The sequence below is a fragment of the Psammomys obesus genome, unplaced genomic scaffold (assembly GCF_907164565.1).
Source record: "Psammomys obesus unplaced genomic scaffold, mPsaObe1.curated_primary_1811, whole genome shotgun sequence".
Lineage (NCBI taxonomy): Eukaryota > Metazoa > Chordata > Mammalia > Rodentia > Muridae > Psammomys > Psammomys obesus.
In genome coordinates, this window is record NW_026586173.1 from 4,593,807 (window position 1) to 4,664,739 (window position 70,933).

Sequence of the window (70,933 nt, forward strand, 5' to 3'; positions counted from 1 at the left end):
TGTATTTATTTTAACAGAGTTATCCTATGACAGAAAAACAAAACCTCTCCTAGATACCATAGGCTACCAAATAAAGGACATAAGTTCTAGTCATGGTGACATACACCTTACACAGTACTTGGGAGGCAGAGGCAGGTGGATCTTTGTGTTAGAGGCCAGCCCTGGTCTACAGGTTCAGGCCAACCAAAACTACTTGAGACCCTGTTTCAAAAATAAAATAAAGGTCAAATGCCAGGTATAGGTTACATATTTTCCAGTTATTGGCTCATGGGGTTCTTTAGACCCCCAAACATAGGCTATGGGCATCCTTTTGTTTACCTTTCAGAACTTGATGGTGAGCCCCTATTTTCAAAGATACTAAATAACTTGATTAATAGGACATTGAGAAATCAAACTGCTACTGACCTAGAAACTTCATCCCTATTGAAATGATGATGCACAACATATTCTATGAAAGAGGTTTATTGGTTAGAGAGAGAGAAAAAAAAGGAGAGAGGGAGACAAGATAGGGGGAGGAGGCTGCCCGGACAGAGAAAGGGGAGAGAGCAGGGGAGAGGAAGAGAGTGCAAGAGCAAGAGAGCAACTAAGTGTCGAGTTGGTCCTTTCATGGATCATTGAACCACACCTGCCAGGTAGAGGTGACATGATGACATCATAGATTGCTAGGCAACCCAGAAGCAGGCTGCCTAAACATTAACATTCCTCCCTTTTTCTATAATTAAAAATGAGGAGCTTGGGCTGCTTATCATGTAATGCAAGTTAAAATATATAAATGTAGGTTCATTGGAAGATGCTCTTGGTTTCCATGCAAGGGCATAAGTGAGAGAGAGGAAAAAAGTAATAGCAACAAAATGTCCAGAAGAAGAGGGGAAGCCCCTGCCCTGGGAAGTTCAAGGTAGAGTGGTGGAGTTGCCAGCTATGCAGTGCAGCAGGTAGGGACTGAGGAATGCTAGGAGAACCTGGAGCTACTTGACCTGGGCCTGAAGCTTACTATTCCAGCCTTTTGTTAATAATAAGTGAATAACGGGCAGAGATTCTCTTCCGGATACTTCCTGCTGACACTGGGGTCACTGTAGAGAGGTCTGAAATGCTGGCCATGTCCAGGAAGAACAGGCTGTTTTGATGCCGTCCAGGGTCTGTGAGAACATCCATGACTGAGGGAAAGCGCAGCTCCAGCTTGATGGAAGTCTGTGAGGTCAGACTGGAACACCTGTGGTAGCTGTTTTGCCACTGTTGTGGATGTAGGAAACAGCTGGGTCTGGCAGGATACTGGAACATATATATAGGCAGAGCCAGCATTGTTCATTTAAAGGGATCCTGGCTTGACCAGACCAGGTGGTGCCAGGAGAGCCCTTCCTTTCCCATTGTAAGGATGATGCACAACGAATATTTATGAAAAAAGTTTATTGGATAGAGAGAGAGAAGGAAAGTGAGACATGATGGGGAGAAGAGCGCCCCAACAGAGGAAGAGGAGAGAGCAGGAGAGAGGAAGAGAGTGCGAGAGCAAGAGAGTAACCAAGTAGAGGGTTGATCCTTTTATGGATCACACCTGCTGGGTGTCACTACCTGTCCGGGCGACACATCATAAGTTACTAGGCAACCCAGGAGCAGGCTGCCTAAATACTAACACCTATTGGCTAGCTTTCACAGGTATCATGTACACCACTGGAGAGAAGAGAATCAACACTTTTACCCAGATGTGTATCCTGTGAGCTACAAAAATGAACAACCTGGCATATACCCACTGGCGCAATAGTGGCATGGTTATTATGGGACTAACCAACTTCTTTCTGAATCGGATTTCAGACCCACTCCACAAGATGAAATATCTGTCACCATTAACAGGATAGATCACAGAAGAGAAAGAACTACTACTATTGAGTCCTAAATGGACATATTATTAAGCCAACTCCTAATGGCTTATTGCTACACACAGATTATTGAATCTCCCAACCCTCATAAGAGAAACTCTATCATACATACAGAGACCCCCTCCCAAGGCTCTGCGATCATTGTAGAAGAGGGGGTGTAAAGATTGTAGGAGCCAGAGGAAGAGGATGATCATTGCAAAAGTGTTTTCTGGACACAACAGGGCAATTGCATGTATAAATTCACAATAGTTGTGACAAGCGTGCACAAGACCTCCTCAAGATCAAAGCGGTCAAAATTTAATTATAAAGGCTTGTATTCTTTATCTGGGCAGTTTTACACCATTATTGGAGTCCTTCCTCCTGGCCCACATATTTTCTTCTCCACACTAACCCATCATGGCATCCTCCTTTCCTCCTCTTTCTCTCTGTCTCCTGTGATTCTCTTCAACCCAAAAGCCTGGGAACCTTAGCTCTGCCTATCCCATTCTGCCAAAAGCCCAGAAACTTTATCTATGCCTACCCCGTTCTGCCCTGCCCAGGTATAGACCTTTAATCAACTAGTCAGGTATAATGTCTTAGTGAGGTTTACATAACAGGATAGGTGTATCCAGGCAGTAACCAGATCTTGAGGGCCAGTAATTAGCATAAAAACACAAGCATCAGAACAAACCCCAACATATGCATTTAAGAAATTCCCAAAAGGCTTAGAAAGCCTGGATAGCTCAGGGATAGACCTGGATAGACCCTGGGACTGAAGGTCTGGGGTTTGATTGTCTGCTACCTCCTGCCTGGTGTAGTGGCACATTCCTTTAATTCCAGGATTTGGTGAGGCAGAGTTGAGGACAGCCTGATCTACAAAGCAAGTCCAGGACAGCCAAGGCTACACAGAGAAACTTGTCTCAAAAAAACAAACAAACAAACAAAAATCTTAAAAAAAAAAAAAAAAAAAAAAAAAAACCCACTTTTTTTAACTAGGAAAAAAGAATTCCTCCCCCTCCCATCAGAGTGCTCTGTTGTTTGTCAACTGGTTAAAAACTGAAGTGAGGGCAGGAACTGTACTTGCACAGCAGACATGAGATCTCAGGTTTAATCCTCAGTATTGCTAGAGTAACAAAAGCCACGTGAGGGCTCTCTGAGTGGAGAGGAAAATACAGATAGAATAAGTTGTTATTGTGTAGTCCTAAATTATAAGTGGAAATCTCAGTTGGAACATATGGAGCACTTTATTTCTCGTAAAGGTTCCCACTTTCTGAGACCCAGGCTTCAGTTGTGAGTTACAGCACAGAGCTCAACATGTGTGGCCCTGGGTTTGGCTTCCAACAACAACAACCAAAAACCCAAACCCAAACCCAAATCCAAACAACAACAACAAAAGCAAAACAAAACACAACAACAATAACAAAAAACCCGATCTTTCTAACCGAAAGTTTAAGAAACAATGACCAAGGGACAAAGGCACATACCTTGTGCTCAGATTAAGACTTTGACATTTCATTCTCTAGGTGACATCCGGATATATTAAAGAAATGGCTGACGGGTAGTGTGAGCAACTCATACAGTGAACGTGGAACATTGTACCAGAAAGAAAAGATGCCTAGGACTGAGTCAAAGGACTTGACTTGCTGCCGCGGAAAGTGACCCCCAATGGTCAAAGAGGGGGTACTTTCAAGACACATATGCTTAAATCCCCAGAGTCCTAGCATATAAAAGCAACAGGTTGTACTGGAAGTGTAGATCAGTGGTACAACATTTGTCTCTTGAATAGAAATCTCTGGGCTCAAGCTCCAACAACATCAACAACGACTCCCTATGAAATCAATTCCCCCCGAAAAAAAGAAGCAAACCCTTGGGCCTGCAAGATGGCTCATCAGGTAACGGTAGCCAAGCCTGATGGCCTAAATTTGATCCCTCAAACCCACATGGTGGGAAGAGAGAACAAATTTCAGTAGGTTATCCTCTGCCCTTTAACACGTGTGCCACTGAGGCAGAGCATGCCCACACATACACACAAAAGTAAATAAACAGAAGTATAAGGACAGAGAGAAAATAATAAGCCTTTGGTGAGTTTCTGGACACAATGGTTTTCAGGGAAAACCAAAGTCCCCGGGAGCCCAGTGAGTAGACTCCAACCTGAAAGACAGACCATGAGAAAAATGCAAAAAACTGCAGGGGAGTTTGCAGAGAAAACAATGGGCACCTGCCAGTAAACACAGTGTAACTGGAAGGTTAAGAAACGAAGATGGAGGAGGGCGATTGGGGCGCTGCACACCTGTAATCCGACGCCTGTAAACATGGGACACGGGTGGGGGGGGGCAGAAGGATGATGAATTTGAGGACAGCCTGACTAAAAATAATGAAAAATAAGACCCACCGGGCACAGTGGTACATACCCGTAATCCCAGCACTTGGGGAGGCAGAGGCAGGCAGACTGCCATGCGTTTGAGGCCAGCTTGGACTACAAAGTGAGTCCAGGACAGCCAAGGTTACACAGAGAAACCCTGTCTTGAAAAACCACCACCACCAACAACAATAATAATACCCTGAGTAGATGTTAGCATACAGATATTCATGTCCAGATTACTAAAACCAAAGAAATAACCAGAAAGATGGTGCAGCAGTTTTTCATAGCTGTTGTTATAGAGAAAGAAAATGCCAATAAAGACTCAGGAGCCGGATATTGCTCAGAGAGGTGGAGAGAAAGCACCCAGCTGACCTTCTCACTCAGCTCACGTCATAGAAGGAAAAAGCCAAATGCCAAAAAGCTAAAGGTAAAACCCCAAAGCTTGGAGAGCAGTACAACCCGGGAAGAAAATGTGTGCCAGGTCACCAGAGAGCCTGGGAAGAAATAGCTAAAAGCCAGAAAGCCAAAGAGCTGCTTTTATTTCTCCACATTGTCTTAAATACCCCCTCTCAATGTCCATCCTGTCAGCTGGTTACTTGCTCTGCCTTGACCTAGGGTTACCTTTATTAAATCCTTTGTACAGAAAGCTCTTGGATTAAAAGTGTGTGCTAGGGCTGAGACATACCATAATCACCTGTTTACAATCAAATTCTTGGATTAAAGGTATTTGTTAGGGCTGAACCACACTAAACAAGAAACAGGTCTTTACACTTCACAATTTCGGGGCCCACAATGGGAGCAAATCTCCTGCAACACATAGCGGTGAGAGAAGCAATTACTTTGGGGACAGGTGTGTGGCTTGAGGGGCAGCTGATGAAGTTCTACAGGTTCTCAGGCACGTTGACACATCTTTAATCCCGACACGCACGTGGATCTCTGTGCGTTCCAGGCCAGCCTGGGCTACGTAGTGAGACTCGTCACAAGCAAGCAAGCAAGCAAGCAAGCAAGCAAGCAAGCAAGCAAGCAAACTAACTAACTAACTCTACAGGTAGAGCCCAACCCTATTAGAAAAAAGAAAACTAGAAAAGTTTTTAAGCATCGGTATGCCACAGGTGGGAAACTCCATACCTGGAATGGATTGCACGCGAACTACAAATGGTGTATAAGATTATACTCAGCTATACATATTAAGTATAAATGAAAAGAATTCTGTGGTCCTGTCCTACATATCTATGTATATACATACATACATACATACATACATACATACATACATATGTATATATATGCAGGTATTCTCAAGTGCCAGAAAAATCTGGGTCCGAGTATTTCAGACGAGGGAGAGAGACGATTTGTATTTTCTCACTCAGATGTCCATCACAGAAGTGTTGCTTTACAGTTAGCCAGTGGGCTGTAGACAATATCCATCTTATGCTGTCTCCTGCATCTTTACCATATTAATTACTGAAGAGTTAGGTGATAACTGAAGACTGGGCAGTGTTTATTGTCATTTTTTTTTTTTTTTTTTACATACTCACCTTTTAATAACTACGACTCACTGCGTGTGCTGGGAGACAGATGCTAATCTTTGCCTTTGGGAGTTTTGTGTCTGGAGAAGTGAGTGACTGGCTGAACTGCGTTTGACCGTGGTCCCAAAAGACTGGTGTTGGGATGGGGAGCATGGCTCTGTGGGCGGCATGCTTGCCTTCAGTGCAGGAGAGCCTGAGATTCCCAGCATCACAAAGAAAACAATGGATTAGAGGGGAGCATTGGATAAAGAAAAGCCCTCCAGCTGTAGGGGAGTGTTTCTGGAGGAGATGGCGGTAGCTTTGGGTCGGGGTGGCAGAAGCAGAGCAGATAGATTGCGAGCATATATTGGAGGTAGAATTGTCAGGCTAGTGATTGGTGCTTTTGCTGTTTGTCGGTGGGTTGGTAAGTAAAGAAAGAAGTGAGCAGCGCTCCCAGAACAGGCTGACTGAATAGAAACCACTTATGGAGATGGCTGTCCAGAGCCACAGACATGAGATGGTGCTCAGAAGTGCTATTCTGCTGTAAGCAGAGCAGCTCCATAAGCCAGGTTTCTAGAGCTTTCTCTTTTAGCTCCTAGAACTACATGGGTGTCTTAGCCATGGAAGGCACTCATGTGGCGATTTGAACATAATGCGTTCATTACAAATCCTGAGATGTCAGCCAAGATCCTTCCTAGGGTTCACTATGTGGGATCAGGATATTGAGCACACTCTGTGCATGACAGTTCAGTCCTATGCTAATTAAGTTCAAGCCATTTGGTTTAATCCCCATAAAACTACAGTACACTTTGTTTCTAAACCGTATGTGCAATAACGCAGCAACAGCTCGAGTGAGAGCCTAATATGCTGATATTTAGCTTCATGAACTGTCACCGCTCATTCCGTTTCACAACAGCATTTTGAGAATCCTTCTGTATGGGAGGACAATAAAAATATTCTATAAGATGTGCAGCAGTTTCAGGAAAAAGAGATTGGTTATGCTTGGGGAAGATGTCACACAGACAGACAGACAGACAGACAAGACAATACAGAGTGTGCACTGTAGATGGGCAGATCTCGAGAGCTTGTCTGTCTGTCTGTGATGTGCCAGGTGAAGTTGGGTCTCACCAGGAGTAGGCAAAGTGGTTCTGGTGAGCAGGGGGAGGGGTGGGGACAAATGGGGTGGCTGGTGAAAGCAGGGGGTCATGAAGGGAACAAGTGGACTTAGCATGGGGATACTAATACAGTCGGTGCTTGGAAAGTACAGTTTTAACACACAAAGGTAAATGCAATAACAACCTGTCAAACAGATGACCTTTCTTGCTCCAGGAGATGTGAATACATTCATGGGTGAGGGGTTCTTGACCGATTCATTCTGAGTTGTTGTGTTCATTCTAAATCTCTTTACTGCTGCAGGGTTTTTTTTCTTCCTTGAGGGAGTAGCCCTCACACTTCCTGGTCCTACTGTCTTGGTGCGTTTAAACTTGAGCCAGGTCCATATGCCATGGCTTCACCTTCCCATATTATCACCAGCTTAAGCAGGTGAATTAGCCTGAGTCAGGCCCACGTATGTCTACCTTCCAAATGACTTGCTCCAAGGACATGAGTGAGTTGGAGAAACCCTCCAAAGGTCCTAGGAACATGAACTCCACTTTTCCAACGGGCAGAGTGTTCTGAGAAGTGCAGGGAGAGATGTTATAGCAGCTTTGGTCTAAACTGGTCCAGGATAGGGAGGGGCGTGGTACCACACATGCATGTGTGGTAAAGGCTGGCTAACTTGGTTGTGAGTTAGCCCTGTACACTAAGAAATGACAGGGACTGAAGCCTCTCTCTCCATCTGTGTGTAATGCTGGTTATCAAATGCATGAACAGTCATCATGGGTACACTGTCACTGAGATACAGCTCAGGTTTTCGGGGTTTAGACTGGCTGTTGTTGGGGTTCTTCATTAACAATTTAGAGACAACCTAACATCATGAGTATGGTTTATTATTGAGACAGGGTCTCACTATGTAAGCTGGCTGGCTTGGAACTTAGTAGGCAGCATATATACGTACTTTACATGATTAAACAAAGCAGGTTTAAGATGATAGCATAAAGCCTGCGCTGTCCTCTTGTAGGTCATGGGATGTCGTAGGCATGCATAGTGGGTGTACATGCCACAAGAAGGTGACTCTTCCCCTGGATTTGCAACAAGTTTGTGGCATTGCCTTATGTTCAAATGACCACATGAGTGCCTTTCACAGACAAAATATATATATAGCTTTTTAAGAGAAGGGACGAAACTGTAGGAACTCGGGAGAGAGTGAGTCATTCCTTTCGCAATAGAATAGCAGGTTCAGTACCTTGAGTACCTTCCGGTCTCTGCTGCCTCCAATCTGGCTAACTTTCAGTCATTCACTGATTAAAGGGTGTTGTCTCAGTAGTAATCCTAAGCAGGAAATTATTTTTCAATATGTTCCATTTGGCTCCGGAATGCTTTGTATACAGTGTGATGGCAGGTTTATTTTCCTGTGCATTAAACTGACGCAACTTAAGACTCAGAGGACTCAGGTCAGTGAGACACAGTAGCGCAACAATAGGGGTATGGAACAACCGGGTCCTGGTTCAAAGAGTCTCACGGTGGGAGTCGTCTATCCATCAAGGTAGAACAAGTCTATGTCAGTAGACACAACCACCAATGCTCATTGGTGTAATATCACCAGAATTGTCACATCCCTTATATCCATCACACATCAGCAGGGGGCTGCTGAGGGACCTCACTCATCCAGGTTATAGTAAGAAGAAGGGATGACTTCTGGCTGGAAATTTGGGGCTTGTTGATTTCAAAGTACGGGCTTTAATATGGCTCACTCTTGTTTCCCAACACCTAGGACAGTGTTTAGCATAAACTGAGCTCAGTAGTTCCCATGAGCTCAGGAGTTTTGGTTCACTGTGCAAGACTGCAGAATACCAGTGGAGAAATACGCAGGTGATTGCTAAAGCAGAGTGAGCACTTTCCATGCCTGTGCTGGGAAGGCAGGCAGGTTTCCTTATCGGAGGTGAGCTGTCAAAAAGTGTAGGGGCCTGCAGGATGACTCGGCCAGGGAGGGCTCTTACTGCTAGGCCTGATGACCCTCCATTCTCCCACATGGTGGGAGAGACCCGATTCCTTGCAAGTTCTTCTCTAACACACAAATAAACACAACAAAGACAAAACAAAAATTAAAGGGAGCGTAGAAAAAAGGGCGCGAATGTCGGGATCCATGAGTCTAGGAGTCAGAAAGGATGACGAAAGGTACAGAAAAGGCCCCGTTCAAGAAGGGATCTGCGGTCAGCGTCTGATGCTGCAAACAGTTGGAGGATGACTCTGAGGACTGCTGTCACTTCCCTGGGCACAGGCCACAGAGACGAATCTGCTGCTGGCCCCGGGAGGAGGAAGGTCCTTGCGTTTGTGGGTGGCAAGTGGCATACCGGAGAGGCCTGGTCCTACAGCAGGTGTTAGAGGGACAATAATTGAGACACAGGCATCTGGTAGGATGACTGCGTGTAGGGAAAGGTCCAGGGAGAGAGATTAGAGATGGTCGGTATCCAACGGCTGGGCTGACCCGCTGTGCTCAAGGAGAAAGAGACGCCAATGAACAGGAAGAAGAAAAGAGCCAGAAATCTGTGGCGCTCCTTTTCGGGGTTCTGGCGGGAGGGGCGGAGCTTCCTGGGGGCGGGGCATGGCGGAAGGCGGGACCGGCCGCAACAGGTGTGCGGGCACCGGTGCTGGCTGGCTGGCGGGGCGGGGCGACCTGGGAGGCCACACCCTGAAACTACCTGCGCGGGGAGGAAGGATGAGAACTGGAGCCTCCGCCGCCGGCCCGGCGCCCTGGGCCTGCCCCGGAACTTGGCCCGTGCCTCCCCTCGCGCCCCTCGTCCCTCGTGTCCCCAAAGCTCCGCGGGCCATGGTAGTCGGCTGCCCGCAGGGACCACGCGTCTGAGACGAGCGATCGGGGCGTCGAGACCATGGGGAGCAACCGGGGCCGCAAGGCCGGAGGGGGATCGAAAGACTTCAGCGCGGGACTCAAGTACAGCTCCAGGCTAGAGGTGGGCGAGGGCCGGGGACCCGGGGCCGGGCGTCCACTCTCCGGATCCGCGCGCCCCCTCACCTGCTCCCGGGCCTCTGGGTTTCGCCTGAGCTCCGCTCCACGGCCCGTGGGTGTCCCGGGCTCGGGCGCACAGGTGGAATTTCCTGTTCGGTGGGTGCCTGGCCGCTGGTGGCAGGGCGGGGCTCTTCGGACCTCGGCCCCAGAGCTGCCTCGCGCTGGCCACCGACGAGGCGGGAAGCCCCAGGGCCTGGGGGCGTCGGGGTGCAACTCCTGCCTCCTCGCTGACTCGCAGAGAGGGCCTCCGTAGGGAGGGGCCCCCATTGCTCGGGGGTTATCAGTGCTCCGAGGGGGTGGTCTGGGCCATGGCAAGGACGTACCCGTGTCTTGGAGACTTGTTTGTCCTTGGTCTCTGCAGAAACTCGTTTTAGTCTTCCTGGTCGAAAGGCGCTTGGGATCTTTCGTAGCGGGGTGATCTCCGAGCAGAGCTTTGTCCACACAGAGCGTGGGGCTGAGGGCATGCTGGCCGGTGAGAAGGTGGCCGTCTGGCCAGCGGCGAGGAAGCCTGTGCCCTGCGCCTTTTGCAAGACACTGAAGCGGGAAGCAGAAGTGCGAGAAGTCTTTTGAGAGACCTCAGAGGCATTGCACGTTACTGTACGGAGCAGGGGAGGCAGTTAAGCGCTTTACTGGAGGACACACACGGGGGCAAGCGGTGAGGCCAGGGCCCTGGAGGGACTGGCAGCCAGGCTGGCATTTTCCTGAATCGCAGCAAGAGGCCGGTGAGCGAGCCTTGTTGCTCCTGCCGAGGCGGTTTCCTGAAGCCTAGCTTCCCCTTCCGCCACTTTTTCATGCACTCTTTCGGTGGTGACTCCGGAGAAGAGCAGATCTGGGGAGGACGGCGAGCCTCCTGCCTTACTTTGTGGCCGAGTCCCGGTGGCCTGTGCCTCTGCCCCGCTGTGAGCTGTGCTCCGGCGTTCGCCACCTGCTGCCGCCTTCTTTTCCTTTCTGTAATTAGGGTGTTTGTGATTGTGGAGTAATTGCCTGTTTGGGGTTCCGGCCTCCTCGGCAGGTAGCCTGCTGTTTGTCGTGTGGTCTTAAGGACTGTTTTTCTTTCTCCCCTTCCAAGTCTGCCCTTCCTGACTTCCCTTTCAAAGACTTGCTGATACTGAAAGCGGGTCCTCAGGTGGCTGAACTCGGTATCCTCTCTAGGCTACCACCCTCCCACTCCCCCACGGAGCCAGGGTGGGGCTCACCTCTCTGGTCCCTGGGCTCCTGCTGGATTACTCTTCACCAGTAACACCACCTCGTCTTCCGCGTAGGTCCTCATTCATCTGTGCTCCATCCCTTGGGTTACTCTTACTTCTGCGGGTTTCTTTCTCGTGTGTTGGCTCTCTCTGCCTTTTTTCCAGTTTGGCTGAAGGAACCCTGTACCAGTGCTGGGCCAGGCGCTCACTGCCCAGAAGTGCTTTCAGAGACCAATATGATGTGTTCGATTCCTTTAAGGAACTTAGTCTTTCTGGGTATGAGAACACACACACACACACACACACACACACACACACACACACACACAGCAGTGTGTCCTCAAGCGAGTGAGCTGTAGCTCACTTTCCTACGTCCAGGAAGTCTTCAGGTATGCCCTCCACCCCCGGCTTGATTGCTCCTCCCTGGCATCGCCCGGGAGTGCCTGTTCACAGTGGGGTCTGTAGATCGGCCCTGGCACATCTCCTGACCAGTCTGTGTGGCTGCTGCCTCTTGGGCAGCTTCTGTCACAGAGCCTGGCTCAGGTCACGCTGGGCCCCCAGGGGCGCCGCTAACCACAGCTTTCTGGGTTGTTACTTGTCTGCCTCCTTTCCAAGGCTGATTATGCCGGTCCCTCGTGGCCATGGTGGGTGGGAGTAACTCTGGCTGTGTTGTTTTCCCCGTTGCATGTATCCTGGAACTCTGTGTGCCCTGCCCAGGTCTGAGCAGGTGTGTGGATACCAGTTGTTATGGCCACTAATGAGAACTGAGAAGTCTGTCTGAATGGTTAGGTCCCTGCTGAATGTTTGGTGGTGGCTGTGAAGTTGCATATATGCCTATGAAGTAATGATTTTCTTAGGCGAGACTCAGTGTTCCCTAACTGTAGAGAGGCGGATTGGGAGCTTAGAGGCCGTGGGTCAAGATCAGCTGTTTGGGAGTTAGGCCTCACCACCCTGAGTCTTTATAGCCATCTGTTAATTGGTCAAACATTCACCCATTTTTTTTCAGTCACCCATTTGCATAACAGGTATTCACGAAGTACCCAATGACCAAGCACTCGGCAGGCATTGAGAAGGATCCAAGTCACAGTCCCTGACTTCAGGGCCACTGTGTGTAGTGTGGGCAAGCACAGAGTGGGCATTTAGAAGGGCATCTGTTTTGCCCAAGCTGGTGGCCAGGGCAGATAAACTGATCTGCAGGCCAGTTCTGTGATGTGATGATGGGAAGCGGGGTTCAACGTAGAACCAAGGCCCAGGGCCACCACTGTCTAGACAGGTGATCTGAGATGTTGTCCAATCCCAGGAAATCTCAGTTTTCCTGGCTGTGAAATGGAATGGCACGTGTGACCCAGGTTTGTTCCTAAGATTCAAAGGAGTACTTTGCATAGGAGACTTTAGTAAATCCATAGTGGTTTTCGGATCAAACAATAAAGAGTTTTTGAGTTTAGAAGGCCCTGAGACCAATAGGAAGATGATGAAATTATTTGGGGGTTGCGAAATCAGGAGAGTCCCTGCTTTAAGTGGGGTCTTGCCTGACTTTGCAGAAGCGCTGGGCTGCCTGACTGAACACAGGACAGTCCTCCATGGATGCGCTGGGGAGCCACACCGTCAGTCCTCTGCAGCGTAGCCCATCTTCCTGAGCTCTTTCACCATTCACTCCCCGCTCCCACTCTCCCCCAACCTCCAGCTTCTGTGAATGAGTGGCCTGTTCACTCTTTTCCTCAGATCCCATTCCTCTCCCGCTAGGCAAAATGTACCTGTAGACACCTTTGTTCTCTTAAGTACTGGGTGCTGGGTAAGGGAGAGAATGGAGGAGGCAATGGGCCCTGGGAGTCTGGGAGTGTTGTGTGGGTGGGGAACAAGAGGTGCTGGCAGAGGAAAGGAAGGCTGCTTTCTCCGGTGGGAATCAGAAGACCTGCTCTTCACCCCTTCCCCAGGTCCTACCACCCTCACTTAGGAGTCTGGAGAGCTGAGGCAGAGGAGAAGATGGCTGTACTTTGAGAGCTGCTTCTGTGTGCCTGAGTCTCCTGTTCTCAGGGTTTGCTTATGGTCATCTGTGGCTAAGGTGCCATCACCAGGGTTTAGAAGAAGCACTCTTGCTTCCTCCCTCTGCCTGGTGTCTGTGGGCAGTGGCCTCAGAGTGAAGCCGTCCTGGAGTTCCCCTGTTGTCTGTCTGTTCTCCTGTGTGTGGTTCTCCTCGGGCTGTTGGCTCTTTTCTCCTCAAGCATGAAGTGTGTTCTTGAAATGGGACGGAGAACGGGACAGAATCTAAGAGATGTTATCTGGCTCCCCATGGTGACCACAGGCCTGGCTCTTGTTCAGCACTAGTTACTGCTGCTAGTATTTGGGAGCCCACACCATCCTCTCAGAGGTCACAGCGTCCCTTTGCATTCAAGGGCGATTGCTTGCAGCACCCTCATGGATTCCAGAATCTAAAGTAAGGCGGCATCGCACAGCCATGATTGGATTCATGGTGGGGAGACATTCTGGGAACCTTGTCATTAGGTGGTCCAGCCAGTGTGTAAACACTGATTGTACAAGCTGACCGGATGGGGACTGCCACACGCGGGGGCTGTGTGCTATGTGCTATGTACTGTTGTATGTGGTGGTTTGTCTTGTGGAGTGTGACTGTTCGCATATAATCCACACACATCCCCCATGTGCTTCAGGGCACCTCTAAACGACAGGTAGTGTCTGATACAGTGTAAATAGTTGTTGTCTCAGAGACAAACAAAATGTCTGTACCTGGTCCCTACAGATCCAGCTTTTATTTAATTATTTATTAATTATTTTTATTTGTTAGCAGTTGCTTGCTGTGCTAAAGATTAAACCCAGGGTGTTGTGCACGTGAGGCAACGTGTTGCTAACTCCTGCCTCTGAGCAGTACTCAGGTTCTTGTTGACAATTTTTTCTCCCCCGCCCCCCCATTTCCCTGTGTAGCCTTGGCTGTCCTCGAACTTGCTCTGTAGACCAGGCTGGCCTCAAACTCATAGAGATCTGCCTGCCTCTGCCCCCAGGTGCTGGGATTAAAGGTGAGCGCACCACGCAGCCCAGCCGGTCCACGGTTTTTCTAAAAGTAGGTCTATGCTCTGACGTGTTCACCTTCCTCTTTCTCATTCTGCCTGAGCTTAAGGACACATTGGGTTTTCTCTGGAAGTAGTTTTGTGACTGTTGTCTAACTGGTCAGAACCTCAGATTCCTTTGTCTGCCAGACTGTGGCCCCTGCTGTTGATGCAGAGGTATAATGCTTATCATGATTGCGATGGAGGAAAGGTAGAGGATTCCTTTCCACCCTTGCCTAAATATGTGCCTTCAGACTGTAGTCTCACTTCCCACAGCACTGACTAGAAGAAACTGAAAGCATAGTTTACGGATGAAAACTCTGAAGCGAAAAAGGCCTTGTGTAAACTGCCCAAAGGCAGTAGGAGGGAGAGCAAGATTTCAGACCTTGATCTGTGCAACTTCAAAGCCCACGAGCTTAACCACAATGCTATTATAAAATTGTGTTCCAAAGACGAGGGTGATTGACGCATAACCCAGCAAATCCCAGGACACATCATTAGGGCACTGTGAGCACATAAAAAAAGAAGTGGTGATCACCAGGCGCCAGCACCAGGGCACCCAAGTCATCTCCCCCCAAACCTGTCTGCTTTTCCTTTTGATGGGCTCACACAGCTGGGAGACCAAAAGCCTAGCGTCGGTGAATTCAGCGAGGCCTCCGACAAAAAGTACCTTCACTTATAACCTACATGATTAAAAAAAATCACACTGCAATTTTAAACTGAAAAACAATTTACCCAACTCCCGATGACAACTCAGATCAATCCATATCCTTTGCCTTGTTCCACTGCTCACTTGGGGAGTAAATTTTATCTAGTGTGTTGTGTATAAGCCATTAGTCCAGCAAAGGCATCGATCCTGTCTTCTGAGCACTAGAAACCTGGAGTCTTAACGTCTCGGAGGTTTGTGAAGGACTGAGCATCTATGCTAAAGAGGGTCCCTATGAGCAGTGACCTTCGGGCTGCCCCTTGTTTCCTTCTGGGCACTGTACCTTTTCCTCTTTAGTGACAATTCAGATGGGACATTCAGACTTGGGACATTGGCCTCTTGATTTGTGTAGATGACATGAAGCTGGGAGGGAAAGGCCAATGCCACCGATGGTTTAATGATGACTCAGAAGGAACTAATGGCCCTCTGTCTGGATTACCGAAACAGAACATGTCCATCCATCTGAGTCTGGAGGAAAAGCTGCTCACATGACACCATTCTCCCAGATGGAAAGAGAAACCACCTCCCACCACGGCTCAGGGTGAGGAGCCAGAGCTTTGAGGTGACGGTGATCCTAGCACAGGCCAGGCTTGTCCTTGGTCATGCGGCTGTCCCAAATCTAAAGTGAGAGGTTTTTCCCCTTCCCACACCACGTTTATGAGGATGTAGTAAAGATTATTACTGAGGACCATGAGATAGCTCCACAGGTAAAAGCGCTTGACAAACAAGCCACATGATCATAGTTTTATCCCCGAAACGCACAGAAGCTACATGTAGCAGTTCATACCTGTAATCCTAGAGCTTCTCCTGTGAGATGGGAGGTAGAGATAAAAATTTGCCCGGAAGCTAGAAGGTCAGTTAACCCTTAGTGTATCATATAGCAGAAAACAAGCAAGGTCCTGCTCGCCTAAGGTAGAAGGGGAGAACTGACTCTCAAAGTTGTACTTTAACCTCCACACCTGCACCATGGGACAGGTACACCCCAACACTCACCAGACACCCCAACATAAATAAATAAATAAATAAATCGGACACCCCCAACATAAGCAAACAAACAAACACACAAACAAACAAATAAAATATTAAAATGCTAAGAGAGTATAGTGTAAGCTCAAAGAAAATATGGTCAACCCAGGTAGTCGGTATTTTTAGTTTACTTTTAGTTAGATTTATTCCATTTATTTTATATGTGGGCATCTCATCAGCATGTATGTGTACCGTGTGCAGGCTGGATGCCTTTGGAGAGCAGATGAAGGCATTGGCCCCCGGGAACAGGAATTACAGATGGTTATGGGCTACCATGTGGGTGCTGGGAATTGAATCCAGGTCCTCTGCAAGAGCAATAGGTGCTCTTAACTGCTGAGCCATCTCTCCAGCCAGTCAGAATTTTTCAATGAGAGAGAGTACTGTAGCAATTTGCTGTCATACAAGTTCTTTCTCTTTCTTTCTCTTATTACCCCCCCCCCCACCAATATCTTACTGTGTAGATTTGATTGTCCGGGACCTCACTATGTAGACCGGGCTGGCCTCAAACTCATAGGCCCGCCTGCCTCTACCTCCTGAGTGAGTGCACATAGTCTCAAGGTTTGTATGTGATTGCAAAAGTTGGGGGAGGGGTTCGAAGTCAGGCAGTATAGAAAAAAGCAAATTAGAAAGTGAGTTTGTTTTCTGGGATTTGTTCCCCGAGCTACTGATGTAAAGCGTTTGGAATGATTTTCATTGATATGTCTGTGTGTACGTCACTGGGAATATAAACACACATGTGTAGGTGTCCTTGGAGGCTGAAGAGGGCATCAGATCCCCTGGAGCCGCCTGGTGTGGGTGCTGGGGCTTTGGGTCCTCTGTCAGAGGGTGGACGCTCTTCAGCGCTGAGCCGGCATCTCGCCAGCCCCCTGTGCCCTGAGGGCTTCATCCTGTAAGCGGTGCTGTAGTTGTGGGTGCCCTCCAAAGGCCAAATTTCTTTTTCTTTAAAAAGATTTGAAAGTTTTCTGAGGAGGCACTGTGGCGCATATGGAGGCCATTTACAAGAGTCAGTTCCCTCCTTCTGCTTTGTGGGTACCAGGGATTGAACTCAGGCTGTCAGGCTTGACAGCAAGTGCCTTTATCCACTGAACCGTGTGACTGGCCTTCATTGAATATCCAAGTCTATACTGGACTTGTAGAGCTAAACCGTAGCTCCTCTCCTTCCCTCTCCCATCATGTTGAAAGTCTGGGAGGGGTCTGTCCCACAGAGTTCTCAGAGGACACATCTGATGGGTTTTAAGGGGCAAGAATTAGCCATAGGGGCTGGAGAGATGGCTCAGTGGTTAAGAGCACTGTCTGCTCTTAAAAATGGACCCGGGTTCAATTCCCAGCACCCACATGGCAGCTCATAGCTGTCTGTACCACCAACTCCAGGGGATCTGACACCTTCACACATAAAATAAATTATTAAAAAAAAAAAAAGAATTACCCATAATCCTCCATATCTGCTCTGCAGATCTAAGCAACCACTGGGTGAAAATATTTTTGGGGAAAAAAAAAGTACACGTCTATAGGCTTTTCTTGATTTTATTCTCTGAAACATACAACATACCATCAGTTTACATATATTTACATGCAGAGATGGTTTGAGGACATGTAAAAGTTCTGTGTAAATAGTACTTCATTTTATGCAAGTGACTTGACTTGGGGACCTATAGGTTTTGTCGTCCAGTGAAACCTGGAACCAGTCTTCTGTGGATAGGGATGAGTGACCATTCAGATGAATACGACCTCTTTTTCAGTCTATCTTTGTTTTTCTTCGTTAATTACTATTTGAAAGAACATTTTGGTGTGTCACACCAGCCTTTTCTCTTAGTAGCTGCATTATTCTATTCCTTCTTACTTTCCTTTGATTGCTTGGATGAGCTACTTGATTGTGTTCCTGGGTGATTAATGGAAATGGAGTGATCAGGCTGAGGGTTGTGCCTGGCCACTGGCAGCCCATGGCTCAGATCTCTACAGTACGATGCTGTTGAATTTACATCGTGTTCACAGGACTACGGGTAATGATGAGGTTAAGCCAGGTGGCCAGCGGTTTGGGAAACATTCTGTCTGACCAATTGGAGGAATCAAACATGGTTAGCTAGAGAGAGCAAAAACATGCACGAACAATAACTGCAGTGGTGCTGGCACTGCCCTGAGCCAGAAAAATTAGACTGGTTGGGTCGAGGTGCTAATACTGAAGGGGTCTTCTTGAAGCCGATCACCGTAGAGAGAGGAAGGATTTGTAAAGTCGGTGTCCAGTGAGAGTAAGATTTCCTGGAGAAGCAGCTGGCTCCGGGACCGGAAGAGGGGATCCTCTCATTGTCACTATCTAAGGTTGGAGCTCCAAGTCCCTCCCACTTACCACTGCCTCCTCCTGAGAGTCTGTCTTGTAATTATGGACTCAGCGGAAAGGCTTTCCCTGTTTACATGGGCAGTCCTTTTACTCCAACCGGTCCTTAGATCCGAAGCTTAATTAGGGGCTTGGGAGCCACAGAGCAGGTGTTTCTGAATCTTACCAATTTGTGGAGGCTTGAGGGTTTTGTCTGCAGATCCCTGGGGCCTCTCATCCCACAAATTGTGGGATCCATATAGCTATACGTTATTCCTCAATCATAGAAAAGAACGTCACTGATAGAAACAACACCTTGAATGATTCTCCAGGAAACTTTGTGTAGTGAAAAGAAAGGGGAGGGGAAAAGCCGATATTCCCTAAATACTATATTGTGTATTTAGATACCATTTTCAAATAATCAAGCACTGAAGCTTTAACAGATTAACTTCGGAGGGACTGAGGAATTGGGGGGTAAGGGCAGGAAGAAGGTAGCTGTGATTTAAAAGGACAGTGGGCTGGGCGTAGTGGCGCACTCCTTAATACCAGCAAAGACAGGCAGATCTCTGTGAGTGTGAGGTCAGCCTTGATCAACATAGTGAGTGCCAGGACAGTCATGACCATGAAGAGAGTCTAACGCCCCTCGGACCACGGGAGGGACCTTCACGTTGGAAGCGGCACACAGCCTTGTCCATAGTGCACACAGGAGCCTAACACAGTAGTAAAGCACATGGAAAGACACACATGTGCAAGTATGACAGGAAACCTGGGTAACAGCTGTGGATTATACAGGTGCCATGCTTAGTAAAACTTTTTGAAGTGCTCTGGTAGGAGGGTCGTGGGCAAAGCCTTCAGAGCATTTCGTTATTTCTTACGATTTTGTGGAAATCTAAATGATCTCAACAAAAACTGCAATAATAATAATAATAATAATAATAATAATAATAATAATAAAAACACTAGTCTGTGAAACTGGAGTGCAGATTTGGTGAAAAGTCGAGAAAATTTCTGTTGTCTAGTTTGCTTTGGAGGGAGGAGTGGGCTGGGTTAGATCTCTGAGGTTGTGCTGTTGTCCTTGGCCACTCTGGGCAAGAAGGATGGTGAGGTGGTTGGGCCAGGTTCCAAACTCTAGCCACTGCTTCATCCCACCCTCCCACCGTCCAAATCAAAGAGTCTTGGTGCGACTGAGGATGGAGGATATGAGGGAGGGGCGGCAGAAGAGCCCTCTCTGGTTCTGTGGCTCAAGCGAGTGTGTTGGGCTGGCCTTGATGGAGTGCCCATGCCACACCTGGGCTTGCCCTGTCCTGGGCCTGTCAGGTCTGCTCTGGGCAGGTGGATGCATGGTGGGTGGGGCAGTAAAAAAATCAAAGGGACACAGAAGGGAGGCCCCTGTCATTAGCAGGAATTAGCTAATTATGTTCTCTAAGGGCTCATTAACCCAGTTTTAAGATGTGGAGACTGAGGCCCAATGAAAAGCATTTGCCCCAAAGGTTTAGGGGGCTCATCCCAGAATCCTGATCTAGGTCACACCCACTCCACCCCACAGTAAACGAAAGAGATTGATGTCAGGAGGGCCTCCCCACAGGGTGTTCCTTCTCTTCTGGGAAGGAAGGTGTCTTGTGGCTAGGATGTGTGGTTTCAGTCCCCAGGCTGTGCTGGCGGCAACCGTGGGCTTCAGCTTAGTGCGGAGGCATAGTCGAGGCATAGGAGGAGCCTGCTGGTCCCTGGCAGAGAGTCTTGTTTCGGTGTGTGGTGGACAGAGCCAGGTAGGTCCCGGGGACTTTCCCTTGTGATCAAATCAGGTATGGGGACTTTCGGTTTACTTAATCAGTGAGAGCTGCTGGCCTTCTGTTGGTGTTCTCTGTCCTGATGGGCTGTAGTGTATACACGGGCAGGAGTTCTGCATGCACTCATTTCCCAGCGTTCATGTCTCATGGGACAGTTGAAGCCAGTGATAGGGTCAGAGAGGAAAGATGAGGATGTGTGGGGAAATGGTGAAAGGGTTTGGAGAGGCCCCCACCATGTGGCTAGGCCTGAGGCTGTCTGGGTGAGTGGGGAGTGTGTGTTTCTGACAGCCCCAGGGAATTTGGGGATGGTGCCGTGGGAGGGTCCCTATGGCCAGAAGTAAAGCCAACCCACACCACAGGTAACCACCATCCTGGGTGGCCTAAAATAGACTGGCTGGAGCTGGCAAACCAGGCTGCTTCCTTCCCGAGTCATGACAAGTGGGTGAGCCTGACCGTCTGGAAACTGGAAGGGGTAGGTGGCGTTTCTCAAGTGTCAGCTGCCTAAGAGGGACCCAGGCATTTGTTCAAAACCTTTCCAGATCCCAGGCTCTGGCCCTGTCTAACACACCGTGGTCTGGAGACTGCGAGAGAGGCCGGGGAATCCAGACGCTGAACGAGCAATGTGTTCGTTCTAGATCATTTCTCACTAGACAAGTCTGGGGAAGGAAGGGCTTCTGCTGTGTTCCCCAGGGATCAGAGGCACCTTCGGGTTGAGAGTCGGGCTCTTTTGATTGATCAGACGCTGTGACCGATGGCTGGGTGGAAGGTTTTGAGTATGCTTCCTCTTCTCTTGTGTTCTGGAGGCCCTCATGGGATGAGAGTCTGTGCTGGGTTCTGGACTGTGATGGTGCTGGTTGCGTGAAGTCTGATATTGGGAGCCTGCCGGTGGCCTGAGTTTATCTGCAGCTGATGGTTTACTGGAGAAAGTGTTCTCGGCAGGGTCCCTTTGGCAGGAGAGCCTTAGAGGATATTATGGGTTTAGCTTAGATCCCTGTAAAAACCCAGAATGTCCTAGTAAATTTCTTGGTTTCCCAGGGCAGATGAAAGTTAATGTTTTTCCTGTGTTCTGTTAAATGTTTTTTTTTTGTTTTTTTTTTTAAAGCAACAACCCAAAACCAACGTACCAACTTAAGAACACCCTTGCTAAAAAAAAATGTAAACGATCTTTTGAGTTGCTGTAAAAATGGTGCCCAGAGATTGAAGGTGGCCTTACCTTCAGTTCGTAAGTAACACCATATCTCAGTGAGGTGCAATAAACTGACGTGCAATAAAATGAGCTATGCCAGTAAGGAGCAAGTTGACCTCCGGGTTTTTTCTGACTCCACCTCTGTCGTCTATCAGAGCTGCCTGTGTCCCCCAGGTTGAGCTCTTCCTGTCTAGACAACAAACACTGGGGTTCCATTTCAGGACTCATTCTCTACTCTGTCATAGAGCCTCTGCTCTGTGGCATTTCTGGGAGCTCTGACCAGGATGTCCAGAGCTGCCTGGCAGGGTTATGGGTGGACCTTGAGCAGACGGGTGTCTTTAGAATACTGTAGACTGTCTTCTTGCCTTGGTGGCCACTGCTGGTACTCAGTCGTCACTATTGTACTTTCATTTCTTGCTTGAAGAGTCACCAGGGAGATTTCGCCGTTCTCAGTGGTGATATCATGGAATTGAAATCTGTCCCACCTGTTTCGTGGATACGCTGAGTCACTGATTATTTAGGTGAAGACTGTCTGACACACATTAGTGACAGCTGGCAGTGTGGCTCATGCAGCCAGCCACCTTTGTCTGTCGTAGCTGCGGGTCTGAGCCACACACCTGTGTCCCCAAAAATGACATCACCTCTGCCCCTTGACTTTGATCTCCTGCAGCAGAGACAGGTTTGCCCTTATCATGTGACTGCCCTTCACCCTCCCCGAGAGAGTCTGAGTAACCTCTTCAGGTTTCCATGATTACCCCTGTCTTCCCAGCAGGTCACACCCAACTTATGAAAATACGAGTCTGGAGTGAAGGTTTATTTTTCTCCTTCTTTGATTTGGATGGGATCTCTTTTGGATCTTGTATCATGTGATGGAGAATTGATAGGCAGTGAGAGAATTCGCCCAGATCAGACCAGAATAGAAAATGGTAAATTTACCTTGTCCACTGCAGGAAAGCAACGGGATAAGGACAGTAACAGAAGAATAGCCTGCCTTGGACAGCTGGCTGCCCTGGCTGGTGGCTTCAGTTTGAGAGCTATCCTCCACCCAACCAAATACCACCTGCCATGCAGATGAGGGCATTCCTGATTGGTTGATATTTGATTCTGGGGGAAGTCTAAACAATGCAGGCAACGTCTGTAGTGCAGAACGGAGGTTAGCTTGGCTGGCCACGGTTAGCCAGGCCAGTTCCCATTTTTTTCTTTGGCATTGTTAAGGGTGCCCTGTAGACCAGGCTTACATTCTTTAAATCCTCTGATAGGGGCATTCCTTTCTGGTCTCTAAATGGTGATACCCTCTCTATAGTTAGTAGGATAGTACTAAACCTAAACCTAGTTGTTTCTCTCCAACACGGACCATGCTCTGCATTAACAGTGGCAAATCCTTGCTTTAATTTGCTGGTTCCAGAGCCAGGGGGTACTGGGAACCTCAGATAGATTGTACCTTTTGATGGGTCTGTATGTGCTGGGACCCAGGAGAGGGATCCTCTCAATGACATGATCCGTTAGGTGATTTGAACAGTATTGTTGCTTCAGCATTTAGCTCTCGGCCGTGTTTGGTTTCCTACATAATGGAATAAGGTGGTTGACATCAGCAATTAGAATATACAAATAAGGTTTTTGTTTGTTGTTGTTTGTTTTGATGAGCCCCGGTCTCGAGGACCAGTGTGCTTAAAATAACAGAAAATGCGATTTCCAGAGAGATGGGTCAGTCAGTAAAAGTGCCTGACTTTGGATCCTCAGCACCCACAGCTGCGTGGGAAGGGGAGGAGCTGAGCCCGGGAGCTTGGGGGCCGGGGCAGTGGCATGTCATGGTGAGCTCCAGATTCGGTGATGTTTGTGTTGAAAAGCAAGGTGAGAGCGACTGAGGAAGACACCCTAGGTCTTCCGGCATTCACATGTTTGAACATACATGTGAACCCACAGGCATACCCGCCAGCAGGCACATTCACATACACCATCCCACGAAACAAAAAAAAGAAAAAGAAAAGAAAAGAAAAGAAAAGAAAAAGAAACACAATTTCCTCCAGGGTTTCTGCTCTATGTACCCCGCCTGTCCTGGGTTTCTGGTCCCTGGGCGCACTCACTCCAGGAAGTTGAGTGGGAATGGATACTCTGATGTCATCCTTGTAACCTGAGCCCAGGGCTTTCCCCTTTCATGCCCCCAGGGTCTGTGCTGAGTTACATACCTCCAGTCTTATTTTCCTGGAAATCATCCTCTGCTCTTTTGTCTCAAGTGCCCTGGGGCCATGTTGTGTTTCGGGCTAAACTGGAGCTTGTGGGCAGGAAGAGGCCACCATAGTTACGAGGCTCCTGTTTGTGGTAAGCAAGCGCCCAGCTTCACAGCCCTGTGCTTTGTTTGTACACCTGCAGCTATGTTTACCTCTGAGGGGTGAAACAGTGACGGGCACAGGTGTACTTTCTCTCCTGCTGTCCCTGGCTGGAGAGAGATTGCGCGTGAGGTTCCACAGGGTGTTAGGGCTCTCTGCGACCATCTCTTTTCGTACCTAGTCCCAGCACTGGGCTCCGGGGAGAAGCACGCGCGTGCCTGAAGTTGTGCCTCGGGGTGGAAGAGCTTGGCTCTGACCCGGTGTTCCAACTTTGCTAAGTCTACTATCTTTGAGTCCGCGGTCAGGGCCACTCCCTCTCATTCGACCTCAGTTTCTTCATCAATAAAATGGTGGAGTTATGTAAGATGACCTCTCCGATGCTGGAAAGTGGAGCCAGAAAGCTATGGTTATAAAAAGGAGCGGGCCAGTTACTGATTAAACAGTTGTTCCTGTGTTGAGTAGAACCCCAGAACTCTTACTTGCTCCCTCAGTTCTGGAAGGCAACTGTGCAGAGAGGCAGCAATTACATTATGAATCTGCTCCCAAGTGCTATGTAACTTTATGGGAGCAGTGTTTGTCCCTGCCTTCTCTATAGATTAGGGTGACAATGCTGGTCTTGAAAGGGTCCCAAGATTGTTGTGAAGGTCTGGGAAGAAAATAGTGGGACGTTACTTACAAATTTAAGATACCTCTCAAAATAATGACTGTCCTAAATAATACCTCTCATACACACGCATAGTCTGTTCAGATTGTGTAGCTGAAGCCTTGGTGGCTTTTTCCATTTCTGTGTGTGTTTGTGTGGGTAGGTGCACTGTGCCTGTGTGTGCACATTCCTGAAAAGGGTCTGACGTCAACATCAGGTCTATTCCTCAGTTTCCCTCCATCTTAAAGACTTGTTTAGTTTTATTTTATGTGTGAGTGTCTGCGTGTATAGATGTGTGCCGTGTGCGTTCAGTGGCTGTGGAGGCTAGAAAAGGGTGTTGGTTTCACCTGAAAGTGGGGTTACGGACGGTTGTGAGCCTCATTATGGGTGCTAGAAACCAAACCTGGTTCCTCTGCAAGAGCAGAAGGTGCTCTTAACCACTGAGCCATCTCTACAGTTGCCATCTACCTTATTTTTTTGAGACAGGTTCTTTCATTGAACCTAGAGCTCACCAATTTGGCTAGACTAGCCGATCAGCGAGCCCCAGGCCTCCTCCTGCCTGCACCCCAATGCCCCTGGCTTTTGTGTGGGTGCTGGGGATCCAGGTGGGGCTCGTCTTGATTACATGGCAAGCACTTTATCCGGTGGTTCTCTTCCCTAGCCCCTGTTTTCCCATTCTTATATGTCATTAGACAACCAAGACCCACACATTCTTTATCTAAAGAAAGCTTATTTGCTTGAAGAGAAAAGTGAAAATAAGCTAAACAAAAACTTAGTTGCATTATAAGAGCAAGAAGAAGATAGTGACTTCAGATAATTTTAAAAAGCTGCTCAAATGGGTACTCTTCAAGGAATAAAATGTTCTTGGAAATGTATGACTTGTGGAATTAAACATCACTTTTATAATTTGTCCTGACATCATATCACGGGAGCCCTCCAGTTTTGCTCTTTTTCATAGGCTTTGCATTTACATAGGAATTTCACATTCAGCCACTTAGAGTCCATAGAAAACACACTGGGATTTGGGTTAGGATCGTATTGAGTCGTAGACATATTTGATATTCGATACCTTATCAGTGTTGAGTCTGCTAGGCCATGAACAGGATCCATTTGGCTCACTCAGATCATTTGGCTTTGGAGTTCCTCCCGTTGATGCTCTGTATTTTCAGTGTGCACATCCTGAACATCTTCTGTCAGACTTGCACCTGAGGAGTTCATCTTTGTGAACTATTGTAACTGGTAACTTTTTTTTGGCTGTCCTGGACTCGCTTTGTAGCCAAGGCTAGCCTCAAACTCGCTGAGATCTGTTCTGTCTCTGCCTCCTTGAATGCTGGGATTATAGATGTGCACCACCACATTTGGCTATTACTATTTGGTTTTACTATTACTTTTCAGTTGTTCATTGCTGGAATATAGGAACACAGAGTTTTGTTCATTGATCTTAAATTCTATAACCTTGCCAAATGATTTCAATAACTTTTCTTTAAAATTTTAAACTACATTGATTGATTGGTTGATTGGTTGATTGGTGTGTGTGTGTGTGTGTGTGTGTACGTGTACCCACACGCACGTATGCATGTGCATGTGTGTGTACCATGACATGGTGGTATGTGGTGGTCAAAGGAAAACTTGTAGGAGTCAGTTCTCTCCGCCATGTGGTGCTATTGCATGAACTCAGGTCATCAGTCTTGGTGGCAGAGAGCCTTTACCTGCTGAGCCATCTCGATGGCACACAGACAGACAGCAGGGCAATCACAGAAGGATAGGCAGATAGCTTGGTGGAACCAGGTAGTCTGGGAAAAAAGTTATAGCTAATTACATGAACATTTGACAAAGGTGGTACTGAGGAGAAATGATAGTTTGTCAATAAAAGGTGATAGAGTTATTGGAGATCTGTCTGTGAAAATGAAAACAAAGACCCACAGAAACTCTTAGCTATATAGGCCCAAATGTAATACCTGAAACCATAAAACTTTTTGCTTAGGCAAAAATTCTTAGATTAAAAACAAACAAACAAACAAAAAAAAAAAAAAAAAAAAAAAAACTAAGCCACAATCACAAAAGGAGAAAATTGACAGGTTGGTCATCATCAAATAAAGAACCCTATGCTCATCAAAGAACTTGCTAAGAAATGAAAACACAAGCCTCAGAGTGAAGAAAGTCTTAGGGAAGTATATAACAACTCACATCTGTAATACCTGTAAACAATTCTCAAACCCAATGATAGGATCGTAAGAAAGTCATTAAAAGAATAGGCCAAAAATTAGAGAAAAACACTTCAGTGAAGAAGATGAACAGACGATAACGGGGTACTGGAAAAGTTACTTAGCATTATCAACCATCGGAGAAAATCCATTTAAAGCCACAGTGAGAAACCACAAGCAGCCACAGGCATCTGTGAAAATTAAAAAGACTGGCTACCTAGTTTGCTTTCCAGGGCTATGATGAACACCAGGACCCAAAGCAATGTTGGGGAGGGACAAGGTGTAGTTAGTTGGTGTGCATGTCCCAGTCACAGCCTGTCACTGAAGGACATTGGGACAAGTATTCAAACAAGAGTCAAGGTTTTCCATGGAAGAAAATTGCCTACTAGCTTTCTTCTCGTGGCTAACTCAGCTTGCTTTCTTATACAACCCAAGACTACCTAACCAGGGACAGCCCCAGGTGGTGGGCTGGGTCCACTCCCTTCAACCAGCTATCAAGAAATTGCCACACAGACATGCCACAGGCCAATTGGATGCCTCAGATGAGGTTTCCTCCTCCCAGGTGACTCTAGTTTGTGTTCAGTTGACAAAAACTAACCAGCCCATTGGCCACGCCCAGTCCTAGGCAGGGTGTGGATGCCGAGGGTTTTCTGCGTTGCTGAGGAGAATGCAAAATAACACAATCACTTGCAGACAGTTTGGTGGTTCCTCAATTCAACACTTACCCGTAGTATGGCTGCACCGTTCCACAGTTAGATCTTTACCGGACAGAAATTAAAATGCAGTCTAATACAAAGACCCTTACAGGGGTGTTTCTGCCTACTTAGTGATTCCACTAACCCAGTCAGTGTGTTGGTCTGAATGAGATGTCCCCCATTTTCTCAGGCAATTCCAGATGTGGTCCACAGTTGGGAGCACTGTTTTGGGAGGCTGAGGAGTTGTGGCTTTCTGGAGAAAGTATGCCACCCAGGGATGGGCTTAAAGTTGTGTACCATTCCCAACTTGACCTCTCTGCTTCCTGCTTATGGATGGAGATAGAAATCCTCAACTTGAGGTTCTGGCTGCCATGCCTGCAGGCTGTATCACTTCCCTGCTATGATGGTGATGGACTCTTATCCCTCTGGAACCCAAATAAACCCTTCCTTCTACAAGTTGCTTTGCTCATGTTGTTCTATCACAGCACTAGAAAAGTAACTAATACATGTTCAGTTCTAGGAAAAGCAAATAAATCTTTAGTGACAGTAAGTAGTGGTTGCTTGGAGACAAGGCAGGGAATCAGGGAAGAACAGGAGGGAGAGCCTAGAAGGAAGCCTTTAAAGGTAGTGACATGTTCCTTATTTTGATTGTGATGTTGATTTCACAAATATAAATATATGTTCGTATATGCTAGCTTTTCATTTCTGTGACCAGTCTACCTGATAGAAGCCTGCTCCTAAGGATGAGCTTCCACCCACTTTGATAGGCTTCATCTATCAAAGGTTCCATCTGAGGAACAAATCCTGAAAACATAAGCCTGTGGGGGGGCACATCCATAACAATGCCCCAAACTAGAAGCTTTAATCAGGCACCATTGATTCTATGTCATGTAGCCTCAGTGAAGCTGTCTTAAACACTCAAAAGGCTTGCAAGAGTGAGTTTAGAACGCTCCTAGAGAAAGCTAAATGAAGTGAAACACAGGGAGGGAGAACAAGGCAGAGCCGTCATGCACTCTACTGTTGGTGTGTTCTGAAGTGTCACTGCAGTGTACTGAGCTATTTGTGCTTTCATCTTGCTCACCATTTGCGAGTTCTTTGAACTTGGAGATTTGTTCATATCGTCAGATCTTTCTTGGACATATCCTTTTGTTACTTTGTTGGCAATGCCTTCTCTGCCAGCTCAGAACTGGATTACAGGTTCCTTCCTCTGTGTGGTGGTTTGAATGAGAATGGCCTCTATTGGGTTAATATATTTGAGTACCTGCTCACCAGTGAGTAGAACTGTTTGAAAGAATTACAAGGATTAGGGGGTGTGGTCTTATTGGAAGAAATGTGTCCCTGGAGGTGGGATTTGAGCTTTCAAAAGCCCATGCCAGGCCCAGTCTCACTCTCTCTAGGACTTCGGGTGAGAATGTAGCTCTCAGCTAATGCTCCAGCACCATTCATACCACCCTGTTCCCTGCCACGATGGTAAGTCTCTGAAAGTGTAAGCAAGGCCTCATTTAAATGCTTTCCTTTACAAGAGCTGCGTTGGTCATGGTGTCTCTTCACAGCAATAGAAAAGTGACTAAGGCACCCTCCCTTCTCCTTTCTTTCCCTCCCTCCCTGCCTTTCTCCGTCCCTCCTTTCCTCCTTCCTTCCTTCCTTCCTTCCTTCCTTCCTTCCTTCCTTCCTCCCTCCCTTCCTTCCTTCCTTCCCTCCTTCCTTCCTTCCTTCTCTCCTTTCTTCCTTCCTTCCTTCCTTCTTTCCTTCCCAGGACCCTATGTCTATTGGACGAGTACTGTACACTGAACCCCTAGGCCTAAGTGTTATAGGAGATGGGAATGAGACTAGAAATGTATACCCCTCGTTCCTGAGCATAGAGGGAAAAGCAGAGGCATTGTATTCACTTGTGCACCCACTGGTGACTCCCAAGTCTCCAGAGGATAGTTCCCATCCAAGGGGCACACACACATACACGCACACACACACACACACACACACACACACACACACACACACACAGAGGGAGAGGGAGAGAGAGAGGCCCTGGTTAGACTAAATAGATAACAAAATGAAAATTCGCAAGTCCATAGAGAGAGATATCCGGCAGCCACTTATACCAAAGACATTTTGCACAAGTCCCGATCTTCAGCGCTCGGTGTAGACACTCCTGAAGTCTTGCACTGTTTGGCTTTTTCTTGAGACAGGTCTCATGTATCTCAGGCTGACTTCGAACTCGTTATGTAGCTGGAGCGGGTCTTGAACTCCTAATCCTCTGCCCTCATGTCCCAAATGCTGGACTTGTAGGAATATGCCAGCACCTCTTGCTCTGGGTTTGGTTGAGCAGTTCATGCCGTCCAGCCACTGAGGTGTGGACAGAAGCACCTCCATTTCTTCCACTGGGGTGGGTATTTTGTATCTTGGAACAGGTGGAGGCCCTTGGGCACAGAGGCCCTGCATTCCTGGGTGAAGACCCTTCTCTATTGCCCAGTCCTGGTTCCTCCACGCTCACAAGTGACCCTGACCTTGAGCTGGGAAGGCTGTTGTAGAGAGCGTTTCTGAGTCCTGGAACATCTTTCTGTCTAGAACATGAATGGCGTAGAGGAGGGTGTGGAATTCCTGCCTGTGAACAATGCCAAGAAAGTGGAGAAGCGAGGCCCCAGGCGCTGGGTGGTGCTGGTGGTCATTCTGGTCACCTTCTTCTTGCTCTCACTCATGGCTGGCTTGCTGGTGTGGCACTTCCATTGTGAGTACAGTGGAGTCTGGAGTACTGTGGAAGGCAGGAGAATGGTGGTTTTCCCTCTTCTCTCCATGGACAGACCCTATGGTGGACAGGGAGAGAGAATGGGGGCAGGGGTGCGGGGATGGGAGGAGAGGGACTAGTAGGAAGGGATCAGCGTACTGAGCCATTTCCGGCCATGGTGGTGAATGACGGGGGCCTGGTCAGATCTGGCCCTTCTTAGCATTTGTCCTCTCAGCTGAGGGCAGCAGGGTGGGACTGGTGGAGCTGTGTCGTTGCCCATGACCACTTCTTGGCCTTTGGCAGACCGGAATGTGAGGATCCAAAAGGTCTTCAACGGCCATCTGAGGATCACAAATGAGAACTTTCTGGATGCCTACGAGAACCCGAACTCCACAGAGTTTATAAGCCTGGCCAAACAGGTGAAGGAAGCGGTGAGTCTACTCCTTTTGCCCTGCCTGCCTCAGCACTCGTCTTTGCCTCCAGATCCTTGGGCTGCGGATGGGCTAGGGCATGGGAGCGGCCCGAGGAAGGGGTCATTTCTGTTTGGCCAGCTGTAAACGTTGTCTTTTCCCTTCAGCTGAAGGTGTTGTACGATGGAGTCTCTGTCCTGGGCCCCTACCACAAGAAGTCGACTGTAATTGCCTTCAGGTGGGTGCTGGAGGCTGATGCTGTGGCTTTGACTATGTGGGGAGAAGATCAGCGTGTCTGTCCTTTGTGCAAGTGACTTTGAATGCCTGGTCCTCTGTCTCCAAGGCAGGGAGGGATGGTGGTGGTGCTGCCTGGGGAAAGACCACAAACACCATTTTCACAGGAGCTGCCCTATGTGCTACATTCATAAAGACATTGATTTTTCCAAATTTGGGTTTGAGGGAGTTGGGATGTCCAGGAAGGGCTTCTGTGTGCAAACTTTTTTTTTTTCCTTTCTAATAGATTTTCTGCCAAAGTACTCATGTGCTTTCATTGTTTTTCTGTAGCTCTGGGGGTGAAACCCATCGCCTCACCTCACTTATGTGAGGAGAGGGTGCTACCAACGAGGGTGCTACCAATGAGCCATACTCCAGTTCCCCTCCGCTCCCATCCACTCTGTTTTTGAGACATGCTTTCACTGTGTTGCCTACACTAGCCTCAAACTTGTGTACTTGGGTGATCCTCCTGCCTCAGCCTCCTGAGTTGCTAGGGCTGAGGACTGGAGTCTCTATGCCTGGCTCCCAGTGTACATGTGTGTGGTCCTGAGTCACTGCCACCCAGCTGGCAACCCCTGCCTCTTCTTTTGGAAACACCGTCTCCTCAAGTAACCCAGGCTGGCCTCAAACTTGCAGTCCCTCCTGGCTCAGTACCTGGGATTTCAGGTGTGTGCTGTCACACCCAGCTCCAAAGTTGTTCAGTTGAAGGTTCTGGAATACAGGGTTGCAAGTGGCACTCTCTTCTCTGTCTCAAATCAGCAACCAGAGCCAGGGGGCTTCTACTGAGATGCAGTGGACTGAAGCCCAGCCCAGGTTTCCTCCTCACTCGTTATCTTGAGTTGGCCCCCGTGGGCTCTGGAGCTTCCCATCTTAGGCTCTCCCTGTCTCCCCAGTGAGGGCAGTGTCATCGCCTACTACTTGTCAGAGTTCAGCATCCCGCCACACCTGGCGGAAGAGGTTGACCGAGCCATGGCTGTAGAGCGAATGGTCACGTTGCCACCCCGAACACGGGCCCTGAAATCCTTCGTGCTGACCTCCGTGGTGGCCTTCCGTGAGTAAGGGGAGGAGCAGGGTGAGAATGTGTGGGCTGGCCTGGAGAGGAGTGGGGCTGGGAGACCAACGCTCAGAGGCCCAGGTGCCCTGGGGGACTCTGCTTGCTGACTGGCACCGCCCTTTGGGTAGTAAGGAAGCATGGGTAAAGACATGGATTATTTTGGTTAAATGTTTGCCTTCCTGTTCTTCAGCCATTGACCCCAGAATGCTGCAGAAGAGTCAGGACAGTAAGTGCCATGTCGACTCCTGGTGGAGAAGGGGTCTTGCCAGATGCCCCTTAAGCCATGGGATCCCCAGAAGTCAGGTGGTGCATCCCTTCTTTTCCGCTTTCCCCTCCAAAACCCCGTTCCTTGTGTCTACTTGAGCTCACAGCGATTTGGGATGTTTTGGGGCGGGGCTAGGCCTGGGGTGTGGCCTGCAGGGTCCACACCTTCCTTCTGTCTTGTCTCTCACAGACAGCTGCAGCTTTGCCCTGCATGCCCGCAGCGGGGAGGTGATGCGCTTTACCACCCCTGGCTTCCCTGACAGCCCCTACCCAGCTCGTGCCCGCTGCCACTGGGTCCTGCGTGGCGACGCCGACTCTGTTCTGAGCCTCACCTTCCACAGCTTTGATGTCGCTCCCTGTGACGAGCACGACAGTGACCTGGTCACAGTATATGATACCCTGAGCCCCATGGAGCCCCATGCTGTGGTACGGTGAGTGTCCTGACAGGGAGGGGAGGTCCTGGCTGAGGGAGCCTGGCTGTTGCTGGTATAAACTAGCTGAACGGATTGTGGTGTAGGTTTGGGACGTAGTTTGTGACATTTGGCCACAGGCAGGTATGGTACACACCTGCACGAGCTCCAGGGAGTGGGCTAGGAGATCCTTGGCTTTGGCAGTATCAAGGCTGAGGTATACCCAGCAGAGACGTGTGGGCTTCCCTAACTGCCCCGAGAACTCAAACCTGCTGCCTGAAAGGCAGGTTTATAATCAAGTAGGTATAGCCAGGTCTGCGGTTCAGGAGATAGTTACCATTGAAAAGATTTGCTACAGTTCCCCAGACACAGTATAACACAGCTCACCTCGACAAGCAGAGCAACACCGGAAGCTGCAGGTCAGCTGGGAGGCAGAGGAAGTAAGGATGACTGTATTCATTTTAAGCCAACATGGGGGACCAGGCTTCTGACTGGCTCATTGGGTCATCTCAACAGGCTCTGGAGCCAGGGTTGTCCCTAGCTGTCTGCTACCAGGCCTCACATGTGACAGCCTGCTGGGGGAGGTGTGGGGGCTCTGGATTGGCGGGCAGGCATCTCTGAAAGGTGTTTGTAGGTGACTCTAACAGTCTCTAGGGAGTGGCTGAAAACAGGAGGGCAAAGCCACAGGTATCAGAGTATCAGAATTATAGAAAATAAAAGGATCATTAATAAATCTGTTGGGGGAAAGGAAGGCCTGGCCCAAGATGGGCGCCCCCGAAAGCCTCATATCAGGATGGAGTTCTCACAGCTGTCAAGGGTATTGGGGATGGTTAGCTTCTCCTTGATGTAGGTCAAAGCCTTCTATCCATCTTGGCCCAAACCAAGACAGAACCATCTTTTGCCTCAGCGGAACAGTCGGGACTAAGCACTTTTCTCATTTTTCTATAAACATCTTTCCTATCTGTTAATGATGTAAAAAAGAAATACCCCCCCCCCAAAAAAAGCCTAAAGCCAGGCATAGTGGCTTGTACTGAGTCCTAGCATTCAGAAAGCTGAGGCAGAAGAATTGTCTGGGCTACTTAGTGAATTCCCAGGAAAGCCGAGGCTAAGAGTGTGAGACCCTGTCTCTCTCTCACCCATACACACAAACTGATGATGACAGTAATAATAAAGAGAAATTCCAGGAGGGGGAACATCAGAAGTGAACGTGCAGGAGAGTGACCATGGCTGTCCCCGGAGAAAGGGTTTCTCTGGCTCACGGTTCCAGGTCACAGTCCACCACAGTGGGGAGGTCACAGTGGCAGGAGCTCCAGGGAGCTGGTTACACTGTACCTACAATCAAGAAGCAGAGGAGGATGGGTGCCTGCTATCTCTCTCTCTCCATTTTATACAGTCCAGGGTCCTCACCAGGGAACGGCATCACCCATCATCCCGCCCCGCTTACACACCCCCTTTGCACATCCAGAGGTCAAAGGTTCATCTCCTGGGCGACTCTAGACTTGCTCGGAGTTGATAGCTGTATACATCACAGTGACTCCTCTCTAGAATGCTGGCTTCAGCCTGACTGTGTCTGGGTGTGTGCGTGCACTGTTTTGGAAGGCATTATACTGTATTTGGTTGTTTTGTTGTTATTTGTTTTGTTTTTGGCTTTTGAGACAGGGGCTCTGTGTAGCCAAAGCTGGCCTCAAACTCACAGAGATCTGTCTGCCTCTGCTTCCTGAGCTGGGATTAAAGATGTGTGCCACCTTTCGTCACATAGCATCTTGGGCAAACTTCTTAACCTCTCTGAGCTTCGGTGTTGTTAACTGTGACGAATGGTTCTAGTGCCCGCTGTACATTGTCATGGCGATTTTGAACCAATAACTATCAAAGCATTGGCTGTCGCTGTGGCTGAGTTGTTGAGTGTGTGCGCGTGTTGGGCTGAGTTCACCCCCAGATCTAAAAGAAACAAACACAAACCAGCCACTGAGAACTGTGTCTGTCAAGCTATTTTTTTTTTTTAAAGATTTAGTTTTATCATTATTTCTTATCTATAGATAGGATGTGTGAGTGAATGCCATGAGTGTGCAGAGGCCAGAAGAAGGTGCCAGATGTGCTGGAGCTGGAGTTATGGTCAATTTTGAGCTGATCAACATGGGTGCTGGGAGTGGAACTCAAGTCCTCTGAGAGAGCAGCAAGTGCCCTTAACCAGTGAGCCATCTCTCCAATCCTGTCTGGTGTGTCCTTAATAAGAAAGTATTAAGGAAAGGTTTAGGCTGGTCATGATGGAGCAGGCCTGTATGTAATCCCAGCACTCAGGGAGGCAGAGGTAGGAGAGTCTTTGTCAGTTCAGGCCAGTCTGGTCTACAAAGCTAGTCCAGGGATATAGAGAGACTCTGTCTTGAAAAACCAAAAGAGAGAAATAGAGAAAGAGAGCGAGAGAGAGGACTTAGCCAGGCACACCTCTTTAATTGCAGCACTCATAAGGCAGAGCAGGGCAGATATCTTAGTTGCATAGTGAAATACATAATGAGACCTTTCCTCCAAGACAAACAAGCAAGCAAACAGAATAATCTCCAGCTTTCTTTCTGTCAGCAGCCCTCAGGTGAGCAAGCTGGGTGTGCACAAGTCCGTGCAGGAATCCAGTATAGTGTGCTCTCTTCCGAGGGTGTGCGCTCCCTCTAGGCTGGATAAAGCATCCAGACTGGACCTAAGGCCAGGCTAGTTTATGTCACATGCAGGATTTGTGTGCAGTGTAGTGGCCACAGATGCCCTGGGGTAAACCCACTGAACTTTGCCTAAAGCTTTTATCTGTTGCCAAGGAGACAACTGAACAGCATTGGGGGCTGGCACTCTGAGGGCCCCAAACTCTTATGGGGTGGCTGGGGGGAATTCCACATGCAAGTTCTTTGAGGTTTCCTTCACTGACCTATTTTGCGAGTAGTCCAAAAACTCCATGGATCCGCAGGCTAGTCCATAGCTCAGGGAGCCTCCCAGGCTGAAAACGATACTTTGGAAAGGACCACAAATTCTAACATGCTGCTGGTGGATCTCACTGTGCCGCTTACAGAAGGCACAGGATACTCCAGCCGCACTGTAGCCACTAAAATAAGTAATGCTGACTAAATTTATACCTGATAAATAATTTAGAACAATAAAATAAAAAGAATCAAATTTTAGCTTGGCATGGCAGTGCATGCTTGTAACTCCAGCACTCGGGAGAAGAGACCGAGGCAGAAAGATGAGAATTTCACCCTAGCCCGGACACTACACAGAGAGACCTGTTTGCCAAAACAGTCTTACTTTGTAGCACAGGCTAGCCTTGAACTCAAAATCCTCATACCTCAGCTCCTGTTGCTAGGGTTTCAGGTGTGTAGCATCATGCCTCGTTTTTCTGACAGCTTTTTTGACCCTGCCCTTGGTCTTCTGTGTTCAGGTCCAGGGTTAGGAATGGGGTCCTCTGGCCTCTCTGCTTGGGGGCTAACTTGTATGTAAAAGGTCTGAGTTTTGTCCCTGTCATTAATTCTGTCCCTCTGCCTTGCAGGCTCTGTGGCACCTACCCTCCCTCCTACAACCTGACTTTCCTCTCCTCCCAGAACATCTTCCTTGTCACACTGATAACCAACACTGACCGGCGACATCCTGGCTTTGAGGCCACTTTCTTCCAGCTACCCAAGATGAGCAGTAAGAACGGGCAGGGCCAATGATGGGCATGCTTCTAGGCTGCAGACAGGGTGCAGGCCTTTCCTGAACCCCAGAGGTTGACAGACTGGCCCCTCTGGGGACAGGTTAGAAGCGGAGAGCAAAGGACACCCAGGCCATAGACCACTCTTTTTATTTTTTAGAGTGGGGTCTCAGTGTGTACTCCGGCAATCTTGGAACTATGTAGAACAGGCTGCCTCAACTCACAGAGATCCTCTGCCCCTGAATTCTGGGATTAAAGGATGCATCAGCATGCCTAACTTTTTAAAAAAGAATTTAGCTTTGCTTTATTCTGTTCAGAAACATGAGAACAAGTGAGGAGATCTATGAGCTCACAGTGGAGAGAAGTACCAAGGAATTCTTTTCCACACGTCTCTGGGTGGGCTTGAACCACCAACCTTTCAGTTAACAGCTGAACGCGCTGGTTGATTACACCACCTCTAAGGGACCACTTTTAAGAGCAGTTGGCTTTGAGCGCCTTGTCAAAGTGTAGTGTCCTGTTTAGACAGCTGGTGCAAAGCTTGATCTCTCTCCAGACTGCACAGCTCTTCCCATGCCCTCTGGCTAAGGAGGTCCTTAAATTCCCCACTTTCTTCTGCCTTTCCTCTCAGAGTGTGGCGGTTTTTTGAGTCAAGCTCAAGGGACATTTAGCAGCCCCTACTATCCAGGCCACTATCCACCGAACATCAACTGCACGTGGAATATCAAGGTAGGGGTCGGGGGTGGGGAGGAGACAGTATAACAGGATAGTACTTGAGGAACAACAGGAGGGGGAAAATGGCTTTTATAACCTAAAGAGCCACGTTAATGGATCCACAAGACTAGAGTCTTTGCTGCTGGACTAGCCACATCCAGACTTATGACCCAGCTCTTTGATTGGCAACTGACTGAGAGAACATTGGCCCCACATTCTTCTCTGTGTGTCAGCTTGCTTCTGTGTAGAGTGAGGGTGAGTGACTGTATCCAAGAGGTGTTATCAGGATGACCTCACAGAACAAGTGGAATAGAGCGAGCCCTTACACAGCAGTAGGATAAGAGAGTGTGTGTAGGTGTCTCTTCCATCATCCAGTTGGAGGTCTTCCTTTAAAGATGTTCAGGCACCATTCTAGGCTTTTAAAGTAATAGAATACAAATTCCTACTCACGCATTCATGGTTTTCATTCTCAAGTTTCAGTTAGCTGTCAGCCACAATCTGAAAAATGTTAGATGGAAAATTCTGGAAATGAATAATTCGCACGTTTTAAACTGCTCATTGTTCTGAGGAACGTGATGAAATCCTTCACAGCCCTGCTCCATCTGCGTGGGTGGAAGTAATCGCTTTGTCCAGTGTGTCCATGCTGTATGCACTACTTGACTGCTAGTTACTTAGTAACGGTCTTGGTATCACACCATTGTGAATCACAGTGCTTGCATTCAAAGAACTCTTATTTACTTAATAACGGCCTCCAAATATTAGCTCAAATATTACCCCAAAGAAAAGATAGAAAGTACTTTTTTTACTTCATGATAATAGTGAAAAAAACAAAAACAAAAAACCAAAAACCAAACCCATTATGTTGAGGTTGCTAAGACCCGTGGTCCATCGTGTTAGTAAAATAAGCCAGGCATAAGAAGGACAGGGTCACATGACCTCACTCATATATGGAATCCCCAAAGGAGCCCCAAAGAAATCGAGGGAATGGTGGTCTTCAGAGAGGTTGAGGAGAGGAAGGAGAAAGGGGGAGGGAAGCTGAGTGGTGGTGGCGTAGGGGTGAGGGGAAGGGATGATGTCCAGTTAGACAGGAGCCAGGGCTCTGCTGTGTATTGGAGAGGGACTGGCTAGAGGTGCCAGGAACGACTACAGGTTTCAACAAGCTGGAGGAAAGTTTTTACCATTTAAAGAATCGTAAATGTTCAAGGAGATGCACTTTAAGGACTTCTCTAAGGATTGTAGTAATAATAGATAGCATTTTTATGTTTTGTGTGTCAGTTCAAATGAAATTTACAACCTAAACAAGCAGAGCCCTTTATCATCATGCATGTATGTATGTACGTATGTAAGAGGAAAGGTCGGAGTGTGTATGGGATTCATTCGCCACCGTGTTCCAACCTGTTCCATTGCCCTCCCGTGGACATCCTTGGGTTAAGAAGCAGCAAAACAAGCCAGGGCCCCCAAAGTTTCTCTCTGTCCAGGTGCCCAGCAACCGGAATGTGAAGGTGCGCTTCAAACTCTTCTATCTGGTGAACCCCAACGTACCACTGGGCACCTGCCCCAAGGACTATGTGGAGATCAACGGGGAGAAGTGAGCCCCTGGGGTGCAGTCACCATCCTGGAGGTTGGGAGGGCAGGTCCCAGGTACCCCCAGGTGTCTGGTTGCCAGCCGACTCTCCCTCAGCCTCACTCTTGCCATTTAGGTACTGTGGTGAGAGGTCCCAGTTCGTTGTCAGCAGCAACAGCAGCCAGATGACAGTCCGCTTCCACTCTGACCAGTCCTACACGGACACCGGCTTCCTAGCTGAGTACCTCTCCTATGACTCCAGTGACCGTGAGTGAATGTGGTTGGGGCTGTCTGGAGGGACGGTGACAGGAAGTGCTCCCGGTCCTACACTGCGCTTCCTCGGAGAGAGCAGTGTCAGATGCTTCTCCCTGCAACAGCTTTAGAGGGAAACAAGTCTGATTATTTAAAAAGACTGGGTTAGGGGTGTTGCTCTGTGTTAAAAGAGCTTGCCTAAGCACCTGTGGGGTTCTGGGTTCGATCCCTAGCACAAGAGCAACAAGAGAGCAAGAGCAAACTCGGGTGCTTTCCAGGCTTGCTTCCCGTAGTGAGGCTCAGGAGCCCTGGGACCCTCCTTCCCAACTTCCTGGGGCCATACCGCTTTGGTTCAGCATCGCAGCGACTTTGGTAATCTGTGCTTCTCTTGAGAACCTATTAGCACTTTTAGGATTAATTTGTAGTTTTGAAGTATTAGGAAGCACTATTAGCTATGTCAACAGCAATTCATTAGCTTACAGAATGCGGGTTGAGCTTCCCTCAGCTAATATACTTGGGACTGGAAGTGTAATGGATTTCAGATCTTAAAACTTGCAAATACACAGTGACATCTCTTGGGAATGAGACCCCAGTCAAGACTTGATATTTGGGGCTGAGGAGAGAGCTCAGATGGTAGGGTGCTTGCTGTGTTCGATCCCTGACACCACATAAAACCCATGGCTCAGAGCCGGGGAGGCAGACCCGGGGGCCTGCTGGCCACCCAGGAGAGCTGAGTTGATGTGCTCTAGGTTCAAGGACAAGGCCTGACTGAAAAAAGAAAAGGTGGAGCGTTATTGAGGAAAACACCTGTCATTGACTTCCGGACTCTGTGTACACAAGCACCACACACACACACACACACACACACACACTAAAATGAAGCTTCCCCTGACCCCTGTGGGCCTCATTATAGCAGCATATCAGAACACCTGTCATTTGACTAGTCACATGATGCCAGGCTTTCCACGTGTGGCATCATGTCAGCTCTGAAAAAGCCTCAGATTCTGCAACATTCTGGGCTTTGGTGTTTTGCCTGAGGGATGGTCGACCTGTAACTTTTAATTTCCACCCTGTATCATGGAGTAACCCTCTGGAAGGCATCTTGAGTACTGCAAGTCACATTTAATTTCAATGTAACTGCAGGGCCTGGGGAGATTGTGGGGATCTCCAAGTCAACCCCAGGCCAAGTTCTTAGCAAGAAGGAGATTTGTTTGCCCCAGAGGGACAAAGGGCAGGGAATAAGAGACACAGACAGGAGACAGAGGAGGAGGGAGAACAAAGGAGAGGGAGCAGGGTCATTTATCCCTGAGGGACAAAGGACTGCCTCTGGATGAAGAGGGGACAGATGTGGCCCATAGGAAAATGGTGGTTTATAAAGGTACAAGAGGAAACCCCGTGTTAGGATGAGGTATTTACTTTTAATTAGTCCTGTTAATTAGGTGAGCCAAAGGGGGCTGTTGATTGCTGGACTTCAATAGTTTGCTATCTGGACCTTGGTAGTCAGCCTCAGGAGGAGCAAGTGGCCAAATAAGGGAGTGGCCCCTTTGGGACTAGCTTTAGGAATGTAACGGTTTTTAGCAAGGGAGAGGAGAAGCGGTTAGAGGGCAAAACCTGTTGCATTGTTTGCCACACTCTGGCCTGTTAGAGCCCCTTTGGAGATGGCTTAGTGATTAAGAGCTCTTGTTGCTTTCGCAGAGGACCCAGGTTTAATTCCAAGCACTTACGAGGTGTTTGGTTAACAACTTGGTTAACTCTGGTTCCACAGGACATGATGCCCTCTTCTGGCCTCCATGGGCACTGCATGAGTGTGGTGCCTAGACGTAAATGCAGGCAAAACACCCACACACATAAAATGAAAACCAGCAAACCTTAAAAATCAAATAAAAAGCAATACAAGGGCAGAGCTTCCAAAAATCTTACTAGGTGACCAGATACATTTGACGTAAGGACGCACGTGTGACTGAAGTGTGTGTGTTCAGGGGCAGTGACAACCGCCTTTTCACAGCCCTGTCCTCCACCCGAGGAGCAATTGTCAGGTACATCCCTGTTTCAGGAAACTTCAGATCATGTGTTAGCGTGAGGGAAATTCTGGTGTTGTTTGCACTTGGCCAGGACACATACCCCACAGATCCAGTGCTCTGTGACCCCCGCCCCCCGCCAGTGTGCCATGTCACAGGCCTCTGCCTGGGAACACACAGGACAGTGGGAAACAGCACGTGTAGCTGGCTTCTCTCTGCCATAGCTATCCTCAGTGCAGTCAGTGGCCAGTGCCACCCACCCGCCACCCACTCTGGGTGCTGATGTTAAGAGTTCCCTTTGGTAGAGCTGGCTCCCAGTGTCTACCTCTGCTTGCAAGCTGATGTGTCAGTGGGGCTGGGAGGAGGTCGCTTAGGGAGAGACGGGGCAGCCGTGGACTTCAGGCCTCTCTTCCCCACAGCATGCCCAGGGATGTTCATGTGCAAAACTGGACGGTGCATCCGCAAGGGCCTGCGATGTGACGGCTGGGCGGACTGCCCGGACTACAGTGATGAGCGCTTTTGTCGTGAGTCCTGCTGTAGCCTGCCTCAGCTTTCCCTCTCCCATCGCGTGCCCTGTCCCCTCCTGCCTCCTCTTACCCTCTCCTGCCCTGGAAAAGGTCCAGTGGCCTGACCTTTTCCTTCCCTGGTTCTGCGCCATTTATCCTGACGAAAAGACACAAGGCAGTGAGAGCCTGTTCTCACCTCTGTGCCCCCTTTGTTCCCCCTCCTCTGCCACTGGAGACCTTGGCTAGCAGGCGAGTGTCTGTCAGCGCTGATAGCTAGTGGTGCAGAGCAGTTTTCGGAGGAGACAGCATCTCTGGCAGCTGTGCCTTCCCAGGCTGCCCCTGGCAGCCACCAGCTGATTCTCGCACTCCCCAAACAGGATGCAACACCACCCACCAGTTCATGTGCAGGAATCAGCTCTGCAAGCCCCTCTTCTGGGTCTGTGACAGCGTCAACGACTGCGGGGACGGCAGTGATGAGGAGGGCTGCAGTGAGTAGCCTGGGCTTGGGGCCTGCTGTGGCTCACCGGTGCCTGTTTGACCCTGTAACCCAGCGCATGCTGGACGCTGCTAAGGCCCTGTGTCTCCTTAGGTTGTCCTGCTGGGAATTTCAAGTGTTCCAATGGGAAGTGTCTCCCTGAGAGACAGCGGTGTGATGGGAAGGACAACTGTGGAGATGGGTCTGATGAGGCCTCATGTGACAGTGGTAAGGCCCAGCTCGGCTGCCTTCCTGTGGGGATGGGCCTTGTTTCCCTTGAAACTGGCACTGCAAGGTAGTAGCCGGTTTCAGACCCTATGGAGTGCACACAGAGTTCCTAAGCCTAACTTTCCTGTGTGTTAAGCTTGGGGAGAAAAATCTTTCAGAAGGTGGAGACCCCGTAGCAGGACAGAAGGGACAGTGGACGCGGACAGGCCAACAAGAGTCCAAGGTGGATGATGATGGTGTGACGTATCTGTCCTCTCCCGTACACAGTGAACGTCGTCTCTTGCACCAAATATACCTATCGCTGCAGCAATGGGCTCTGTTTGAGCAAGGGCAACCCTGAATGTGACGGGAAGGAGGACTGTAGTGACGGCTCAGATGAGAAAAACTGTGGTAAGCAGGGCGGCTAGGTGTGGTGGGCCGGGGTGTTTCCTGCATAAGGGACTCACGTGGGAGGGCGCCCTGGCGTGGACGAGGCCCTGAGATGAGCGAGGCCCCGCACAAGTGGCCCTCTCCAGAAACGTACTCACCCAGCCCAGTACCCACTCGCAGCACATCGGTCAGGAGGAAAGGAAGACTTTGCCTCTTGGCGTAAACACGCAGCTCTGTGGGAAGCGAGCGTGTCAGCACCACTGTGACACAGCTGGTATGCTGGCTGCCCCACAGATAGCCATGGGTGAGTGCCTTGGAGGAGAAAGAGCTGCCCAGGCACCAGGCAGGGCTTGGTCCTCACCCATCCCTGTCTTCACCTAGATAGCCCGTGTATCCTAGAAGACCTGGCTGGGTTGACCTCATGTCCCCACACACTGTTCTGAGCTGCATTTCTTAGCACTGGGCAAGGGAATCTAGGCAAGTGGCACTATACCAAGCCTGAGAAGGCAGTGGGTGTCTAGAGCCTGGATGTGCTTGTGCATTATAACATGAGCTGGGGAGAGGGAGGATGGGGGGAGGACGGAGGATCTGGGAGGCTGAGGGACCCTTCTGCTCTACTGTTGCATAGCCAGTGGAGATTCCTGTTCTGAGTTTTTCTGTCTGTGGGGAATGTCCTTTTGATGTTGAGTGGCTCCACTTTGGTTCTCTGTCCCCTCTCCAGACTGTGGGCTGCGGTCCTTTACCAAGCAGGCTCGGGTGGTCGGCGGCACAAACGCGGACGAGGGCGAGTGGCCCTGGCAGGTGAGCCTCCACGCCCAGGGCCAGGGCCACTTGTGTGGGGCCTCGCTCATCTCTCCCAACTGGCTGGTCTCTGCAGCTCATTGCTTTATGGATGACAGGAACTTCAAGTAAGTATCCAGGTGGGCAATGAGACCTCCTGTGTCTGAATTTTGCCAGGAGTAGCTGGCACCAGAGCAGGGTGATGGAGGAGTGGGCATCCAGATGGGACTTAGAAACTATTCTAATAAAACTCAACTTCTTATGAGGGGGGATGGGGATGGGGTGGGGTTGTTGTGGTCTTTCTACACAGCCCTAGCTGTTCTGGAACTCACTATGCAGGCCAGGCTGGCCCAGAACTCACAGAGATCTACCTGCCTCTGCCTTTCAAGTGCTGGCATTAAAGGCATGCGGCACCATGCCCAGCCACTGTGTACCACCCCTAACAGATTAGGCAGGTCTATATCTGCCCCTGCTGGGCATGGAGATACTGGGGCTTGGAGAGAAAGGGGCATTTGTCTGGGTTTGCACAGCTGGACTTGAGCCCAGGCAAAGATTCCAAAGCGTGTTTGGTTACTTTCTGCATTTCCTGGCTCCTTGGGATTGGTTAATGATGAGACTCGATTCAGCCTAAGGTCTGGCTTGCAGCTTATTCCCTTTCTAGGCTCTGATGATGTGACACAGTAAGTTCTCATCCTTAGAGCTGGGACAGCTAAAGGTGTCATGTGCTTGTGGCCCAGCACTGTACCTAGCACACAATAGGTACGCTTCTACAGGGTGGGCTCTCATTGGTGTCCCGGGCCAAAGCGGACAGGTGTCAGAGTCCGAGGGGTCAGAGAAGTAGCAGAAACAGGTAAGTGGGTATGACGCTGGGGCTATCTGTGTCTTAGCTCCTGCTCCACCCCAGGCTCTCCGGTCACTGGCCGCAGGAGTGTAAGAGGATACAGATACAGGGGAATTTCCTAAGAACTATACATCCTTGGAAAGAAGGTCTGACTTTCTTGTCAGCTGCACACTCTTCTGCTACAGGCAGCCCAGGGGTTCTTAACTACCCTTTTGCAGAGAGGAGACTCCCAGGAGCAAACACAAGACAAGCTGTTGGGAGGCCGGGCCTGTGTGCATGGTGTGGGTGATGGAGACAACAGCACCGGAAGGAGTACAGACTTCTTTGGGCTGCTGATCTGCTCATCCCAGCTCCACCCCTCTATACCCCTCACTCCCTGGTTTGGTCACTTGAGGCAAGATTCTGTTTGGCTTCATACTGAGTTCCAGGCCAGCCTGGTGTCTATGTGAGACCCTGGCTCAAAAAAAAAAAAAAAAAAAAAAAAAAGGATTAATATAGTCAGCATCCATTGTCAGTATTGATACCTGGAACATAAGTATGAGTAAGACTTGGTCCATGTATTTCACAGACCTGCTAGGATAGAGGGGAAGATCTTATACAGAACTGCATATGCAATGAGGGTGACCTTTGGCCCCAGATATGTTTGGACCACTTGAGAGGTCCATGTGAGTGACTGGGCAGAATGCTTTTAAGAGCAGAGTGTCTAAGTAGCGTGGTAGCTGTGGGCATTCGCTTGCTGGGCCAGTTGGCTCAGACTGCTAGGTGAAGGGAGTGTTGTGCATGCAGGCTGGCTGTTGGGATGTAGTTCCTTGTCTAAGCTCCCTCTGTCCTTGGACCATTTCCGTATTCATTTTTACCTCCTGGTCTTTCCCTTTGTGCCTCATGTCTGCTCACCCCAGCCCTCACCCTGCAGGATTTGGCTGGCTAAAGCGTAGTTGAGTTCAAGGCTTGCTCCATTCCCTCCTGCCTCCCATGCAGTACTTGTCACCACCCTGTCCTCTGTGGGATGCTGGAACTGGTTTTTACATCGCTCACCTCTGGGACACTCTGAACTTAAAATTGGCCCTATGGCCATTCTTGGAACATCATAGATGGCCATCCATTAATGATTGAGTGGTGGATGAGCAAATTGGTGGATGAATACATCACTGGAATAGATATGAGAATACAGAACGAGTGGGAGGACATTAGAAAGGGGAAGGCCTTGGGCTGGAGAGATGGCTCTGTGGTTCAGAGACTGTACTAATCTTTTAAAGGATCCGAGTTGAACTAGCATCCACATTGGGCGGTTCATAACTGCCTATGATGTTAGCTCCAGGGTGACCCAACACCTCTGTGTGAAGTTTCTGGCTTAGGTTCAAGCCCAAGCACGAGCGTTTCCCTCTGTCTCCTGTCTCTTGGCAGCTGCTTGAGGCCTTGTTAATGGTGGGTAGCCTTCTGAGCTTGTGCATTCACACCTGCCCACAGCCCTATGACTGCTCTGCCTCCTCTGTCCCATCCCAGGTACTCAGACCACACGAAGTGGACGGCTTTCCTGGGGCTGCTGGACCAGAGCAAGCGCACTGCCTCTGGGGTGCAGGAGCATAAGCTCAAACGCATCATCACCCACCCTTCCTTCAATGACTTCACCTTCGACTATGACATCGCCTTACTGGAGCTGGAGAAGCCGGCGGAGTTCAGCACTGTTGTGCGACCCATCTGCCTGCCTGATACAACTCATGTCTTCCCTGCCGGCAAGGCCATCTGGGTCACTGGCTGGGGCCACACCCAAGAGGGAGGTGAGCCTCAGGCCAGGCCTGTGCAAGCAGAGAGCCTCAGGCCTTCCTGCAAGGCTGTAGTGTTTGTACGCTGTGGCCTTCTGGTGTCCAGCCCTGACTGCACAGAGTTCATCCTGGCTTCAGGGCTAGTGGGTTACTCAATTTCCGGGTGCTGGCAGGATGAAGCTTTTGGGGTGGAAAGGAAAAGGAGGCTCCTGGTAAAAAGTGTAGAATTTTCAGGTTGGGATTTTGATTGAAGCCCTGACTCTGCCACTTTGTTACCTGAGTGGCAATTTGCTTAATTTAGTAACTGTGGTTTATTCATCCGAAAAAGCACGCTCAGTGAGCATGAACTGAGGTGTGGGTGCTACTTTTTGATTTGGACAAGCCTTTGAGCTGGCCCAGCAACATGACCCACTGTGGGTCTCTGTGCCCTGTGGAGGGCATGCAGCTTGTAGGTGAACTTTAGACTGTAAAACTCCATTACAAGGTCATATAGTACATGGTGAACATTCATACAGAAAGTGAAATCCTGACTTAAGCCAGGTGGTGATGGCGCACACCTGTAATCCCAGCACTTGTGAGGCAGAGGCAGGTGGATCCTGGTCTACAGAGTTCCAGGATAGCCAAGGCTACACAAAGAAACCCTGTCTCCCCCTACTCCCCAACTTAAGAGGGTTCCCTTCAGGCAGAGCCACTGTGGCATTTGGTGACATTTTCGGTGTTCCTGCCGCCTTCCATCTATCCCTTACCTTGCTGTGTATCTGACCTGTCAGCAGCAGTTTCACTGTGCCATCGTCTGGCTACTTTTCATGGCTGTACAATAGCCTGCCATGTGCTCTTGGCTACTTACCCATGTATCCGTCAGCTGCAGGCTTAGGTTATTTCCAAGCTTTGCTTGGAAACTTAACCAGCGGGGAGCATCTCCATTGAGTTTTTCCCATGCAGAGTGATCTCCCCCAGGAGCTGCCTGCCTCAGTCTACCCTGGCTTACTATCCCCACAGGCACCGGAGCACTGATCCTCCAGAAGGGTGAGATCCGTGTCATCAACCAGACCACCTGTGAGGGCCTCATGCCACAGCAGATCACCCCACGAATGATGTGTGTGGGTTTCCTCAGTGGGGGTGTGGACTCCTGCCAGGTGCGTGAGCTTACAGGGGAGAGGCAGAGATAGAGGAGGAGGAGGCACCTAGAAAGGCTGAAGCTGGGGAGAGGCCAAGCCAAGGAGAGGAAGGGCCATGCAGAACAGGATGGGAAAGAGGCAGGGCTAGGGAAAGTCGGGGCAGGGGGAAAGGGAGATGGAGGGGGGGCGTGTGCCTAACTAAGCTGGAGCTGGGAGAGGGGAGGCTGGGGAAAGCCTGGGCAGGGGAGAGCAGGAGTCAAGGAGAGGTCTTGCTGAGGAAGAGGTCAGTTGGGCATGGGAGAGGCCACTTCGGTTAAGGCAGCTCCTAAGAGTTTAGGTAAGAGCCTCACGCACAGAATCTGTCTCTGCGTAGGGTGACTCCGGCGGCCCCTTGTCCAGTGTGGAGTCAGAAGGGCGAATCTTCCAGGCCGGTGTGGTGAGCTGGGGAGAAGGTTGTGCTCAGAGGAACAAGCCAGGCGTGTACACAAGGCTCCCCGTACTTCGGGACTGGATCAAAGAGCAGACCGGGGTATAGGAGCACGGACGGCCTGCCGTGACCACCACAGGGACGCCCTCACGTGCACACCTGGCCGCAGGCCAGGACCACCGAGGACATGCACGCTGCGGCTTCCCCCCCACAACCCACACTGTGAACTGCATCCACAGGACTCAGAGTTCTTCTGTGAGATTCCAAAGTGGGACCCCCTCAGAAGCTGGGGAGAGAACTTCCACGCCAGTCACCCAGCTGGGGACAAGGATTTGATGGCAGCCTTCCCCTCTTCCTCCCCAGCCCGGCCGGGTGAAGAGAACCCTTTCCTGGAGACCTGCTTCCTGACTCAGAGGGCGACTCCCACTGGGAGCCCTGTGGGTGGAGGGGCTGCAGTGCTCAGCCTTCAGGAAGCTCCAGCCCTAGGGACCCTAGAAAACAGTGGCACTTAAGGTTGGAATTGTTTTGAGGGTGCCAAGAGTGGATATTTGTGTGAGTAAAACATTTTATTTCTTTTTAGGTAATTTGTTTTCCTTGCTCTAGTGGGCTCTCCTTCCCTCCCTCCCTCCTCCTGTGACTAGTTCCCTTTGCAGGAAACTGGGACTGAGTTTCTTTTAGCACAGACTCTGGTGCAATTCTGGCGCGCAGACCACAGTGCCTCGTCTTCCTGGGCCAGGGGGTTATTTCTGTCCTCTGTAGTGATGGGTGCTCACTTGGAAGCCAGGGCCTGGTGCCCTGACTGCAACAGGTCGGTCAGGAGGGACTTTGGGGGTGAAGCATTTAGAGATAGGGCACTGGGGCTGCCCCCTGCTGGGGGTGAGGGGCTGGGTGGTGGTGGTGACGTGTGAGAGGAAGAGGAAGGTGCGGAGTGTTTCGGGTTTGCTTTCAGTGCAGAAGTGCGCACATAGCGTGTGCATGGAGACAGGGTCTGGCATGGGCTGGGTGGGTGAGTCCCAATGGGAGGGATGCTGCTGCATTAATGACGGGTGCCTCCACCTCCTGTGCCATGCTTCTTTTTACTTTAGGAAACATTCTCTCCCCACTTGGAATGGCCCAGGGCGGTTAGTGCTGTGGATCTGGGGAGAGGTCAGAGGTCTTTTGAAAGGCCTTTAGAAGGCTCCTGGGACCTGTATGGGCTGTGACTGGAGTGGCCTCCAGCAGTGACTGTGTTAGTGTCACAAAGGCAGGCATCATTTATCTCATCAGTTAACCCATTCTTTGTCCCCAGCTCATGCCTCACAAGCTCCTGGTCAATGCTGTTACTTACCTTTTGGATTTTGCTCCCGGCAATTTTTCTGAACAAAAGGCAGTCAGTCTGACTGTTCTCTGATTTTAGCCCGAGTTATTTTCCAGGGAGACTCACCATGTAAACGTCATTCCTTACCTCTTGACTCAGTCGCTCCATCCTAGTGATAAGGGACAGAAGGATTGAGCCAGGGTCTTCGTTAAGTGAGGTGTTCCGGAGCGCATGTGTGGGCTGATTCCACTCAGTGTGTATGTGCATATAGGCAGCTCACACACACCTGATTTCAGGGAGGCTGCTGCAGCCTGGGCCACCCACGTCGCACTTCAATGTCCACCACAGCTGCCGTCCACAATAAGATCTCACTCCCCAGCAGCAAACACACAAGCAGAGGCTGCCTGAAAACTTTGTGGGAAGAGCCTTTTGCCCCGTCCTTGCTGTCTCTAACCCCGCTGTCCTATGTTAATGCAGTCATCATCACACTCAGTATTTTCCACCTGTGATCTATCCTTCAGGGCCACTCTCCTCCTCTCCAGGATCCTGGAGGTGGAGACTAGGCCTGTGGTCTGGGACAGTGGCTCTCCAAGAGTGGTCCTTGGGCAGGAGCTTTGAGATCCTGGGGAACTCCCACTCTTTCCACAGAGCCCCTGAGACCCCATTTTGGAGGTGCCTGCAGCAGCAGCTCTGCTGGAGGCATCTGAGGTTTACCAACATGAGTCGGACCTGGAGGTGCACCGTTAGCAGGGGTTCATGTTACTCTGCGGTGGCCATGGAAAAATGGCCATTGAGGGGTCCATATGGCACCCTGAACAAGGTCTGCTGGGGTGCTCTTGATTCCACATTGCTGGCAGAACCCACTTGGAATGAGAGTCGCATTTAATCCCTGGGCAATCAATCAAATGCTGATGCCTCCAGAAGTGATTGTGAGGGCTGGTAAGATGGTTCAATGGGTAAAAAAAAAAAAAAAGTGCTTGCTGCCAAGACTGACAACCTGAATTCTATCCCTAGGATCCACACGGTGGAAGTAAAGAGGAAACATTAGGAAAGGGAAGGCCTCTCTCAAGTTGTTCTTCATACTATGTATGATGAAGCCAGGTCTGACCTTTCTATTGACAGACAGGCTGGGGACCTATAGCCAGCAGGAACTCAGACTCACCACTGAGGCTCACCGATAAGGACAAATCACTAGAACCACCAAAGAGCCAGGAGACAGGAGGGACCGCTGTGCCGTGAAGCACTTGGCTGTGCAGATCTTCAGTGGTATTGGCTCACCTTAGCTTTACCGAGGCAGGTGTGTGGGGGCAGGTCGGGCGGAGATGTGTGGCTCATGGCTCAAACTGCTTTGCACACATTTGCGTTTTCAATTCACAAACTCAGCTCCAAGTTTTTGACAGAAGATTTAATTAGTGCAGGCTGCAGTAGCTGAGGCCAAGGCCACTGTGCAGGGCATGAGATGAATAATGCATTCTGAGACCACTTACTGCCATTGCAGCCTGGAGTGAAAGGTGTTGAAAGCAAGAGAGCCCAGCCCAAGCAGCTAGGCAGGGCTGCCTGCCCTATGCCTGCAAAGCACTGGGCTCCATGCCAAGAAGGGCCCTGCACTTGGTTCCATGCTCCATGAGGGTCTATATATTTTATTTTGCTCCATGGGTTCTGTAGCTAGCCTTGCATCCTGTGCCATTCTCTGGTTAGTCTGATGTAGAGTTAAAGGACTACAGGGGCCTAGCAGGCGGGGAGATGTGTCTAATATCCACCCTCCTAGCGTCTGTCCATCGCCTAGATGAAAGTCACTTGTAGTTCCAGAGCTGTAGTGTCACTTGGACACTACAGCTGGATTTCTCTGAGAGGAGGCGGCGGCAGCGAAGGTGATAGCCTCCCTGTTCACAGATAAACTGTGTGCAGCTGGGCTTCCTGAGACAGTCCAGTATTGCAAGTAGTCTCCTCAGCTCAGCATACACAATGGAGTCATCCCTGGCTGACCAACTTATCTTGGGAATCTCAGCTCATTTTCTGGTCCTCCCAAACTGCCTTGGATTGCAATTATTTTAGTCAGCCATGAAAAGCTTAGAAGCTTAAATGAGCTAACTCAAATCCTGTGTGTTGCATCAAGGTTCTGCAGGGGACACCTGTGAAATGGGTTAGTGAAAGAACCTAAAGAAGAGGGAACATTTCAACTCCTGGATCTAGGTTTAGGACGCCAGGCTCAGAGCCATTGGGCAGGACTGGTTGACAAGTGGTCATTCAGATTTTTGTCCACATGGTGGCAATGTTGTCACAGAAGTGAGCCCCTCAGGAGGCAGGGCCTGAGCGGGCCTTCTAATTTCTAATTAGCCTTCAGTGCAGAAGGACTGGTGCCTGTCTCACGCCCCAGCTTTTCTCTAGTCAGTCTTCCAGGCCTCAGTCTGCGGGCAGGACCTGCTGACCCTCAGCATCAGAATCTGGACAGCTCATTACCCTCTAGGTGGCAAGCAGGGGAAAAGCAGTATCCTGTGAGACATAACAGGCACTTGTCACAGCTTAGCTTGGTGTCTCCCCCCCCCCCCCCGCCCCCCGCCGAAATGTAGGGACCTGCAACCTGATCAGAGTTGGTCAGGAGACCTGGCTGTGGCACAGGGCACCTTCTCTGAAGCAACATGCAAGGTACCTATGGATTCTAAGTCTATGTCATGTGGATGAGTGATACAGTTTTCACGTGTCCAGGCTTCAGTCTGTGCGCTTCCCACCTGCCACCGTGTGTAAGGGCAGTTGGTTCTTCCACCTGGTGAACCTTAGGTAGTGGAGTTGCTTGGAGCTGCAAAATGACAGCAGAATCCAGAATTTAATGAAGAAAAAGCCACCTCTTAATTCTTTCTGTTTGCTCTTTGGGTTAGGGTCTTGCTTTGTATCTGGCCTAGAATGTCAATCCCCCCGCCTCAGCCTCACAAGTGCTGAGATTACAAGTGTGTGCCGCCCATGCTGGTGTAAGCGCTCTAAGTGGTCTGTGGATGGAATTTCGCTTAATCCTCACAACAGTCCTACGTCACCCCCATTTTACAAACAGCATGGGATCTTCCCGAAGCCCACACTTAGGGAAGAGTAGACACAGGGTCTCAACACCAGTGATGGGGCTGCACTCAGAAGCACTACACAATCTCTGGTGCTAATACAAGTGTCCATGCCAGCATGTTCTTGGCATGTTTACATACTACCACTGTTCCACAAAGGAAGGAAACTGTGACACACAGTTACAAATGTCTTTTAAAGGATTTAATTTGGGAGCCCTTTTTCCTTTATGTCAGAGAAACTGCCTCAGGGTAGCTGAGAGGTGTGAATCAGCATCTGGGAACTATTTTTCTAGGCATGAGTTCCCCTGGGCTTTCTAAGCCAGGAGGCTTATTTTTTAGGCTGGGGCTTGCTCTGGGCTAGCCACGATGCCTTCCTTTGGCTTTGCCAGCCTAGGCAGAAAGGGGTCCACCTACCAATAGCTCTGGAGCCACCTCAACTTGCCAATTAAGGGTGGTAGATGGTGGATATGAACAGATATCTCAGATTAGGCCACTTGAAGTGGGGTGACCATCAGCACAGGATTCTGGGAAGCTACTGAATGCCACTGGGAATGAAGAGAACAAACCTCATAGTAAGAATAGGTTATTTCTCACCTGGTTTTAGATCTTGAAATGGTCTAAAGAATGATTCAAGCTGCTCTTCCACAGAGGGGCAAGCATGACTCTCGCAGGTGCAGAGGTGACATAGTGCTTGCAAACCCACTGCCAGAAAGTACTAGTGAAAGCTGTGGCCCAGCTCTGCTGAGATGACTCCTTTGAGCTCATGACAAAGACAGTGAAAAGAGGGACATAGGAAGCAAACAGCCCTGCTGCACACAGAATGACCTTCTAACGTCCTGCTCCAAACTGATGTGTATGTCAAACTAACGGCTGCTGGGTGTAGGCCTGCAGGGAGAGTATTTAATAGAGACACCCTAACTTGGGATTTCAATGAGCCTCATCCTGTTCTCCACCTCTCCATTCTAGTTCCATCATCCCATGCCTGTATGCTCACTGCCCTTTCCACTCACCTCCCTTCATTTCCTAAAAAGCCAGTGTTTCCAAGCGTAGGTGGATAGGATCCATTGTCTGTTTCTTCCATTGTCTCAGCATCTTCCAGAAGGAGGGCCCTTACTTTCCTGGGGTGTGGGCTCAACTTTCCCTTCCTCTAAGCTCATATGCTTCCCCTACATCACCCTTGCCTTTGCCTTGGAGGTTATCATAGCTTCCTTTGCCACACCCGTGATCCATAATAACTTATCTCCATGCCAGCTTTCTGCCACTCCATATGGTCCTGCTTAACTCAACAGGGGAATTCTTCAGTTTTGTCCCAGCCAGAGCTTCAAGAACATGGTGTGCGGGGGTGGAGGCAATGAGAGAAGCAGGTCCTCCAGGGGAATGGGAAGGTCCTCTCAAACAGAAGTACATTCAGAGGCCAGTTCATGACAGAGAGGTACCTCAGCTCTCTTGGAGGGTCATAGTCTAGACAGTCTATAGGACAATATAGGAACATATATTTAGGAAAAAAGAAAATGTTTGAAAGCTGTAACTGCGGCAAAGCGAAACGAATGCCAAGTTATTCACATAAGCCATCTCGGGAGGAAAGAATTGGCTCATTTACTCAGTATGGTGCCAGCTGTGATTGGGACTGAGGGCACTTGATGTACGATTCCAGGCTGACTCCAAATCAGAAGACAACTAATCGTCAAACTTGGTGGCAATCACCCTTATGGACTGAGATGCTGGCTGTGTGCAGGGACTTTTACACAACCCTTTGGCTTTTCAGTGTAAAAGATTTCCTGAGATAACTGCCGAGGCCACCCTTTTAGAACTGAAGATTATGACCCCCCACTCAGGGAGACAGCCTCAAACTCAAGGTCATCTAGGCCAGCCTCCCAGGAAGACTTCGAATGACTTCCAAAAGCTGTGAGAGCAGACCAGATTTTAAAAAAAGAAATTAATTTATTTTCTCACTTTACATCTGGGTTGTAGGCCCTCTGTCCTCTCTTCCTGTCCCCCCTTCCCTACTCCTCAGCTAAGGGGAGCCTCCTTCCTACCAACCCACCCCAGCAAATCAAGTGGCATCAGGACTTGGTGCATGTTCTTTCTGTGGCCTGGTGAGGCAGACCCACCAAGAGGAATGATTGAAAAGCAGGCAACAGAGTCCATGTCAGAGACAGGCCCCTCTCCCCTTTCTAGGAGACCCTTATGTTGGCCAAGCTACCCATCATCTCCATATGTGTAAGAGGCCTACATCGAGTCCATGCATGGTCCTTATGGAGAACTAACTGTGCACCCCTGCCCTTGTCCAATGGGATTAGTGTCCCTGTGTTCTCTGCCATGTATTATAGACAGGGCCTAAGCTCATGTGCTCAACAGTGTAAGGGGCAGGCATGACCACCTTGTACATGTTCCCACCTTCACTCTCCACACAGCCAGGAAGTGGACCAGTTACGCCAATCACATGGGGCAGCAGGCCCAGAGATGCCTTGTAAATGCCTTGCTCAAAGTTTCTCAGAAATGAGAGTAAGGTCTGCAGCTGTTGGGGCAACAGTGGAGTTCTGCCTCTCTACAGCCTCGGCCATGTCCACCTGGAGCTCTAAATTGCCAAAACTCTTTTGCCAGGTAATAAATCCATTGGCTGAGGCACATGTGGAAAAGGCTAAAGGAACGTTCACTAGCTGGGCTGAGCTGGCTCCATTTCTAAATCTTTCCCATTTCCATTTCTTTGGCTACCTCCACTACTAGCCCCTGGGCATTTCCCCTTCTCAGGGGCCAAACCATCTGCTTTCTCTTACTACTCTGCCTAGAGCAGCATGGATGCAGAAATGTTTCCCTGAGGCCTTGGCTGTGGGTGGCAGAACACCCTGTTCCATCTTGAAGTTCAGGACCAGCCCCTGACCCTCACCATCCTCCCCTGAGGATGGAAAACTGTATGGCCTCAGAAGATGCTGCGCAAAGAAAACAGAGTTCATGGTGCAGGTACCTCTGCCTTGAGCCAGGCCTAGAAAAGGAAATGGTTAGAGACTCAGCTGGGGCCAGGGGTGCCACTGTACCTAGGGCAGTCCCCTCTGTCAGACTCCAGAGGTCTGGTAGAATACCTGACACCTGAGAACCAAGAATTTTCATGGAGCTGGGGTAATGGAGTAAGAACCAAACAACTCCATCTTGTTACTGTTTAAGGGACTTTGAAAAAAAGTCATGTGACTAACAGTTTGGACAAGGTCATCAGGTACTTAAACAGAAACCTTTTGATTGGACGTAAACATTCTGTAAAGACAAATATAGTTCATTCACTTTAGATCCCACCTTGCAGTTCATTCCAGGTGAGAACAGTAGAGGGTGCTCACACACCATAGCCAAGTGTGGTCAGTGGCCATGGGCTGGCCTCAGTGCAATGAGATGGAAATATGCGTCAGAAGGAAGCTTTGGGCAGCCTCCTCCCATGTAATTATGGTTCAGTCTTGGCAAGCACATATTTTGACCACTTGTATCCTCATAAAGGCTGACACTGGGCTTCTGTGCCATTGTGAAGATGGCCTTCTATGATAGGCTGTGACTCATGTTGGACCCAGCCTCCTGACCACAGCTTTACCAGCTATTCACCTTATCAGGTACTCAAAACACTTGACAAAACAACAAAACAACAACAACAACAACAAAACGGTGGCTGGCTAGACCAGATTTTTAAAATGCCCAAATGATCTGAATAGCTACTTCTAAAGGTAGTACAAATGGCCAATATATATGGGAAGATGCTCCAGTATCTTTAGCCATCAGGGAAATGCAAATCAAAACTACACTGGGATTCCACTTCACCCCAGTCATAATGGTGACCGAAAAACAAAACAGGCAACAAATTTTGGTAACAATGTAGGAGAAAAAGGGGCCCTTACACATGACTTGGTAGTTCCTCCCTGCCTCCCCCAAACCAAAAGAACTACCTGTGATCCGGCTGTACTACTTCTGAGTACATCCAGAGGGATCCAATCAGCACAAATATAGACGGATACCTGTACCTCCATGTCTACTGCAGTACTACCTATAGCAGTCAAGTCAGCCTGGATACCTAGCAACAGATGAATGGATAAAGAAAATGTTACACACATACACACACTCTACTATCATTCAGCTATAAAGAATGAGATTCTATCATTTGCAAGAAATGGGATGGGCATCATGTAAGTAAAATATCTGCAGAAAGACAAGTATTGCAGTCTGGTATAGCTAGCCCAGTTGTGCAGTGTTTTCTAACATGCTGGAGGCTCTGGGTGCTATGCTCAGCATGGCAACCAGTCAGTCAGAGCTGCAGCCAGGACACACTGTAGTTTAAAAGAACATGTATCTTTGCATGTGAACACAAAAAATAAGGACCTGAAAATAGAATCTATTAGGGGCTGGGAATAGGGATTACAGAGGTGAGAAAAAAGGGAGGATGAGAAATTGTGACCACGAACAAGGCTTGATATATTCATTTATGAAAATGCTACAGTTAAAGTCATTATTTTGTGCAATTACTACGCTAATAAAGGGCTGAAGAGATGGCCCAGTAGTTAAGAGCACTGGCTGCTTTTCAAAAAGATGCAGGCTGTATTTCTAGCACCCACATGGCGGCTTCCAACCATCTGTAATTCTAGTTCCAGGAGATTTAATGCCCTCTTGTGGCCTCTGGGGGCACCAGGCATGCATGTGGTGTACGTAAGTCCATAAAGGCAAAATACTCAAGCATACAAAAAAAAAAAAAAAAAAAAAAAAAAAAAAAAGTTAATTCAGGAGCACAAGTGAGTGTTTCAACATCACCAACACCCAACTTCAGGAACCCAAAATAAGCATGTTTGCTGCCACATATCCTGGACCGATTGATTCACGTAACCTAGACAGTCTCTCTCTCCTTGGGATTGAAGAACTGCAGCAGGTGACTTCTGTAGCAGAGGACCAAACCTCTGTATCAACACCTTCAGCATGCTCAGAGGCGGCCTCTTGAACATTAGTCAGAAGGCCAAGCCCCAGGACTCGGGGAATGCCAGGGTTGAGCTGTGCTGGTTCCCTCTGACCACAGTGGGTAGTTGGGTACAGGAGTGGCTTTGGAGTTTGCCCTGCTCAACCTCCAAGCTGCTAATGGGAAGGGCACTGCAAAACCCACAACACACACTAAGAGCCGGGGCAAGCAAGGACTGGGCATGAGGGAGAGCCTGAACTCATTAGGGCCTTAGAGCCAAAGGAAGAGCGGGCATGTGACAAAAGGGTGCTGCAAATGACTCACTGGGACTGGGCTGGTCTCAGCAGTCATGGGGTTTTTGGTGCACCAGCTGTGGCAGTCTGATAGCAGTCAGACCTGGAAATGGGGCCTTGCAAGGGCCTAATACTTCAGTAGCACAGCAAGGCCAGGGCAAGGACTCAGTTAGGGAAGGCCTCCTTCCCCAGCTCTCCTGCTTGTACATGGACACATGGATGTGCATGAAGATGTGAAGATTAGGGGAACCTAAAAATGTACAGTTTAGCCCAAAGTCAATCTCTGCAGAAAACCCTGCTTGTATGAGTTTGCCCACACAGTAGTTGGAATTCTCACAGGAGTCACACACAGGTGGGACGTGCACAGCAGCTCTGGAGAAACTACGCACAAATGTAGCAGCGTGGACTGGACACTAGTGCAGCAGCGTTCCATTTACACATGGCCTCCTGCTAAAACCTCAACCCCTTAGAGGTCTTCACAAGGCAGTTATGTCACCTTGCTTTACTAAGCTGCTTCATGTTTGCTGGATGAGCAGAGCACAAGCTTTGGAGGTATGTGCACAGTGAATTCTGGGATTAGGAGTCGTGACTGTTTACCTAGCCAGTGGTTTCCGTATCACAGACATGTGTTTCATTTATGTCTTGCACCGAGCATGCTAGTATGTAACAGGGCACATCCCTAGCCTGCAGAGTATTTTAAATGACATTTTAATGCTGTTAAAATAAGGACTCTGGATATTGAGAACAAGGCCAAACTCTTCAAAAAGACTCAACCTATAATGCAGTGTGTGCCAGATGGATTAAACCACTTTGAGGCCTGTTCTGTAACAGGCCTCTCTGAACTGTGCAAGAAGATACCCATGGAGCCTGGAAACAAACTCCCACTGTCATCCTGTTCCATACTCTAAATCTCCCAGCAGGGCCTGCTTTTAGCTTCTTCTGTTGTGGATGGTTTGCCTTCCTGGTCACAGACACAGCAGGGTAGTAAGTGAGCAAGTGTGTGTTGGCACTGTCCCCTATACCTGTGACCCTCCTTTACTCCTCCTTAGGGACTTCAGTTAACTGTCATTTTTGGCCACCTAACCTCATTCAGCCCACCAACATGCTTTTCTTCAGCACTTAAAAAACTTACTTTTTAAATTGTTGGCCCTGTTCCCCACCCTCCCAGGACAACTCTGCCAGGGCAAGATCTGTGCTTGCATGTTCAACACCTGATCTTTGTGTTATCCAATGCTTATGAACAGAAGACGACTTGCAAGCCACAGGAATGTCTGGAATCTGCAATCCCACAAACCTGACTCAGGTGGTGAATTCTGCTACAAAGCATGTACATTAACAACAACTAAATATTGAACAACCAGCCTGAGGAGGGATACTTTCCTCTGACCTGCAGTGACGGGGTCCGGCATGCGAGTGTGCATGCCACCTGTAAGCTCACCTGAACGCTGCGCCGCCGTCCTCTTGCAGTGTCCCAGTCGAACTCATTCTTTCTTTTGCACAGTTTCCCTTCAAAAACAAATCTAGGTTGCCCAAGCAATGGAACAGGCCACGGGTATGGAATGGACATAGAAGCCATTCCCCAGTGCTGGGAGTCAAGACATGCACTTAAGCTCAGGCCCATTTTTCAGCCAAACCACTAACCTGCTGCTTCTCTAGCAGTCCTCTCTTACCTTCTCTTGGGCTTTAACTTGAACTCTGATGGACTCAGTTAAGTCTGTTATGTGTTCTTTCAAATCTTGTTCTTCAATCTTTCTAAAGAGTTCTGATCCTGGTCTTCTGCTCAGTTAATGTGCTTAGTTTTCCTACCAAATACAGTTTGTCCTCTCTGTCTTTCGAGATAGTGTCTCAAAAAACCCAGGCCAGCTTTACACTCCTCCTGGGTGCTGGGATTATGGGCAAGCATTGCAGTTCTGCACAACTTCTCTGGTTTGGCCCCAGCCAAGCTTATTACACAGTCCTTGATTCCTCCCATTCAGAAATACCACAAAGCCCAGCAGACTACCTTCCACCCCTTTGCGCTCCCTCTGAAGGCTGCTCAGAATGGGTCTCTGGCATACTCTCCTTCTTACTGTGTGCAAACCCTCTAAAGTGCTGGCTTCTCCCCATGCTTTTCCTTGTTGTCCCTTCAGCCACATTGCTCCTCCGATTTTTTTCGGTGTTTCTCCAGTCTTAGTTCTTTTTTTTTCCTTTTTGAAATTCTTTACTTTAGAACCCACCACCTCCTAAATATCACAAGGGTTCATCCATTCAGTCAGCCAAGAGCCTGCAGCCCCTAGGTGAATAAGGCAGTTGTCAATGACAAGTAATGAAAATACACAACATTAAGTTAGTGTAAGGGAGAATCCCAACCAACAGCAGGGCAGCTCCCTTGACAGGAGAAATATAATCCCTGATGTTTGAGAAAGCAGGTGGAAAAGTTTGAGATAACTCTGATCAGGCCAAGAGTAACTACTGAGGACTAAAGGCCAGTCTGTGCTATACAGGGTTCAGAGTCAGGCGACCTGCTCCTTGTCTCTTAAAAAGAGTTCTACTGGAGGACCCTACTATGTATGTACGTATGTATGTCTGGGCTATTGAAGAGAACATTTTTGCCTTTGCCCTCAAACTAGAGTTTGGAAGTCTTATGTGATTGTGTTCTACAGGAAATTTTCCAATGGATGACCTCCAGATGGCAAGAGCCAAAGGGGATTCATTTGAGGCTGGTCACCATAGCTGGGTATGGAAGTAGAGGGGTGGCTTAGTATTGATCCTGCCTAAGTTTTCAAGTTCTCTGGTAAATGACACTTAATCATCCAGTACATGACTTCCTGCAAAAAGCAGCAAAAGGGCTAAGAATGAGGGTCTGGGGAAGGTGCCAAAGGCACCAGGTCATGCTGCAAAGGTAGCATAAAAAAGTCCCTGGAACAGCTCAAGAAGCTGGAAAAATGGAGAACAGCCTTCAAAAATAGGGGCAAAAAGAGAAACTCCAGGGGCTAACTACAAAGGTGGCAGGGAAGGGCCCTTGGGCCACAGGTAGAATTAAGAAATCTGATAAAATGTAAGCTGTTTCTTCTACGAGGTAATGGTGACCACTTTTCATTGCTAGTTAAGCACCAAGATTCTCTGCCATAACATCTTTTGTTGCCTATTGCTGGAACAAAGTGTTGTCTTGGAGCCTGCTGAACACTGCTAATACATTTTTATGAGTAAAAAAGCAGCTAAAAACATGGCAGTGAGAAAATTAGGCAGGGACTGGCAGGGACCCCATGAGGAAGTACCATCAAATCTGCTCATGGCCTTTGCAATCATCTCTTTCTTATTTATGAAGTACAAATACTCCAGTGTTTTTTGTTAGGAAAACTTAAGTACATGGGTCAGAACTGAGGGAAGCTGCAAGAGCGAAGCAACAGCAGCTCTTCTGTCCAGGAGCATTTCAATTCTAGTTAGAGCAATTCTGGCAGACAGACTGCTTTTTAGACTAAACACAGCTACCTCCATTTTACATCTGTGAAGTTTACCGATACCAAAGAGTCACACTGAATAAGTACAGATATTTATGCTCACCTCCCCTCCTCTAAGGCTTACTATATTTATATTTGACAACTTTCTGTTTATTTCTTGGAACAAACTTTCCTGTTCAAAGGAGAAGACCCACATTATTAATTTTAATTCTACTAATTTAGAAGATGTATCTTTGATTACTGCTTTTTAGTATCACTTTCTCAATGTTCCTGTTCATAATCTTTATGCAAAGATAACTCCAAGATAAAATGAGGCTGATGAGATGGCTCAGTGGTTAAGAGCACTGTCTTGCTCTTTTAGACATTCTGAGTTCAATTCCCAACAACCACATGGTGACTCACTCATCTATACTGGGGTCTGATGCCCTCTTCTGGCATGTAGGTGTGCAAACAGACAGAACCCTCACCTATTTATTAAAAAAATCTTTGTGAATTTTACCTCTGCCCTATCATCCATGGTTCAGGTTTAGGATACTGAGGAACCAGTTTGCTGACTGTTTGGTCAACTTGTTAAAATGTCTGCTACCAAAGCACATCTTAAAATCTCCATCTTGGTTTCTGAACCTAATTTACTAAAACAACCCTGGTTGACTGAGTTCACTCTAGTCATTTTCTATGAGGCCTCTTTTATGCTTGCACAGACATACTACTTCTGCAATAAGCTTTTTCCCATTTTTCAGTCATCACTGAAATGGAAGCAATGTGTCTCTATCTAATCAGTATTAAATATGAAACAACTGGGGCTGGAGAGTTGGCTCAGGCGTTAAGAGCACTTGATGTTGTTGCAAAGGACCTGGGTTCGAGTCCCAGCACCCATATGGAGGCTCACTACCCCCTCAAGCACCAGCACATGTGGTGCACAGATACACATGAAGGCAAAACACTCACACAAATAAAAAAATTATCGGAGGCAACCACCACTCAAATGAGTAGCTTAACCCAGGAGCTGGTCCCCTAGCTTTCAGACTTGACGGCTTCCCCAACTTCCCTCTTTATGTTTCCCTCCCTGGCCTCGGCATGGTGTGATGGGTTCTGCACTCAGGGGTACTGACAGACGCTGTCCACTGTAGTAGTCTCCAGTTTGCACATTCACAGTAACCAGTTCCTCCTTTCAGCCAACAGTCAATGACAACAGCAGGAAAACTTATTTCATAAAACATCAGTAAGATATTTTAATGAAGTAAAACAAAAACCAACCTTAGTCTCATGTTTCTATCCAAAGACACTCAAGACTAATTTTTCCCTGTCCATCCCTTCTAACTGCAACTTTATTTGTGACCATTAATAAAGGCCAGTTTAAAGATTAAAAAAAAAGTTTAAACCTTTTTTAAAAAAGATTAAGCAATCAGGCTAGCAAAAAGGTACTCAATACATACTTTTCTCATATCAAACAAGCTAATATTTCAGTACAATGTAACTATACAGAGTATGTACAATACACATATGTTCACAAAGCAAACACTAGGCTCAGAACAGATTTGAGAAAACATGATATTCACATTGATTACAATAACTCTAAAAATGATTGTAACGTTGAAACGGCACTTAGTTTACAAAAAAGTCACAAAAAAATATATATATATATGTAGTCACCAAGAACCATGGTTTCTGTAAAATACTAATAGCCAGATACTAGTATATAAAACGTGAAGTTATGACACTGTATACATTTTTTTAGGAAATCAAACAGAACAAAATTTAAGACCATTTTTGTTATTGTAGAAAGTCAAACATGCCAAGTAATTTAGCTATGGCCACTGTCACCAAGTAAAGCTATACTTTGAACGTGATGACAACAACTGGACAAAGCTGGTGAACTGGGGACTGGCACAGCTGGAGAGAGTAGTACTGTTCTAGGAGAGGGGTAGAGGATATGGAAACACCCATTCATGTAACTGAATTCACAGTTTCTCCTCAGCAGTGCCCTCTTTGGCCTGTTTCACAGATGCCAGTTCCCCAAGAGTCATAGTACTCTAGCTGGCAGGGCAGGAAGCTTTCCTGAGCTCCGTGCTACCAGCTACAGGCAAGTATTAAAGCATGCATCAGCTACACGGGACACTCGGCCACTGTCTGGCAGACTGTGGTGCAGTCTCTTTCTACGCTGCTTGTATCAGAAAGAACCCCAGTTTTTAAATGAGGCCAGATTTATATATTAGCCCTATAAAATAGTGAGCTACTGTAGCAGCAAATAGGAAATCACAGAAGCAAAACCACAACTTTATTTTTAAAAGTTAATTTGTTACATCAAAGTAACTGTTTTCACCTTTAAATTTGTCTCCCCTCCCCAGACATCTTTTTCCGTATCACTGAATTCTTTGACCTATTACCTCATTCTGACTTTCTTATCACGGCTCTGAAAAAAGATACTTCCTAAGCCTGGAAAAGCTTTAGTTTACTCTTAAAAATGGGAATACAGGAATTTCAAAGTTAAAAAAAAAAGTCTGTTCTAAAAGTATCTTTCACAAATATATATATTTAAATATTAAAATACCTAAGATTTTTATAAAATGGCTTTTGAAAAGATAGTAGAGGCACAAAGAGGCCACATACCACCCTTCAAGTTGAACGTAAGGTGCCACAAGGGTGCCTTAACAAGGAGGCAGGCAATATCTAGCTGATGCAACAGGAGACACCAGTATCAATGAACTAAATATCATTGGAACTTGGGTCAAAACCAAATTTTACCCTATCAGAGACTGTTGTTTCTTTAAAGTATACCTTCAAATATAAGCATTAGAATCCATCATTTTGTATAAGCAAAACAACAAAGTTTATGATCATAGTTGTAAATACCCGATGCCATTCACTCTGGGAGCAGAAAAGCAGTGCAACTTTCAAAAGTGCAATGCACTCTCAGTGTGAGAGACTTTCCGTAACAGCTGTCCACTTGAAAACTGCTACCTAAAATGACAAGCCCGAAGGAAGCATACTCACACACTCAGCACAGAAAAGGCTCTCTCTGGAAAGGAGAACTGCAGAAGAAACTTCCCCATCTTGAAGATAACACTAACACCTCTCCTGGCACAGAGAGACTGACTCTTCAGCAGGTGATGCACTTTGGTAACCAACATTCATTCACAGGATGATTTTTCAAGCTCTAGGTATGGTCAGGCTGGCATTTGAGAAAACAAGGAATTTAGTAGAAGTCATGACACTATAGCTCCTCAAATGACTATCAGTGATTGTACCAAGAAATCATCACAACTGAGCCCAGGGCTTTAGGCTTAGCAAAGCTTGTTAACTTAAAAAAAAAAAAAAAAGAAATAAGAATTTGATATTTTATAAACTAGGCACTTCAAACTAAAAATCTTAATTTTTAATTAATAAAAACACATAGTGTTTTCAATCATGGTCTGAACTCCTGAGTCCTTTGTAAACTATTCTGCGCACAGGAAGCCTGGTCTTTGCTGCAAGTGTCCTGGGTCTCACTCAGGGAGCACTGAAAACTCAAGTCTCAGAAGCAGGCTGAGGCAGCATCACTGCTTAGAGACTGCCAAAGTCAAGGTTCTAAAAGCACTGTCTGCAATTTCCACAGTGACTATTTCCAAAAACAGAGAACTATCTTTTTCTGTTCTAAACAGAATTATGATACGGGGAAACATCTAAGAAGACTTTAGTATATAAATTAATAAAAGTGTAAATCCTGATGGTAGCTGGTACCATTCCTATTCAACACTATTCAATGTTTCTAGGAGGCAACAAAAGTCTTAATTTATGTGTAATCCAGAGTGAAACATCTATAGCCTACTTCCCAGCATGGACTGGCTCAATTCCACTTCCTTGTTTATTTGAACCGTTGCTACTTTGGCAAATTCACTTTGCTGAGAAATTTTCAAATAAAAATAATCCATGTTACCACATTCTGTCAAAAATGACAGAGATAAATACTAGTATAAGCAAAATAACAGATCTTAATTTTGATGAGCACACTTAAAAACCATGTTTAGTTATAAATATTCCCCATAGCTGTGTTTATGACAATAACATCTCTCTACTCCCCCAATTTTATTTCACTGACTTCTGGTTTCTATATGTTCTTTTAGTACCTATCAAAAATACAAAAAGGCAACTGATGTCAACAACGTACAGTGAAACCCATTTTCCTCCCCTACTTTTGGGCTGTTTGTTCTTTGTGCACTTTCCTAGTTCCTTTACCCCTAGTTAAGAACTCAAAAATTATTTCTTCACACAGATGTACACTTGAGGGTTTTAAGGCCCTTTCCGCAGATAAGTGATGCAGTACAATGAAGTTTCCAATTTGCCTGATCATTAGTTCCACAAATGAAAATATCTTCAGTTAAAAGCTTAGGACAGTTCATGTGCCATCATAAAAGTAATTCTGACGCTGGGAGAGAACTGCCGTCTGGTTATGTCCCTTAATAGGAAGCTCGCTCCAAAGTGGCTTCTAATTAGACTAAGAGAGTAAATAAGTGTTTCTATGTTAAAGGAGCAAAGGACTTACAGCTTCCAAAGGAAAAGGGATCCGTTTCTAGAACAGGAGAGCCTTGCTCAGCAGTGAAGACAGGAACAGGGTTACCAATTGCTCAGCACATGAGAGGCAGACTATTTTACTCCATTTAGTAAAACATTTTAACAAAACATAAGTGTTTTTGCTTATTTGTTTTTAATAACAAAGGGAATGTATCTTAACATGGCACTTATGTAATGGGACTTAAAATGTTTAAACATAAGACTGAAATGAGGCCACTTAAATATTTTACTACATTCTGTCTTAACAAAATTGCGAACTTAAAAAAACCAACTCCCCCCGCCCAAATAAAACCTAATAATATAATGAACTGTGGTTAAACTTAAAATAAAAATTGGAATTATTTAGAATGGCCAATTAAGAGAAATTCATTTAAACATATTTGTTGATAACAACATTTATCTACACCCATTTCTTGGAAAATATAAAAGTCACTGTCAAATTTCTGTTTCTGACTAAGTGAATCACTGACATGATGCTTTGAAGACTAGAGTTTGGAAATGCAAAGAGTGACAGGAGGAGCTACAACTCCTTACACCACAGTGAAAACTTCACTTCTAAAGCACATTCTATCTATTTGGCAGTTGGGAAAAAACTGAAAACAAAGCTTTTCTTGTATAAAATGCTTAGGTTTTTAAAAGTAATTTATCCTGCATTCTAAAATTTAAGCCCTTTAAATATCACAAAGTTATCCTCTTAGGCCTTACAAAAAGATAGCTACCTTTAAGTATTCTAAACACGAATGCTTTTCTGTTTAGTTACCCTGGTGATTTCTATGAAGGGATCATCTCTTCAAAATGTTTTCCATATGTTCTGGTGAAAAGTATACATACATACATACATACATACATATATATATATGTATATATATATATATATATGTATTCCTCTTTTAAATCAACTTTAAATAAACCTTAGATATTACTTTATGTACAATTATGTCTTGCAGTTGTATTTCCTATTACAGACCCATACACAAAATGTCCTCAAAAATGTAGTCTCACTGGAACAGGAAAAGGCTTTTGTATCATTTTATATCAAACATTGGTCAGGCGCCTTTATCAAAATGATTTTGAGTAATAGGCGACTAACCATATGTGTTTTCATGGTATTTTTGAATCTTTCCTAAAGGCTGGCTACAGGATTTGTCATTAGCAATAAAAATCCAGTGAGGAGTATCCTCACAAAGAGGCTGACCTAACTCAGAAGTTTTATATAGGGTATACTGAAACACTTTTCAAAGAATCTGAAAAGAATTCTTCAATTTAGTTCATCTCTGATTTATTTTTATTTATTTCATTTTCTTTTTTCCTTTTCTAGCTCTTAACAAAATAGAAGCAAAACAAAACAACCCAACTTGGAACCAAGAACATAATTCTTGAATATAATTTAACTTAATCTTTATCATACTAAAACAAGATTCTAATGAATTTTAGGATTTATTAGTAGGCACACTTTTCAAAGATCATATATGACATAAAAATAAAAATTATTGACTTCTTTCGTTGATTTTTTCTGAAAGTCATACACTTATCAGTCAAGTGAAAAACTGGAAATAAGGGCTGGGTTGTATTTCACTGATAGAGCATGTGCTCAAGACGTATAAGGTCCCAGGTTCAATTCTCAGTGTTAAGAAGAAAAAAAGAACAGAGATGGAAATTAAATTACAGAACTAATAAATTTTAAAGAAACAAATTATATAATGTGAAAAAATAAGTCTGGTATTGGAATAAAATTTAGATCATGTGTTTGATCTAGGTGTGGTGTATGTGTCTATAATATATAATGTTAGCAAGGGTTGTGGGGGAACTGAGGCTAGAGGATCAAGAGTTCTGGGCCAACCTAGGCTACTTATGATCCTGTTACAAAACAAAATATCCAAAGTCAAACAAAAAACATAGATTGTTTTTATTTTCTAACCCCATCAGGGGCTATCATAATGATGAACCTTGGGGCAATTTTCTATAAAGAAAAATTACTCAAAAGTTCATTACTCATGGACTCATGAATATTTCAAATCAAAGAGGCTTTAATAGTACCAGATAAAAAAGTATACCCCAATCTATAAATTTTATCGAGTAGCAAAGTTTTTAGATTTTAACAATCCCTCCCCCAATTTCTGAGTCAGAGATGATCATTTTACAACCTCTTCTTTTACATTATTGCTTATATCCCATGAAAACTATAATAACCCACTTTTAACAAACGTGGCAATACCTCAAAGTATTTTGGAATAAGGACAATGTACTGTTGTCATATGTGATCTTGTAAACAATCTTAATTGGGTTAAGAATGTAGCCTCAAAACAGAATTCTTTTATTTTGTCCAAAACAGCACAGCATAAACATCCCAACAATACATAAACCTATATATAAAATATAGAATATCTTCAATATTTTTCTTTTCTATGGCAGCACAATAGTATATGCAAATGAAAGTACTGTTGATGGGACGAGAGGAAACTTATCTGGGCAACGTCCTCGTTATCCAAGTATCAGCATTCAAAGACCGGGTAGACATTCATTCTAGTAAGAAAACCAGTAAGAAGAAAATTCCTACAAAAGCTGGGGTATACAGACCTCATTTTGCACCCTGGCCATTCCATGCACAGCCTGATTCTCTCAATCACACCTCTTAGCCTTTGGAGTGACACTATAAAGGTACAGGAAATGCCTGCCGGATACTAATTTTTCACCATGAAAATTCAAAATGGCTTAAAAAAAAAAAAAAAGAATATGCTGGATTTCATAAGTTATTTACCTTCATTTGAAAAAAATTATTGTTAAATACTTCAAAAATTACAGGAATGTTTACTTCTGCATCTAGGAGTAAACATTTACTTAGAAATTGTCAAATTCTGTTTAGTAACTTCTCATGAGCCCTCTCATCTCAGGAAGGGCAACAACCACCTGATTTCTTCTGTATCTGCTGCTGCCCACTTTTAACAATGGGAGGAAGAACTGCCATGTTTTAAATCAGCTGCTTTTCCTTAAGTCTCAGAGTTCATGTTCTGTTTCAATGTTACCTTACTGTACACACGAAAAAGCAATCTCTCATCTATGAAAAACAAAACAAAAAATAAAGCAACCCTCCAGTTTCTGGGCTTACAAATGGAACCCTTCTTTGTTTAAAAATTTAAATTTAAACGTAGAAAACAAAGCACAGGCACTTTCCAAAAACCCAACCAAGGCCAAATCACAGAATTACTCAATCATTATAGAAGACAGCTCTGACTTAGGGGGGTCATCTCTGGTAGCCTCAGCATGAGCACTGGTCTTTGGCTGCTCTTGCACTTCCTCCTCCTTTTCTGCAAGCCCACCAAGAGACCCCAAGGGGAAAGTGCTTTCACAATTCTGGGTTGAGGAGACCTGTGAAATCACAGGCATCTGAACGGAAGAGTTGCTTTCAAAACTGTGTTCTCCAAGATCATACTGAACAAGGGTCTCTTCTTGCTCCTGGTTTAAGTAGTCCGGTACTAAGAAATCACTAAATGAGAGGCAAAGGATAAAATACACAATTAGTTTTTAAACTATAAATAAAAAGATGTCATCTGTAAAACAAGACTGGGACTTTTCATTTCACTAATTATTCAATGAAGCTGTTACTAAATAAGCTTCCCTAATATCAACTGAGGCCATTCAGTAGAACTAAGGTGCATCACGTCTCCCTATGGGCAATCAAAAAGATTAATGATCACTTCCAGTGAGACTCTGGACACTTCAAAGGCTTTTCTGGATCTATATATAGGAGTCCGAATATAACGTTAAATGTCATTGCACTCAAACAAAGATCATGTGAACAAGGTAAATGCTTAACTTTTCTTGGAACACCCTGAGTAAGAGGTTCATAGAAACCTATCTCTGTTTTGCTACCTGCCTAGAAGTTAGCTAAAAAGCTAAGTCCTTAGGATACATGACTTTACATACATTCTACTATGTGAAGTTGAAAGGCATAGAAAATAACGTTCATTTCACTACAAGATTTAGAATATGGAAACACTAATAAATTTTAATAAATATTTAAAATCATTTATGAAATAAATCAGTTTATTTAAACTTTGATTATTATTATACTGGGCCTGTCAATACATCTGAGGTGACCACTTAATAATTTGAGTATTCACTGTTAGTAGGTAAGTTTAAATCTGTTTGTCTGCAAAGTAATTTCTAATGTCTTGTGCTATTTTCCTAAAAAGTCTTCCTGGGTTAGACAAGAGTTGTTTAAGATACAGGGCCATATACAGAAAAAGACACACATAAGAGTGGTGAAACTGGACTATTTTATTCCTCAACAACTAGGTTTAGTAAGTGTATAATCCAGCTTTAGTGACATAACCACACATTCAGAATCAAAGTGATTAAATAAAACGAATGGCTGCCCTGGAGGGAAAAAAAAAATTAATAATATGGGACTGAAAAGATTTTGTAAAAAATGTAGGTTAGTTAAAAACTGTAAGGGTTTAGACAGATTTTACTTTTTAAGAAACTAAGGATTCCTACAAAGGTAGAATTCTTATGAAGTACTAAAAAGCACATATAATAAGAGTTTTATGGCTACAGGATGACTGACATACCATCTTGTTAAAGCTTTATCTTCAGATAAATTTCATATGATACCTGACATGCTCAATCAACAGCAGAGTTAGAAATAGAATTGAATTTACTTGCATAATCTATAAGTCAGAAATATATTACTATAATAAATTATTAATGTGAAAAGCCAGGGCACTAAACTAAGAAAATAGAGGAGACTTACTGGATCTAATAACATCCATGTTAACAGCTGTCAAATATTTTTATTGATAAATGGATATTCCTTTATATTAGAGTTTGTTTATTTATTTATTTGGTTTTTCAAGACAGGGTTTCTCTGTATATGTAGCCCTGGCTACCCTGTAGATCAGACTGTCCTTAAACGCAGAGATCCACCTGCCTCTGCCTCCTGAGTGCTAGGATTATAGGCGTGCACCACAATGCCTGAATATATGAATATAGATGATTTTAAAAAGGAGGGGTGGTACTGAAGAACTTTGCTAACATCTAGTATATCTGCTAGTAAGATCTAGTTAAATCTGATATAGAAATTTATTTAACTCCATAAAAAAAAAAAAAAAAAACCCAAGAGGACAAATAGTCTTCTGTGGGGGATATTTTTTACTACTTATTTTATAGGAATTTATTTTAAATACCAATACAATAGTATGACTTCAAAACTTAGGAGACCTACCAAAATTCCGTCAGATCAGGAGATCAGAGTGTGCCGAGTGGTAATTTAAAAAGAACGTGACTAATTAGCTGGCAACCTGATAATAACACAGCAGGCTGCCCTGAAAGCAGGAAGAGTTTAGAATGCAGTTTTTCCTGGTTGGGTTTTCGCTGTGCACCTCACCTGCTCTGGAAGTAGTTTGCTAGCTCTGATGCTTCATGGTTCAGACTCCTCAGGTGCACGATTAAATTTCCAGAGTTGGTGAACATGGCGCCACATGTTTTGCACTCGTAAATCCGAGGCTTGCGGATAATGTGCCGGGAAACCCTCATATGGTGTTTATATTCCCCGAAGGAAGTGAAAGTGGCACTACATATCTGGCACCGGAAACAGCGTTTACCTTCATGCTTTAGGCGATGCATCTTTAGCGAGTAAGCCCTGGTGAACTTTTTTCCACAGCGGTCACACTGAAATGGTTTAATTCCTATAAAACAAAACAACAAAATACCATCTGAAAAATAAACTGAAACGTCATAAAATTACTTATTTCTGAATAAAAACAATTTTAAAATTAAAAACTGCCAATAAAATAGATTCAACGTAATTCAGAGGTAGTCCCGAGTCACTAGTGCTTAAAAAAGGGAAACCCAGAAAGAAGGTAACTAGGTGGTATGTACTGAATTGTTTTCTGAGTTCTTCTAAGTTACGTATTTTACAGATTTCAAAAATTATTTATCTTAGTAGCTTTAACAAGAGCATAGAGTCACATCAGAATGGATTCTCAATTGAAGAACTGCTAGAGATCAGACTAGTCTGCACCTGTGTGGGGTACCATCTGGATTGCTGACTGATGTAGGAAAGCCCAACCCACCTGCTCTGAAACACTCTCCAGAGCAGGTGGCTTTGGGCTATGTAAGAGTAGCTAAGTATGAGCCCGTGATTGGGCTAACAAGTGCCTTCTGCCACGGTTTTTGTGTCAGTTCCTGTACTGATTTCCCTAAATGATTGACCTGTAAGATGAAATAAAACCTTTCTCACCCCAAGGTGTATTTTATCACACCAATGTAGAGGAAATGAGAATATTATTTTGTTTGTAGTGCTGTGATGCACTCTAGGGTCTTATGCACACTAGGCAAGTGTCCTACTACTGAAGCCAAATCTCTAGCCGCAAAACACACTTAAATCACACCATTTATGTGCCCCAAGTCCCCAAAACAATACATATTTCATTAGAGAGATCAATGCTTACTCTCAAAGTGTAAACATCACCTCTCTGTTACAGTTAGTGTTGTCAATTCAACACAATGTACAATCAATCACACACACAGGAGATGGGTCTCTTGGGCATGTCT

At 47.0% G+C, this 70,933-nt stretch overlaps 2 protein-coding genes across 7 annotated transcripts in view; one reads left to right on the top strand and one right to left on the bottom strand.

The window, feature by feature from the left end:
• The first annotated feature begins 9,506 nt into the window (after window positions 1–9,506).
• St14 (ST14 transmembrane serine protease matriptase) lies at window positions 9,507–47,408 on the top strand. Of its 2 annotated transcripts, none has more exons than XM_055601424.1 (19): window positions 9,507–9,790; window positions 29,546–29,705; window positions 30,006–30,133; window positions 30,280–30,350; window positions 31,279–31,436; window positions 31,630–31,665; window positions 31,894–32,134; window positions 35,637–35,776; window positions 36,406–36,503; window positions 37,967–38,076; window positions 38,189–38,319; window positions 40,742–40,846; window positions 41,206–41,316; window positions 41,418–41,531; window positions 41,799–41,921; window positions 42,622–42,808; window positions 45,025–45,299; window positions 46,284–46,420; window positions 46,776–47,408. In XM_055601424.1, exons 1-19 carry the CDS (start codon window positions 9,710–9,712, stop codon window positions 46,935–46,937), a joined length of 2,568 nt encoding a protein of 855 aa, XP_055457399.1. In that variant the 5' UTR covers window positions 9,507–9,709; the 3' UTR covers window positions 46,938–47,408. The 2 variants fall into 2 exon arrangements, with proteins under 2 accessions (XP_055457399.1, XP_055457400.1); XM_055601425.1 differs by lacking the exon at window positions 9,507–9,790 and adding an exon at window positions 28,406–28,447.
• An 18,852-nt stretch (window positions 47,409–66,260) lies between these two features.
• Window positions 66,261–70,933, bottom strand: part of Zbtb44 (zinc finger and BTB domain containing 44) — a 51,308-nt gene continuing 46,635 nt past the window's right edge. For 4 of the 5 annotated variants that reach the window (XM_055601340.1, XM_055601339.1, XM_055601338.1 and 1 more), the window contains 2 exons: window positions 69,765–70,065; window positions 66,261–67,862 (listed from right to left, as the gene is read on the bottom strand). In XM_055601340.1, the coding sequence (XP_055457315.1) occupies window positions 67,580–67,862; window positions 69,765–70,065 (584 nt within the window). In that variant the 3' untranslated portion in view covers window positions 66,261–67,579. The remainder of the gene's footprint in view (window positions 67,863–69,764; window positions 70,066–70,933) is intronic. The other variant, XM_055601341.1, reaches the window with a different exon arrangement.

Coding starts and splice junctions, on each gene's coding strand:
- St14 (XM_055601424.1), top strand. CDS start 9,710: ATGGGGAGCAACCGGGGCCGCAAGGCCGGAGGGGGATCGAAAGACTTC. Junction 30,351..31,278: donor TCGACTGTAATTGCCTTCAG/GTGGGTGCTGGA, acceptor CTGTCTCCCCAG/TGAGGGCAGTGTCATCGCCT. Junction 35,777..36,405: donor CCAGCTACCCAAGATGAGCA/GTAAGAACGGGC, acceptor CTTTCCTCTCAG/AGTGTGGCGGTTTTTTGAGT.